This window comes from Lucilia sericata, unplaced genomic scaffold, assembly GCF_015586225.1.
Source record: "Lucilia sericata isolate MDLA Ls3-8-SP2 unplaced genomic scaffold, ASM1558622v1 Contig000653F_arrow, whole genome shotgun sequence".
Taxonomy (NCBI): domain Eukaryota; kingdom Metazoa; phylum Arthropoda; class Insecta; order Diptera; family Calliphoridae; genus Lucilia; species Lucilia sericata.
In genome coordinates this window covers 99,244-171,332 of record NW_023994659.1, presented here as the reverse complement: position 1 = coordinate 171,332, position 72,089 = coordinate 99,244, and the positions used below count along the sequence as shown (strand labels likewise).

General features: G+C 29.7%; 1 protein-coding gene across 10 annotated transcripts; it reads right to left on the bottom strand.

Moving 5' to 3' along the window:
• Positions 1-48,796: 48,796 nt before the first annotated feature.
• LOC119607071 lies at positions 48,797-53,796 on the bottom strand. Of its 10 annotated transcripts, none has more exons than XM_037960820.1 (7): positions 53,581-53,796; positions 50,871-51,110; positions 50,407-50,801; positions 50,236-50,350; positions 49,979-50,163; positions 49,422-49,575; positions 48,797-49,363 (listed from the first exon to the last, which is right to left on the bottom strand). In XM_037960820.1, exons 2-7 carry the CDS (start codon positions 50,941-50,943, stop codon positions 48,900-48,902), a joined length of 1,386 nt encoding a protein of 461 aa, XP_037816748.1. In that variant the 5' UTR covers positions 50,944-51,110; positions 53,581-53,796; the 3' UTR covers positions 48,797-48,899. The 10 variants fall into 10 exon arrangements, with proteins under 10 accessions (XP_037816748.1, XP_037816745.1, XP_037816746.1 ...); XM_037960817.1 differs by having other exon boundaries at positions 53,585-53,796; XM_037960818.1 differs by having other exon boundaries at positions 50,871-51,164; positions 53,596-53,796.
• Between the last annotated feature and the right edge of the window lie 18,293 nt (positions 53,797-72,089).

Below are 72,089 nucleotides of genomic sequence, written 5' to 3'. Positions count from 1 at the left end.
GATTGTTATACCCTGTATGTATGCATACAATCAGCCATCAAACTAACCACTTGTATTGGCCGGTTGGTTGGTGGCTTAGACTGATTTTTTTTGTCTAACAAATGCATACATTTGCAGGTATTTTTATATAGATCTGGTTATAAAACTAGCATATTTTGTATTATTAGAAAGTATATACATATATTCTGGATCCTTATAAGATTCTAAGAAGATCTAACCGTTTGATTGCCTGTTTAAAGCTCAATAAGGTTATAAATATGTTGATGAATCAGCAATCGTGATAAAACGTTGCACGAGTTACTTTTTTGTTATACAAAAATTTATTTATACAATTTTTTGACAACCAATCCATAAGTGATCTTTCTCGCTATATAATTCCTATTACAACTATGGTCAACTATTGATCAATTGTCGTAACTTTCTGAAAGTGGCTTTATATTTATATGTGCGGTAGGTTTAATTATGGGCCGACCCTTTTGGTCATACGAAACTAATTTATATTCGGTTTTTTATAATAGTTATGTCTGCTTAAACTGTATTTCGAGGGGGCACTTGTATGGGGGCTATGTGAAAACATCTGCCGATATTGCCCAATACCAAACAAACTGTAGCAATAGAGAATATTTTTTTCAAAATTTCATCTCCCTAGCTCTTTCCGTTCGGACTCTATCGTGCCTTTAACAGACAGACGGACAGACAGACAGGCGGAAGAACAGACAGGCAGACAGACAGAGGAACAGACAGACGGACAGACAGAGGAACAGACAGACGGACATGGCTAGAAAATACTGAAATTATGATAAACTTCGACAATTTTTCATATGTGATAATCCAATTCTCCTTACTTTCTCAACAATTTGATTTTAAATGACAACTATATACCGTCTGCATTACTTATAAGAAGTCTAGTAATAACTTAATGAGTAAAAATGCCAACTACATACCGTGTGCATTACTTATAAGAAGTCTAGTAATGACTTAATGAGTAAAAATACCAACAGGTAGGTATTGAAAAGTGGTATAATTAGCTTTTTAACTCATTTATTTTCAATGAATGTTTTTTGCTGGGATAGTACTGTAGGAAATAGAAATAATCAAAATGCATGCTATTTTTTAAACAACACTGTCTTTTTTAAGAATAAATGTGCCTGATTTCAATGTATGTATGTATCTACACGTATATTTGTATATTTTTTTTTTTTTTCAAATATACCTATATTTTTTATTTTGTATTTCTATGATCAGCCAGTTAGTTGGATTGTTTGCTTGATTTTATGCCTTTTAGGGGCAATTGATAATTTAAGTGCCCCCCACATCTCGTGCACTATTTGTTCGTGTGTGTTGCTTTTATTTCGATTTTAGTTACATATATTTTTGTCTTTGTATTTTAGCAGGTTTTCTTAAAATAGTTTACCCAAAATTTCTTTAAAACCTTTTTCTTCTTCTATGTTTTGTTGAGATCAAGTTAATTTTTCTTTTGCTTCTGATAGAAATCTTGTGTAAAGAAGTATAGGCCTGCTAGAAGTTGTTTTTAACGTTTTTCTATACATATTTGTTGGAAACCTTTGGGCACAACATGTGCGGTAAATATGGTTAAATTACATTCGTATCAAAGTCAATGTTATTTTTTTCAGTAAAGTTAGAAATATTTAATACATTAAGTTTCTTTTGATTAAAGAAATGCCCAACATGCAACACTTTTTTCTTCAAAAGAAGAAAAATATCTGTGACCATATTAAGGATGAGAGTAATAGAATACCAAGAGTTTGTCTGTTGTTGATGATAGTGGTAAAAGAACTGTTTGAAATTTTACTGTTAGTTGGTCAATTTAAAAATGGTATAAAACTGGTATACAAACAAATCTTCAATAAATAGAGACTTTTTAGGTGGAATATTTTCGATATATTGAAAATGTCTAAAACATTTTTACAAAATGTGAATTTATAAAAAAAATCTATAAATTGATCTCAATTATTAAACAAGTAAGAAATTATAGTCGGGCGACGCCGAACATATAACACCCAACACCTGTTGAATAAAATTGTGGATATTTAAGTCAAATTTTGAAGGGGGCTTTGTATAGGGGCTATGGTCAAATGAGACCCTATAATTATAAAATTGGTTTTGCAGCTTTTTGTCGAGATACGAGTATATTAAACATAATTATGAACTTAAAACCCCTATTCGGGGGTTCAGTTTTATGGGGGTTAGGTGAGATAATGGACCGATGTTAACCATTTTCAATAGGCTTCTTCTCCGGTACCATAAAATATCATGTGCCAAATTTCATTGAATTATCTTCAAAATTGCGACCTGTAGTTTGATTACAAGGTTTACAAGCCCTACTCTAGGGTTCAGTTGTATGGGGGCTAGTTGAGATATTGGACCGATGTTAACCATTTACAATAGGCTTCGTCTCCGGTACCATAGAAGATCATGTGCTAAATTTCATTGAATTATCTTCAAAATTGCGACCTGTAGTTTGATTACAATGTTTACAAGTCCAATTTAGGGGTTCAGTTGTATGGGGGCTAGGTGAAATAATGGACCGATCTCAACCATTTTCAATAGGCTTTAAATTTTCATTATAGGCTACCCCACAAAAGTGGTGTAGGGTATATTGAAAATTTAAAGAAAAGTAAGTGTAAATATTTTCTATATATTTTCCAATATCTGACGAAATTTCATATTTATTGTTTACATTTTTCATCTGTTTTAAAATTCAATACATTTTGTTTAATATTATTATACAATACAAATAAGTATAGAGTATCAAATGTATTAGTTGCCCTTTACCTTGCTGACACACATTTTATGCAAAAAACTAGAAACAAAAAAAAAAACTTTCAAAGTTTACAAGTAATATTATTTTTTTCTTTTGTTTTTTATATTTTTTACATTTTATAAACCGACAACAACAAAGATAACAAACAACAAAAAAAATTAGATGCGTACCTTATATCCAAAGTAACCAACATACTAACCACCAGCCAACATGAATTTAGACTTACAAAACTTTAATCTAAAACCACAAAATTTACAAAATAATATTATACTTGATATTTGTTGTTGGCATATTAGTTTACACACATACTAGATTCTCACATACACATACCTATTGATTTGTAAATAACTGGGAGCGTGTGTGTGTTTGTAAACAAAATTCATAGGTTATAGCTGCGTTAAAAACCAAACGAAATGTAAATTTTATTTTGTTTATATTTTTTTCTTTCAATATTATTTTTTTGTTTTTAGCATAAAAGACCTTCATAATGGCAAAAAAAAAATACAAAAAGGTTGTATAAAGTTAGTGTCTTGAAAAAAATTTCCAGTTAAATTAAAAAAAAAAACAAAATTCGCATAAAGTTAAAAAAGTGAACAGCAAACAACTTTAATTGTTGTAAACTCTATTTTACAACCAAAAACCAAACTAATTAGCATACGGTGTGTGAGAGACGCTCATCATTAATTATTTTTGTAGATTTTTTACACATTTGAAATATACACAGGTTTAGAGGTATTGATGTCATATACATATGAATATATGTATAGTCGAGAACAAATAATGTAAGCATATCTTGATTTTTTGATAATTCAGAGACATTTTTAAAAAAATTATAAACAATTTTGAAAAACAATGAAGTATTGTTAAAACTTAACAACATTTTTTTCAATAAATTTGATATTTGAAGAAAATTTTTGATCGAAATTTTATTATTAACAGAAATTTTGTGGATTTTGGAAAATTTATAAAAAAAATCTAGAATTCATCAACAATCCAAAAATTTATATTGAAAAGTAATGTGTCAGAAAGTTAATACATATAACTAGCTTTCACTACTTATACATACATACATTCACAATTAACGCAGCAGTTCGGTCGGACAGTCCCGAACTCTCTATTTAACCAAACACATATTGTTACACCTAGCCATCAACAATCGTCACCCCATAGGTTACGAATCTGCAGACAAGTGCTTTTTAAGTGTCCCCTCTCTCGCTTACAAAGGGAACACTAAAGTGACGATTATCTTCACCCTCGTTTACAAAAAATACATCCGTGACGAAAGACAAATTAAAGCCTACCAGGTGGTTAGACGTTAGTGGAAATCACTGTCTTTTTCGGATGCATTGACTCTTTGCCAGTAAACTGCAGGGTATTAACTCACGGCAATGTCATTGGTGGCAAGGTCTGACCACGCTAGCTTACAAATAGATAGTTAAATAAGTCATTACCACGCTTGTTTACCAATGTGCGTTTACCAATGTTTACCAATAAAGCGTTTAAAATTGTACCTTGCCTCCTATATATTAATTTATTGATGAGAAACTAATTTTCTAAAAGAGTCTTTATATCGGGACTAGGGAAAAATGTGGACCGATCCTCATAAAATCGTAGATATACAATATATTAATCCAGAATTTCATCGCGATATTATACTTTTAAGCGAATTGTGGACATTTTACTCCTTTTCTGAAGGGGTCTTTTTATGAGGGCTCGGGTCAGGTGAGGCCATTTTAAAATTGGGCAGGGTATTCAAGGCAATTATAAAACTAAGTTATGCTGCTTTTTTGTCGAGATACTAGTATATTAAACATGATTATACGCTCAAAAGTTCTATTCGGGAGGTTCAGTTGAATGGGGCTAGGTGAAATAATGGACTGATCTTAACCATTTTCACAATAGGCTTCGTCCCTAGAACAATAGAAAATTATGATAAAGATAATTATCTTCAAAATTGACACCTGTAACCAAACTACAAGGTTTATATGGACGGACGGACAAAGCTAAATCGACTCAGAAAATAATTTTAAGCTGATTGGTGGTATAGGATAAAAAATATTTAACAAGTAGGAAAGTATAGTCGGGCATGGCCGATTATATGATACCCTATACCATGAGTATATTTTAAAAATGATTTATTTTCATGAAGAAACTTTTATGTTGAATTTTACCTTAATTCCGATGTATTTAAGCAAATTATTGATGAAACACAAATTTTCTAAAAGAGGCTTTATATGGGAGTTAAGGTCAAATATTGGCCGATCCTCAACAAATTGGGAGGAGGGATGTATTTTGATATAAAGGTTAGTCATGCTGAATTTCATCGCTATACTAATGGTTATAAGTAAATATTTGGACGTTTAAGATATTTTTTAAAGAGGGTTTATATGAGGCCTAGGGTCCGATCAGTATAGAATTCGGCATGGTCATTTATCCCTATATAAAACTTAGTTGTGCCAATTTTTGGGGAGATAATAGTATATTTGATGTAGTTAGGTGAAATAATGGACCGATTTCAACCATCGTCCATGTGCCGAAAAACACGTATGGTCCACATTTTATCAAAATATCTTGAAAATTGCGCAGCCGGACGGACGGACATGTCGTAATCAGAAAGTTATTCTGAGTCCATCGGTATACTGTAAGGGCGGTGTAAGACCAATATTTTTGTGCGTTACAAACATCAGCTCAAACGTATAATGCCCTCCCCACTATAGCGGTGTAGGGTATAAAAATACATATGTTCATGTATCTCTATTAAAAGAAAATTCGAAATTTTAAATTCTTACACTTTTACTCTTCACTGTTCAAAATGTTAAATATGAAATTGTAAATGTAAAATATTAATTCTAAATTCGCATAAAATGTGTGTTTATGTGTCAGTAGTGTAAATTGTAGTAACGTTTTCTAAAACACCGGTCTATTTTGTATTTATTATCGTATAAATTTTCATAATTTTACAATAAATTTAAAAACACACATTTACATGGGTTTAACATGTATATATGTATGTATGTATGAACGACCGGCTAGTCTATGAGTCTGCTTTTAACGTTGATTGTGTAATTAATAAATAGTTTATTTACAAGATTAAAACATCTTTATCGACAGTGGCATTAAATTAAATGGGACAGCTAAACATAACATTTTGATTTTGGATTCAGTAATTTAAAATTTTGTTTATTTTATAAACCAATATAAAGAAATTTAAGTATTTAAATTTTCTTACAGCTTCTGTTTTTTTAATGTTGGTTTTTATAATGAGTTTCCACTGTTTTTTTCCATTTTTAGGTTTTCTGTTATTTAAAAATCACACACGAAATCCCAAATAAATTAATTTAATATGACAAATAACTTTTAATCTAAAATGACTTTCACATTGACTTAGTATTTTATTTTAATTTAAATATTTAATTTGTATAAATAATATATTTAAAACGTTTTAAAATCAAATTAAAATGGGGATTTACTATGAACGGTTTTCAAATATAAAAAAATGTAACGGTTTAACTATTGCTTTATTAATAAGATTTAATATATGACTAAGCATAAAAATAGTTTAGTAATTTATGAAATAAATAGTTAAATAGGTCCCTTAATAGCGGAAAAACTTTTGTTCTTTAACTTTGTTCGTATGTAGTATTTACCTGTGTTATGTGAAAAATACCTGGTTGGTTCCTAGAGGAACCACCAGGCACCAAGACTGTAAAACGTACTTTAAAGGCAATAATTAGCAATTTCATGGTTAATGAAGACAATTATATTGGGATATAAATACAATATATAAAGAAAGATATGATTTTAGAAAAATATGACTTTATGCGACATTTTCGACATCGACATGATCGCGGTATGCCTTATATTATAAATTTTGGTAAGAGTATTATGTGATCTAGGTGAATATCGCTAGTTGGCAATAAACAGAGATTGTACTACGACGTTTCGAATTTCAACCCCAAAATTTTGTTGGCCCATCTTTTCCCACTCGAATTTTAACACAAGATTTCATTAAGCAATGACAGACTACTGACACAAATGCTTCATTTTGCTTCATTTTGAAATAAATCAATCAAAAAACATTCCAAAAATATCGATTTATATATTCTGATATATGAAAAAATTTGAAGTCTGGGTGCCTGCTGGTCCCTTAAAGAACCAACTAGAAATTTCTAAAAATCTCTCTAACTAAAGAAGTAAAATCACGTCAAATACCTATTATTGCAATAATATTAGGCAACGATCCGTACAATATTTTTTTCTGTTTAAAATTTTGTCGATTTACAACTAAATCTTTTTGCCAAAAGTACACAATATCACAAAAGTAAATTTCTTTGAGGTAATTACATTCTTTTGAACCTGGACAAGCCAAATGAATCTTTATTCCAATACCGATCAAAGAAATTAGTGCGGCTTGCCTGACGGTACCACCAGGCTATTAAGGGTTAATAGAAATGGCACACAACATTTTATAAATAGTCTTGTCTTGGCGCTGTTATAACATCTCAAACTTTTGGCATTTTTTCAAACTTCAGGACACGATATTTCAAATGCCAGATTGATGGAGAAAATAAGAGTTAAAATTGGTCTCAGGGTTTCGACTTTTTTAAAATATTGTCGGCCTGTGTTATCTATGTACCCATACTTAAAGATATACATTATTACATAAATAGATGTATAGATTACATGTTAGTTGAAGAAAAATTAGGTTTTTATTTTGTTTTAAACCTATTTTTGCTTACAAGCGTAAAATTTCATAGTAGTTTTCGAGGTTTAATTTTTTCTTACACCAAAACTTAAAATGTTTTTTTTTACATTAGTTGTGTATATTTTTTGCAAATGTTTCTATTATTATTCTCTATTCCGACAACATCTATTTAAGACACTACAAATTCAGCAAAAATTCGTAACAACCAAAAAAAAAAAAAAAAAAAGTTACTTGAAGTGTTTGTTGTTAGCATTTGTAATTTATTATGACCTTGAAATTGAAAAAAAAAAAATAGCAGCAGCAACATTATTATTTTTATATTTGACTTATTATTGTTGTTAGTAGGTCTCTTTATGAGTCAAAAAAAAAACTGAAAAAAAAAACACGAAGCAAAATCAAAACAAAACTAAAGACAAAAAAAAAATCAAGTTTATTTAAAAAAATTACACATTCAAACACACATTTGTTGCTTTTGTTTTAAACAATTTCTATTATTGCAAACTTTTTTTTCTTCATAATATTTTTTTTACCGCTTTTGTTTCTTGTTAGCCAGACTTCTTTTTTCTTTGGCTCAAAAGAGTGTGTGAGTTTTTCAAACTTTCTTGCAAACTTTAAAAACTTGACTTTATTTTCGTTCATAAACTTTTAAATAAAGGTCAAGTTTTTATGTTTTATGAAGGGTGATCAAAAGACTTGGAGGGGTTTGAGCAAAAAAAAAAAAAAAAAAATTGTCAAATAGAAAAAAATGCAGTTTTCTGTTTAGAGTGCTTAAAAGTATTAAGATTCTATTACAGCTTTCGAAAATATTTTTCTCTATAATTGCACTATGGGAAACAGTGTCCCAAAAACTCTTTAAATTTTAAATTTAATACAAAAATCTAGTACTGTTAGATGGAAATATGTAAATGTTAGGTTAGGTTGACCAAAAAGTCGACTTACTGGTATCCATAAGCTAATCCTCCTGTGTTACCTAAAAGCGAATTAAGCCTCGACCCACCCACTGGTCATATACATACATAAACATATTCAGCACGTTATCAAAGCATACCGAGGCTAAGGCAAACGATTCTATCTCAACGATGTAAATTCTGGATAGATTAGTTATATCATCCAGATCCAGTCCCCTACTATGCTCACATATTTTACAATACCCTGTCTATATGACTACCAGAAATCGTAGCCTTACCCCTGTCAGTATCATGAAAGCATGTTAATTTTCAAATAACATCGTTAATAAATTACCCAGAGGAATCGTAAAAGTTTAAAAAAGGGATAAATGCCCTTTAAAACATATGCATACATACGTCCATATTTATATACATCGTATCAAACACAATCGTGATATTCGATCGCGACAACAGATCATAAACTAATGTATGATTAATAAAATTAAAACCATTGTAAGTTTATAAAGTGAACGTTTTTTAACCAAAATTTCAAAACACAATATTTATATGTTCAAAAGTTTCTATCAAAACCTGCCCATTGAGGATCCCGTGGATTCTTTTTTTGTAGGCAAGTTTTTGAGACCCATTTTAAAAAATTTAAAAAAGTTTTTTTGATAATTTATACAGAGATCAAAATTTTCCTGGGACACTACCCTTCCAAAGAAGCGAAAAAGAAGTAAAATTTACTCCATGGAAGTACTGAAAAAGATCTGAAGAAGTGAGGATTTTAAAACAGTTTTACCATAGGAAGGATGACCTTTTTATTAGATTACAAATTTTTTACTTCTGAAGTCATTCTCAAGAAGTAATTTTAATGCTCTTTCTTGGATGTTATGTTTTTAACAATTTGTAGAGAGATCAAAATTTTCCTGGGACACTTACCCTTCCAAGGAAGCGAAAAAGAAGTAAAATTTACTCCATGAAAGTACTGAAAAAGACCTGAAGAAGTGAGTATTTTAAAGCAGGATGTCTTTTTTATTTGATTCCAAATTCGCTACTTCTGAAGTCATTCTCAAGAAGTTATTTATATGTTCTTTTTTGGAAAAGGAATTACTACACTCAAAAAAAGTGGGTACAACAAATATATCTTCTGTTTTAACAAGATTGAATTACTTTCTCTTCTTTGGAAGCCAATAAACATCACTTCCGCAGATGCTAAACAAATTCACTTAGTGCTACTTTTAAAGTGGTGATAAATGTAATTATTTTAGAAGTACTTGATAATGAGTTAAACTTCCTCAACAACTTACTTTTCAATTACTACTACATACCGTCAGCATTATTTATAATCAGTCCAGTAATATTTTAGTACTTACTTTTCAGCCTTGATATATTGTTTTTCAATTTTGCTTTTTTACACAAAGGAAAAAATATTGTTTTTGTGAAAACTAGTATTAGACGCAGTGGACGTACCCTCGTAGGCCTTTTTGTCAAAAACACCAGAACAATGATATTAAGTAATCTTATTTGCAGGCGATCGTAGTAAGTACTTAAATAACTCTTTATTTGTTAGCGAGCGTGGTAAATACTTTCCTCCTATGTCATCACCGTGTTTAAATAATGACTTAAAATTCGACTGTGTAAGTAAATTTTAGCATTTTTACCCCTTATTTTTCTGGGGATGTTGGTGTAAATACACCATCAGTTTTTGGAAAAGATCAGAAATTTTGAGGTTTCAAATTGATTCTAAGAAGTTAATTATCTTTAAAGACATTTCAGGTTTATAAAGATAATTTTGTATGTTAATTATACCCTACACCACTTAAGTAGGGAGGGTATATTGGGTTTGTGCTGATGTTTGTAACGCACAATAATATTGGTCCTATACCCACCTTGAAGTATACCAATCGGCTTAGAATAATTTTCTGAGTCGATTTAGCTATGTCCGTCCGTCCATTTAAACCTTGTAATCAAACTACAGGTCGCAATTTTGCAGGTAATTCAATGAAATTTGGTACACGATCTCTTATTGTCCTAGGAACGAAGCCTATTGAAAATGGTTACGATCGGTCCATTATTTCACCTAGCCGCCATACAAATGAACCCCTGAATAGGGTTTGTAAACCTTGTAATCAAACTACAGGTCGCAAATTTGAAGATAATTTGGCACACGATCTTCTATGTTACCGGAGACGAAGCCTGTTGAAAATGGTTAACATCGGTCCATTATTTCACATAGCCCCCATGCAACTGCACCGGACTAATAGGGCTTTTAAGTTCATAATTATGTTTAATATACTCGTATCTCGACAAAAAGCTGCAAAACCAAGTTCTATAGTAGCCTTGATGACCCTCATGATTGTTTTAATTATAGGGTCTCATTTGACCATAGCCCCTATTCAAAGCCCCCTTCAAAATTCGACTTAAATGTCCGCAATTTTATTCAACAATAAATGGCTTAAGTATATCTGAGGCGAGGTATAATTCAACTTAAATGCTTTATTATGAAAACTAAATCACATATTTTTTGTAACAGGTGTAGGGTATTATATGGTCGGTCTCGCACGACTATAATTTCTTACTTGTTTTGTTTTATAAACCTTTAATAAAATTAAAGATTTATAAGAATTTCTTACATTTTTCGTACTCTTATAAAGCACACAGTGTTCAACATTTAAACAATTTTTGTATTTATGTCTCCACGTATTTACTTTTATTTTCTTTTCTGTATTTATTTTGTTAACAAAACATGGGTTTCACCTTTCAAATATCCTTTACCAAAACGTTTGTCAAACTAAATTCTATTTAACTTTTGGTATAAACTTTATACTATATCCGCCCGTCTGTCCACACTATTGCCTCTTAGTCTAAAAGTCTTTTAAGTTGGTCATTTACGAGTGTATATAATATTGGTAATGGTAGTTAAGTCTTTAAATTGTTCTTTATTTTCAAGCATAACACTTTCTAAATATGATTTCCTAGTTCTACTGTTGTATCCTTAACAAAATAACAGTTTCTAGTCCATTCAGGTAGGTATTAGAGGAAACACATACATACATACATTTAGAACAATACATTTATGTCTTGTAATATTTACTACTCATACTTGAGCTGACAAGGTACTAACAGGCACTAACACCACCACCTCTCAGTCTAAGAGAAGTACTCGACAAGTTAACTTTTTAAGGTTTTTTTATGTGGTCGATTTTTATGGTCAGGTGTTAAAAGGAAATTTACTTCGGCCACTTGACATAAATGTATTTTAAGTCACCAGACATACAAGTAAAATGTACTTAATTTTTCCTATTGTATTGCTGTAGTATTTACAAAATTTTTAATGTTTTTTTTTAGCAAATTTAAGGCAAGTTACCATGGTTATCTGTGTTAGGTACTTTATTTAACCCTTTTAAAGTAGAACTGTGAAAAATTGTTAACTTAAGTATAGAATTTTTATTTGTGTAAGATTTCTTTTCAATTTAATATTCTTTCCAAGTGTGACCATATTTATGGTATGACATAAATTTTTATTTGATAACTGAATGTTTAAATTATGGTTTATGGCCATTAACGAATTGTAGTTAGTAGTAGTTAAATGATAGATTTTAAATATACCCAGCGAAGAATTTTACTACTCACACAGATATAATAACACAATGCCTACCACAGCATAACAAAGAGGTAACAGTAAGCTATGTTATAAGTGTTATCTGCTTACTGGTGATAATTCTATAAAAACGTGTTTCTGCTTACTTGTGTTACTGAGATGTAAGCTTGGCCGTTTGCTGGGTTAGCAAACTCGTTAGAATATTGGTGGCTATGTACACAAAAAAAAAACAGTTAACGACAATTTTTGTGGTATTTTCATTGTTAAACATTTTCGTAATTAAATTTTATGTTCGTATAGTTAAAAATGTTTAAAAAACATCTTAAAATATGAAATTAACTAGATTAAGCTTAAAATATGAAAGATTTTTAATTACATTGTAAAAAAAAATCTATGACTTTGTATTTAAAAGCCTTTCACATAACCATGGATCCTTGTCAATGCTCAATGGATATATTAACAATAAAATTGACAATTATTCAAGATCTTAAGATTGCTTAGATAGTTTTTATAGGCAGTACTAATAGTAACTGCACTATGGTTCAAATTAGTAGCAAATGTACAATAAAAACTAACAGTATTTAAGCATAATTTGATTAAGTTAAAATCTTTGAATTCCAAATAAACTTAAAAATTCTCTTGCTAATCCTGAATAAACCATTTTACTAATAAATGCTTATGGATAAATATTGCCACCATCTTACTAACATTGTTTTAGAACCCAAACTAATGACAATCAAACATCTTCATTATCATAAAGCAATCGTTTGTTATTTTTATTGTTATTATAGAAGAAAATATATCATATATGTCATGTCAACTATTCATCATTGCACTTTATTTAATAATATTTTTTGTCAAAACAATATAACATATTTGTATATGTAAGTATTTTCAACCAGATTAAATTTAAAACTTTAAACATTTTTGTATAAAATTTCTAATAAAAGTCAAATGGTTGCTTGTTGGCCAAAAAAAAACTAAAAACTTGTGTGTATACAAAAATGTTGTAAAAATGTTTTAAGTTAAAAATAAAATAGAATTAAAAAAAACTTTAAAACTACTTTGTACAAGTAAATATATGCATGTTGCAATCTCTTCTAGATTTATATTTTTTTAACCTCAAGAAAAAAAGCAATCAAAGTTTATATAGGATGTAAAAAAAAAAATCATAAAAATATACTTTTTCCTTTTATTTGGAATTCAATTGAAAGCTATAGTATAGTACTTGTAGTAAATTTAATGCAGCTATTAGCAATGATTTAATTTAAATAAATAATAAATTGTAAACTTTTTCAAGTGACAAGATAATAATGGACGGTTCGATATATGGATCATTAGCCACTAACATAGCCTAGTCTAGATTATAATCTGGGCAATTGCCTATTCTTTAGTCTGGACTTTAGCCGGACTTTAGTTTATCGAAACGATATATTGACAGTTTTCATACAAAAATTATTTTAACCGGCAGAATATCTACCAGTTAAACGATAACCGGAGAATGAGATTGTGACCCTTAGTCTATAATTTGGATTATAGCCTATAGTCTGGAATAAATATTAGTCTAAATATTATTTATAGCCTAGTCTATAGTGTAAACTATATCCTAGTTTGGAATATAGTTTAGTCTATAATCAAGACTATAGCATAGTCTGTAGTCTCATCTACATAATCTATATTGTGGATAATAGTCTAGTTTAAAGACTGAACTATAACATAGACTATAGTCTGATTTATAGCCTAGTCTATAGTAAACTATATCCAGACTATAAACTATCTGACTATTGTCTAGTTTACAGTTTAGACCAGTTTGGACCGTAACCTAGTATGTAACCTGGACTATAGACCAGTCTATAGCCTGGGCTATAGCCTAGTCTATATACTGTATTATAGTCTAGACTACAGACAGGACATCAGCCAAGTCTATAGATTGAACTATAACATAGCCTAAAGTCTAGAATATAACCCAGTGTATAGTCTGGACTATAGCTTAGTCATTAGTCTATAGTCTGGGCTATAGTTTAGTCTATAGACTATTCTCTTGTCAGCATTATAGCTTACTCTATAGTCTGCATTATAGCTAAGTCTATAGATTAGACTATAGCATAGTCTATAGTCTGGACTATAGCGTTGCCTATAGTCTGGACTACAGCATAGCCTATAGTTTGGACTACAGCATAGCCTTTAGTCTCGACTATAGCCGAGTCTATAGTCTGGACTACAGCTTAGTCATTAGTCTATAGTCTAGGCTATAGTTTAGTCTATAGTCTGGGCTATGGTTTAGTCTATAGCCTATTCTATTGTCAGCATTATATCTTACTCTATAGTCTGGACTATAGCCTAGTTTAAAGTCTGCACTATAGTTTATTCTATAGTTAGAACTATACCCTAGTCTAGTCTATAGTCTAGACTATACCCAAGTCTTTAGTCTAGTCTAGACTATACCATAGTCTATGGTCTAGTATATAGTCTGGACTATAGTTGTTATATAAAGGGGACTTTATTCTTCTCAATAGTCAGGATATGGTCAGTACTTACGTCTACTGTGTATTACATTCTATCCTATGATGTGTAGTATATTCTAGCTATATCCAACCTAGTGTTTTGTCTGGACTCAGTTACTTTTTGTTTTCAGGTATTTGTAAAATATCAGTTTCTTTAGAATTTCATTACAGTTCTTATAAACTGTTTTATTTGTCTTATGCATAGACTATCTGATCTCATTTAAAGCTAAAAATTATAAAAAAACCGTATTTACTATTATAGGCAGCGAAAAAATTTACCTCAATGATAAAGTTAATAAAAATCACAAAAATTTCAAAGCATTTTATTATTTTTTAAATGCGAATTGACACTGTCTTTAAGCCAATTACAAGATTAAATCATACAATTTTTGTTTAAAAAAAATCAATATACACCCAGCAAAAAGTTTTACTGAAAAGTAAGTGGTTAATATTTTCTTATGCCTTAGCATTTTAACTCGTAAAATATTATCACGGGTATGATATTGGAGGCAAGTACTTACCACACTCGCTTATTAATAAGGAGTTAAGTAAGTAGTTTTGTTGCTGACACAAAAAATAAACTACGAGAATACGTCCACTGTGTCTATTATTAGTTTTCATAGAAAAATTAGGTTTGTGTCAAAAACAAAGTTCGAAAGTGTGAGTCTAAAACAGGAAGTACTTATATGATACACACCTTCTAAGTAATCGAGTGGTGATTGTAGTGGTCATTTTAAAGTGTTTTTGCTGGTCATATTTTTAAAATATGTTTTTTTCACCAATTTTTTGCAACTATGTAATTAACAGCAATTAAGAACTCAATATTTACAAAACGTAATTACTTTAATGGAAAATCTATTGAAATTATTCAGCAAATTAAACAAATTTAAACGACTACACAAAAATTTGTTTAACAAAATCTTTTAATGCAAGACATGTGTTTTGAGTTTTTAAGAGAAGAAAAAAAAAAAAAGCAGCAAATAATTTTCATATTTGTAAATAGTTTTTGAAATGTATGTTTTTTTTTTCAAATTTGTAAGCATTTATCTTTAGGCAATTGTTTATGCTTGACCAAGTGCTAACGATGCCAATTAGTAGGAGGCCTAAAAAATAATTTTTTATTGTAAAAGCAAATTGGGCAGAAACTTCAATAAAAATTTAAAAATTTTTAAAAGAAAATAAGTAAGTTTTTTTTAAAAAAACTGGCAGTATTATTACAAGTTTGGAAAATGTATGATTTAAAACTTTGAAATTCCTAAAACAGTATTTTCTACTTTACAACTGTTACTTAAAATTTCCATTCTTTTAAAGCTGAAAGCTAGATAAAAATCTTTAAATTTTGACCATCAGCAGCAAATAAGTAATAAAATTTTAAAAAACAGATAAAAACACCTTCAACTGTAAATCAGAAAAAAAATTTACTCAATTGTAATAATTAAGGGCTGCTGAACTATTCAGCAGAACTCAAGTGCCCTCAGCTTCTGGACACTGCTCCAAAAAAAAAGAAAAAACAGGATCCTTTATAATTATGCAAATAAGATGAACGATGATGAAAGAACAAAAGGCTACAACACTATGAATATGAAAAATTATCATTGTTATTGGTTACAGAGAGCAAAAAAATGAAATCGACATACAACTGAAATATTTATTCATCCATTTATTCATATGAATATATGAAAATTCATGTAATAATTTTGTATATTTACTCGTTTGTATGCAAGTGAATAAAATAAAACTTTTACAAAAAAAAAAAAAAAAAAAAAAAAAAAAAACATTTAAATAAATATACACAGCACAATAGCTACAATTTGACAATAAAATAATTTGACAGAATGAGTACAAAATATGGAGGAGGTTAAAAAAATTCTTCTTACAAATGAAAAATAAAACACTGACTGACTATGACTCTGTGTACAATCAGAAATGCAACAATAACAAAAAACGATTCAGTATTTTACAGAAAATATAAAAACATTATGAAACGAGCAACATTTATTTTAACAGACAAGTACTAAATGAATTTATAAATTGTATGAGTACGAAAATGTGAGGGCACTTTCTGTTTGATATTTACAGTTTTTATGTGCAAAAAAAAAAGAAACGGCAACACTAACACTAACTTATTATTTTGATTGTTAAAGTATGACTGAACTGATGGTGGACTTTGGTGGACAATAGGGTGGTGACACCTGTTAAAGGTGAATTTTCTTTTGAAAATAAAACCTTATGATTATTATTAAATTATTAATAAATTTTGCATTTTATTTACTTTTATTGAAAATCATTTCTTTAAGTTGTCTTTATATTTTCCCAAATTTTTATACCCTACACCACTATAGTGTGGAGGGTATTATGCGTTTGTTTGTAACGCATACAAATATTGGTCCTAACTCCACCTTAAAGTATATCGATCGATTCAGAATCACTTCTGAGTCGATTAAGAGATGTCCGTCTGTCTGTCTGTCTGTCTGTCTGTATGTTCGGCTAGCTGTCCACCTTGTGCAAGCTACAGGCCACAAATTTCAAGATATTTTGATAAAATTTAGACCATACGTGTTTATAGGCATAAGGAGTCTATAGAAAATTGTTGAAATCGGTCCATTATTTCACCTAGCCCCCATACGACCTGATCTCCCGATTTGGGGATTTTAACTCATAACCTCGTCAAATATACTACTATATCCCCAAAAATTGGCACAACTAAGTTTTAAAATTCCAAACTAACAAAAATACATCCTTCCTCACAATTTGTTAAGGATCGGCCCATATTTGACCCTAACTCCCATATAATAGGTGATTTTCCTTAAATAACTATTAATAGATAACAATTTCTATAAAACTAGTGACTTTTCTATACTTTAAAAGAAAATTAAGAAGAAATTTTAATTCCACCCTAATTTAACTAAACTGGACATTCTAAATATATATAAAATATAGGAATCAACAAGATAAAAAAGCAAATGTCACAATATTAATGTTTTTCTTACTTAAGAATAGAATGGTGCCCAGTATTTTGCAGAATTTCATTGAAACATTTAGATTTCTTTTTTTTGCATAATATCTTGTAAAATGTAAAAAGTGAACAACGACGACAACGAGTGCAAAAATAAAGAAATATTAAAAACAACAAAAAAAAAGTCATTTACTTTTTAATTAAATACTATAAAGTGTCAGGCATATAGTAGAGCAGCAGTACTGACTGTAAGAAAAAAAGAAAGAAAGAAATTATTAAAAATGACAAAATTAAAAGAGGCCAAATTAGACATATAGCAGATATAAAAAACCCCTCCGACCATTAGAGAGAATAACAAATGTAACCAGTCAACTCAAGGCATCAAGCGAAATGGTCAAATGAAAAATATTCCAAATGAACAAAATACTTTGGCAACATAAAGAATGACAGAAAAAGTAAAAATAATATAATAAAATATTTTATAAAATGTAACAAAAAAAAATAAATAAATAAATAATACAACACCTTACAATAAACAAACGGACGGTGCAAGTGCACCAATGACGAAGTCAAGAAATCTGGAGACATTAAATAAATAAATATGACATTTGGTGGCAAATTCAGTGATGAAGTCTCAAAGCAGTAATTTAAAGGAACATATTCCATAGATAAGGAATTTATAGAAAATTAACTTGAACCAGATTCACTATAAATTTTATCGTAAATTTTCTATAAAGATAAAATTTATAGTTAATTTTGCATAAAAAGATCATTTATCGAAAATTTAAAAACATTTATCGAAAATTTTCTATAAAAAGAAAATTTATCGAAAATTTTCTATAAAAAGAAAATTTATCGAAAATTTTCTATAAAAAGAAAATTTATCGAAAATTTTCTATAAAAAGAAAATTTATCGAAAATTTTCTATAAAAAGAAAATTTATCGAAAATTTTCTATAAAAAGAAAATTTATCGAAAATTTTCTATAAAAAGAAAATTTATCGAAAATTTTCTATAAAAAGAAAATTTATCGAAAATTTTCTATAAAAAGAAAATTTATCAAAAATTTTCTATAAAAAGAAAATTTATCGAAAATTTTCTATAAAAAGAAAATTTATCGAAAATTTTCTATAAAAAGAAAATTTATCGAAAATTTTCTATAAGAAGAAAATTTATCGAAAATTTTCTATAAAAAGAAAATTTATCGAAAATTTTCTATAAAAAGAAAATTTATCGAAAATTTTCTATAAAAAGAAAATTTATCGAAAATTTTCTATAAAAAGAAAATTTTTCGAAAATTTTCTATAAAAAGAAAATTTTTCGAAAATTTTCTATAAAAAAAAGAAAATTTATTGAAAATTTTCTATAAAAAAAGAATACTTATCGAAAATTTTCTATAAAAAAAGAATACTTATCGAAAATTTTCTATAAAAAAAAGAAAACTTATCGAAAATTTTCTATAAAAAAGAAAACTTATCGAAAATTTTCTATAAAAAAGAAAATTTATCGAATTATTTCTATAAAAAAAAGAAAATTTATCGAAAATTTTCTAAAAAAATTTAAATTTTCTGTAAAAAACGAAAATTAATGGAAAATTTTCAATAAAAAAAGAAAATTTATCAAAAGCTTTCTTTAAAAAAAGAAAATTTATCGAAAATTTTCTATAAAAAGAAAATGTACCCAAAATTTTCTATAAAATGATCATTTATAGAAAATTTTCTATAAAAAGAAAATTAACTGAAAATTTTCTATAATAAGAAAAATTATCGAAATTTTCTATAAAAAGAAAAATTATGGAAAATTTTTATAAAAAAAATTAATCGTACACTTTTTCTAAAAAGAAAATTTTGTCAAAAATTTTTCATTTATAAAGAAAATTTATCAAATTTGTATATAGAAAATTTATTGAAAATTGTTCTTAAAATTTTTTTTCAATAACAAGAAAATTTATCGAACATTTTCTACAAATAGAAGATTTATCGATAAAAGTTTTTATACGTAGAAATATTATCGATCATTTTTTATAAAAATTAAATTAATTAAACATTTTTTACAAAAATAAAATTTATCCAGAATTTTCAAATATCTTTTTTATGAAGAAAATTTATCGATAACTATGAAAAGAAAATTTATCAAAAATTTTGTATAAAAATAATTTTTCTTGGATATTATTCTTTATATAGAAATATTATTAAAATTTTTCTTTAAAATGTAAATTTTTGGAAATTTTTTAAATACAAAAGTATCGGAAATGTTCTGTTAAATATTTATCTAAAACAAAAACTTTATTCAAAATGTTCTATGGAAAGTCCACCAAAAATTATCTATGGGCAGAAAGTTTATCGAAAATTTTCGATAAAATATAGAATTTATCGAAAACTGTGTAAATACGAATTAATTCCTTATAAATTCACTATATAAAAGTAATGGTGTGAATGAAGAAATTCTTATTCATACCCATAAAAATTGTTACTGTTTGCTAATTGTTTACAATTGGTCTCTATAAAAAAAAAGAAAACAACAAAAAATAATGTTTAAAAAAATTTCGAAAAAAAAACCATAAAAATAAAATGAAATCTGTCTGTGAAAGAGTACAAAAATAATTCCCTTTTTTGAAACACTTGAGACATGAAATGAAAACAACATAAAGGCACCGGCAGTAAGAACAACATAAAACCACAATTGTGCTGGGTGACACTCACAATCATTTAAATATTTTGACCAAAAGACTTAAAATCAGACACACACACACATAGATAAACAAACGTACATACAAAGCCAAACAAATACTTTTAACATTACATACAAAAAGATATACGACAAATGGTCAAAAGGACAGACGGATGAACGGGCTGCCGACCGGCTGTTCAAATGAAACAATATGTAGAAATGTTTAAAAAAGGAAGGACGGTTGGTTGGACTGGTTGCTTGTTTATTTGCTCTGGCTAGAAAAGATACATGGACAAATACTTACACACTTACAGACAGACATACATAGATGCAAGTGTGTGTATCTGTATTTCTACACTTACAAAAGTAGTGCTGCAAAAACGCCCACATTTCCCACATTTAATAAATATGTACATATGTATGTATGTATATTGCACATCGTTCTATGCACCACCCCCCAACAAAAAAAGAACAAAAGTGAAATTTATTTATTGTAAAAAGCATTTTCATTTTCATTATAAAAACAACAACATCAACTAAAAAGTTGTTGTACTGTTAATATTTTTGTACTGCATAAATTGATAAAAACAATACAATCACATACTATTCACGCTTGTACACATTTACTAACACATGGTCACGCACTCGACACACTTGCTATTTAATTGCATCAGAAAGCGTGTGTTAATGTTTGGCTGTGGGACAGCAGACGGGATTTAGAGAATGAGAGAGGAAGATTCGTTGAAATTGTAAAGCTATTAAACCGCGAAGGACTTTTTCATTTGATAACACCTACAACCAGAGAAAACAAATTGGCATAAACAGAATTTTTATTGTAAAATATATTAAAGGTACAGTGGGTCAAGAGACTGAATGTACATAGAAGAAAATTCTCTTTGCGTATTCCTTAGTTGCTGTTGGCAATGCCCATATCTGAACCGATATATCGAGCCGAGATTCTGTAGCTCAACTTAGTAGTTTTTTGTCAATCCATGTCTGTGATGGTAATGTTCTCATTTATGTTCCCTATATTAACCTTCTGAATCTAGTATGTGTTAGACATGTTTTAGGCAGTATAGTAATCTGCGTATGAGTTCAGAGAACTACAGCGTCTTTTGTTTAATACCAGCCAAAAACCTAGCTAAAAAGAACAAATATGGTATTCAGTAGATGACTCGGCTCTGTTACAGAGTTCATGTTTCTAAATTGTACTTTAGAAAATTCTCCGGTATTAATCTGTAAAAGCTTTTCGAGATCGATGAAGTGAATCTGTTGTTTTTAAGCCAAATTCAAATCGAAAAAGAGGTATTTTGGGGAAAGCAGTTTATTAAGTTGAAATTTGAAAAAAGTTTTTCTCAGCTTTTTCCACGGTTAGCTTTGCTAAGATTTTTTTTAATAATTTTATATGATGGTGGTTAATTTTATTTCATTGCATTCCATTGTAGTTGTTTTTTATCATATACATAAATATTTTTCGAATCAAAAAAAAAAAAAAAAAAAATTTGTATAGATTTTATGATTGTTTGTTATGAATGTGTTTTTGTTTTTAATTTTTTGTATTTAATACAAATTTGTTTTTATCAACGGAAGTTGTGTCATACAATAATATTTTACAGACAAACTGTATTGGAATTATCAATACAAGCACACACATTGCAACAGACAAATGCAAAAACTCTTAGCATTTTCCAATATACATTTATACATATACAAATAAGCCCAGCAGTTTTACAACTATTAAGTATGTATGTATATCCTTATTAGGTAATTATTTCCCTTATGTCTCTAACTTTTATGTTTCCTAGTCAATTGATTACTTAACACGCCCTAGGTAATCTATGTAGTATCAATCTTTATCTTAAGCGTAACCTATTTAATGCTTATTACAAAGTCAGCTAGAATTGTCTTTCATCTAGGATATGTAACACCTTAAACTAAATTCGCTCTAGTAACTTAATAATAATTCTAATTAATGGCTACAGTCTCCCTAAACGACAGGGTATACACACATTTGTAATATCATACATGTGTGTACTTATAAATGTTTATTAAATTTTATATTTTTGTTTGAAAATATACATACATGTGTATATGTATGTGCAGTGCAGTGGTTTTAATATGAAACACTTGTCATCATAAATTATTATTTCTTTTTTTTGAAAACATTAAATAACAATAATAAACACATACATGCACTGTTCTTAAATAATATTTATATATGTGAGGGTGTTAAATTTTGCATGTGTTTGTATCTTACATATTTAAATATGTGTCAAAATTTTAACTTAAAAATACTTTTATATTTAACATTTTTCATTTTACTTTAATTTGTTCCATATGTTGCATCAACATTAAGACTCAACTATTTATGTTGTTATGAAAGCTTAAAATCTTCATGTTTTTAATTGAAAACTTTGTAAAATTAAATTGAATACAACAAAGAAATAGCTATGTAACTTATTTCTTAAAAGTAGAGAAAATTTTGACACTTAAAACTATATAAGGGAGAGACCTGTCGTTTTAAAATTTACTCTTTTCGATGTCAATAAATAAGTATGGCCTCCCATAATTTAGCAAGTAACTTGCAGGATTTTAAGGTTCACTATGATATTATATTAAGAAGTTAAACTTTTAAGGGTAAAGTGTCGTAATGTTCAATGATCATGGATGAGAATGTTCATGAGCATAGAGACATAGAAAAGGCTTAATTTAGCGACTAGACTAGACTAGACTATAGACTAGACTATAGACTAGACTATAGACTAGACTATAGTCTAGTCTATAGTCTAGTCTATAGTCTAGTCTATAGTCTAGTCTATAGTCTAGTCTATAGTCTAGTCTATAGTCTAGTCTATAGTCTAGTCTATAGTCTAGTCTATAGTCTAGTCTATAGTCTAGTCTATAGTATAGTCTAGTCCATAGCCTAGTCCATAGCCTAGTCTATAGTCTAGTCTATAGTCTAGTCCACAGCCTAGTCTATAGTCTAGTCTATAGTCTAGTCTATAGTCTATTCTATAGTCTAGTCTATAGTCTAGTCTATAGTCTAGTCTATAGTCTAGTCTATAGTCTATAGTCTAGTCTATAGTCTAGTCTATAGTCTAGTCTTTAGTCTAGTCTATAGTCTAGTCTATAGTCTAGTCTATAGTCTAGTCTATAGTCTAGTCTACTATAGTCTAGTCTATAGTCTAGTCTATAGTCTAGTCTATAGTCTAGTCTATAGTCTAGTCTATAGTCTAGTCTATAGTCTAGTCTATAGTCTAGTCTATAGTCTAGTCTATAGTCTAGTCTATAGTCTAGTCTATAGTCTAGTCTATAGTCTAGTCTATAGTCTAGTCTATAGTCTAGTCTATAGTCTAGTCTATAGTCTAGTCTATAGTCTAGTCTATAGTCTAGTCTATAGTCTAGTCTATAGTCTAGTCTATAGTCTAGTCTATAGTCTAGTCTATAGTCCAGTCTATAGTCTAGTCTATAGTCTAGTCTATAGTCCAGTCTATAGTCTAGTCTATAGTCTAGTCTATAGTCTAGTCTATAGTCTAGTCTATAGTCTAGTCTATAGTCTAGTCTATAGTCTAGTCTATAGTCTAGTCTATAGTCTAGTCTATAGTCTAGTCTATAGTCTAGTCTATAGTCTAGTCTATAGTCTAGTCTATAGTCTAGTCTATAGTCTAGTCTATAGTCTAGTCTATAGTCTAGTCTATAGTCTAGTCTATAGTCTAGTCTATAGTCTAGTCTATAGTCTAGTCTATAGTTTAGTCTATAGTCTAGTCTATAGTCTAGTCTATAGTCTAATCTATAGTCTAGTCAATAGTCTAGTCTATAGTCTAGTCTATAGTCTAGTCTATAGTCTAGTTTATAGTCTAGTCTATAGTCTAGTCTATAGTCTAGTCTATAGTCTAGTCTATAGTCTAGTTTATAGTCTAGTCTATAGTCTAGTCTATAGTCTAGTCTATAGTCTAGTCTATAGTCTAGTCTATAGTCTAGTCTATAGTCTAGTCTATAGTCTAGTCTATAGTCTAGTCTACACTCTAATCTAGTCTAATCCATAGTCTAGCTTACAGTCAAATCTTTAGTTTAACGGTAAAATAGGAAGTTTTGGACAAGACTCCATTTATTCCTGGAGGTTATATTGAATGAATAAAATCCACATACTCGTTTGACGCTTAAAGCACTATGAAAATTTAAAGTGAAAATATTTGTCATTATTTAAAACTTCCATATTCCAAAGCATTATTAAACTAAAGTGGACTAAATTCAGCGATTTTATAACATCTGACAGTCTAACATGGTTTCACATACATTTTGATAAAACTACAAAATTCAATTTACAAAAAATATTGAAAAAATAAATGTAATTGTTAATATGATAAGATATGAGAAAATGCCTAGTAATTTACTTTCATTAAAAATAATATTCCATTCAAGCAAAAATAAATTAGAAAACTATAAAAACTAAACATCGAAATTAGTAGACAAGTACGAAGTTTCAACAACAATTTAAAAATGATAAGAATTTAAACATTGACTTTACAGCACATGCAAGCCCTTTGACATACGTTCAAAAAAAATTCGAAAACACTAGACATAAGAGCACCAATTGCGATATTGAAACACTTAAAGATTTTTTTTGCTGCAAATTTAATGAAACCATTTTGATAAGAATATTTTTTTTAATTTCTGTTTATTTGTTCCCTTCCGAAAGTGAAACTATGCAGTGGTATTTTTTTAGCATTTATTTAACAAATCGATAGATCGATTTTATTTTTTCCTGGTTTTCACACATGATTTGTTTTGATACTTTTATTTTCATTTTTACTCAAGAGTTTGTTTTTATAGTACATTTTCTGGATATACATATGTACATATGGATGTATGTCTGCTACAAAATAAACATAGTTAAGTGTGTGCAATAAAGTAACAAGAAAATGTTTTTACCTGTATAAATATTTTTAAAAATATATTGATTGTGTATTGGGTGATGCAGTCACCTTTGAGGGGTGGTGGCTTTTTTTTAGGAATTGTGATAGCATTTGGCTGTAAAAATTTAATGAAAGCAGACAGATGTCATTTAACTTATTTTTTTAAGGTTTAAATCCTTTAAATTTGTAAGTGTGTCCAAATGTAGGTGTATATTTGGGAATTTAAAAAAAAAATCGTATCAGTTTAAAAATTAGATTTTTATAATTATTTGTAATTGAAATAAGGCAACAAAATTATTATAATAGCAATTAACTAATTATCTATTTAGTTCGCGTTAATAAATCAATTACAATAAAAACATTAAAAGTAAAAGTAACTATTAAATAATTTGCTACACGAAAGGTGTGAGCATAAATATTTTATTCATACAACGGAAAATATTTTTGACTGATTGTTGTTTACAAATTAGAGAAACATTTCTTTTATTTATATTTTTGGAATTTCACTAAAAAAAAACATAAAATAAATATTAATATTTTATTAATACAATATTTGTTTGCTCTAATTTTTAAACGTTTTTCACAGCATTTACATAAGAATACATACATACATATGTATATGAATATTTTGCTTTTGTTTCACCGATTCTATTTTTAATATTTTGCTCTAATTATTAAATTGACCTAATTTACTTAAAAAAATACTTAATTATGGTTACAGATGCTTAAATATGAATTAGAGTAATAAATATTTAAATAGTTGTATTAAAAACATAAAGTAAATATTTTGATTATTTTTTTTTTTATTTAGGCCGAATTATTGATAAAGTTACGGTTTAGGAAATTTTCATACCCTACACTACCATAGTGGGAGCGTATTATTCGTTTGAGTTAATGTTTGCAAAAATATTGGTTCTACACCCACCTTAAGGTATAGCAATTGACTCAGAATTTGGGTCAATTAAGCCATTTACGTTCCTCTGATCGGACATCATTTGACCCTAGACCCCATACAAGCTCCTCTTTAGAAAATTAACTAAAACGTCCATAAGTGACTTAAAACAATTGAAATCACCATGAACTTCAGCATAAATAAATTTTATGTGTTTTGGTTCAACATTATGGAAAAGTACAATTTGAAGTATGAAAAAGTACCAATAAGTTCCTTCTTATAGTTTCTCATTCACTCAGAACCCTAGATTGTAAATTTTATGTTTCTAGGTGAAATATTACAGGAAATTCAAAAACTACCATTTGATGCCAAAAAGTTCCTAATTATAGATTCTCATTCAATAAAAGTAAATAAAAGTACCAAAAAAAGTTCTTCTTATAGATTCGCATTCACTCAAGACTCTATATTTAAAATTTTTTGTTTCTAGGTTCGATATTATAGAAAATTCAAAAAGTACAATTTGAGGAAAGAATAAGTACAAAAAGGTTCCCTGTTATAGTTTCTTATTTAATCAGTACGTTGTATGTTAAAAATTTCAATATTGTTAGCCCATGATTTTCTACGTATGTATGTAAATGTCAATATACATATATAAAAAAAGCTTAAATTGATAAAAAGTACCAAATTACAGTTTTTTCCCCTTCCCTTCTTAAAGGTTTGATTTTTGAAAAAGTACGAAACAGGTTTCCGATAATTAGAGAGCTATATGTTAAGAACTTATAAAGGTCCAAAAAGGTGCCTTTATAAAGCATTTACACCCCCTAAATGTACGAACTTTGAAAAAGTACCAGACACCCATCCAGACGCAGATGTATTCAAAATTTTTCTTTGAATCTCTTTAAGTGAGTGAGTTAATCACGATAACCTGTTTTACTCATTTTCCCTTTTTTCACTAAATATTCGCATTTACAAAAATTCCTCCTTAGTGGATCTACATAAACAAAATAAGTATGAAGTGGTAGTGGTGTAGGGTATAAAAAGTTTGGCAATTGGTTTCGACCATTTAGGAACATTTTATAATATTTTGGAATTTATATGCCACTTGTATATTGCACTAAGTTATTTTGCATAGGTGGTTCAAGGGACACCCTAATGTATTTGCATATATATAGTTAAATTACATCCTAAATTGTATAGCAAACTTTAAATTTTTGTTAAAAATTTTATTATGATAAACTTCCTTAAATTTCAATGACTTTTTTTATAAAATTACAAATGATGTTTATTTCGTAATTGGATTTCTTAGGGCAAATAAAAGCTGTCAAAATTTGTATGAAGATAATAATTCATTCTGGTGTTTCTTTTTTTAATGTTCATAACCAGAACTAATTTAACACATCACAATAGTGAAACAAACAGCAATACTAAATTGCAATTTTACTATTTCTAAACAAAAAAAAGACACACATACATACACAGTTCTTTTGAGGAAATTGCAAAAGTCACAGTTTTATAATTTACTTCCTGCATTCATATTTTTTTGGTTGTATTTTTTAAATAAATTATTGGTGTTTTTTTTTGTTAAATGGCTCGATGGCTGAGAAAAGCAGATTATGTGAATTTTATTATAAGATTGTTTTAATATTTGCAAACAACAAACAAACAAAAAAACGTTATAAATATGTATATAAATATGTATTGTTAACAATAAAAAAAATCTCATCTCATATAATTTACCATGTAGCTAGCCATGTTCTATGGGTGTGTGTTTGTGTGTATACAAATATCTGCTGGATTGTGCACTATGTGTTTTTTGCTTCATTTTGGGGGTTTTTAAAACAAAACAAAAAAAATCTAAAAAAATCCGCACACATCAAATGTTGTTAGTTACTAAGTTAGTTCAGCTTTTTTAAGCAAAAATTTGAAAAAAAAAAAACACACAACAGCTACAACGAAATTATACAAAACATTCATATTAAACAAAATCAAGGTCAGCAAATAAATAAACACACACACACAACTTTACATACACATACATACAATACTTTTACAGCAAACTTCGCAAAAAAAAAAAATAAATAAATAAACGTGAAAATACATGAAATAAAATTGAAACATATAAAAATTGAATTTAAAATAGCACATGATTATAAATGGATGGATGGTTGAAGAGATGTTTTTTTGTTATTTTTTTGGAAAATTGTTGTTGTTGTTTAGCTAAAAGCTAAATAGTACATGAGAGGTGGTTAGAGATGACTAGATGGCTAAAAGCAAAAAAAAAAAACGAAAACACAAAATAATAACAACAAAACTTAAGCTAAATGACTGGCTACTTTTGGCCAAAAAACACAATATTACGAGGCCAGACGCAAAAGAACTTTGGACTTTACACGTCTATATTCGTCTTTAATTTTAAAGGAACCGGTTCGAATTTAAATCCAACTTGCTATCAAAGGAGACTTTTCGTTCTTCTTTCATTTAGGGTTAGCCAATTTGAATTTTGTGGTGCTATTAGCGGCCCGGTGACCCTATGAATAGAGCTTACTACTGGAAGATAAGTTAAATTATGGATAAGTTCTCTAAAGGTTACTTTCCGTAATACTCTCGTTTATTAGGGAATAAAATACAACATCAATATATTACTAGTATTATGCATGCAACTGAATTGAGTAAATGAGAGACGGTCATACTAAGCTGACAGTCACAAAGGCAGACTCACTAACTGACATCATAGAAAGATAATTAACAAAACGATCAACATATATTCGTACAATACAGCGCAGTAAGCAGTAACAAAGAGAAAATCTAAACTAAAAATTGCAAACAGAAAAAAAAAACAACAAAAATAAAAAAAGGAAACCAATACATTAACACCCCAAGAGAACAAATAACGCATTAAATTGTATTTGTAAATTTAATAAACAACTAACACACAAAAACCTTTGCCGAATATAAAATCAAATGTCTATAATTTTGACCATAATACTGGTAAATACAATACTCATGCATTCTTTAAATCATAGTAAATAACAACGAAATCTGTTTTAATTGTCATAATGATCATTTTGATAATAATGACGATAAAAATCATGATCACATTCATCATTATCTCTAAGTTTGGCTTTAGCTAAAAATGTTTTTTAATTTGTTAAAATTAAATGATAAGAAACACATTCGAATGTATTATGAACTGCATTAGAAATACAATTAATTTTGTTAATTTATTCATGAATTTTTTAAATTTATTTATAGTCTTTATAGAGTCTAATGATGTGGCTGATGTTGTTGGTGACAGGGTGATATGTACATATACGTAGTATGAATCAAGTTTAAATATATTGATGAAGATAAATGAATATGTAATCTGCAATAGTTCCTAGTTGATAAGGCACTGATCTGAAAATTTTAATTTGGGGATGACGTTTTTCCTTAAATTATATCAGAAGTTCATTTTTGTTGATTACAACTATACTTCAGGAAAATTAGTCTGGCGAATTATAGATAAAAGTACAGGGTTTCATTTTGCTGGGGTCAAAAGTTATTATTAAAAGTTATATAAGATGTGTTTTTTTGCGAATATCTTATTTAAAATTATGTAAAAGGTGTTATATTGGAGATTGGGTCAATTGGTTTTTATAAAAAATGTTTTTACAGAATTTTAAGCCCATACTAATATTTTTAAGATAGTTATGAATGTTACCGGTTATTTTCTGAAGCTAAACTTATGTAGGAATTTTGTTCATTAAATATGGCCCGATGTCAGCCATACTTCACGAAACTAAATTATGAACTATTTTATCATGTTACCTTGATGTAGCCTCCCCCCTCTTGGTGTTATTGCAATCCCGAGGAAAAGAGATGTTACCAGTACCACTAGTCTGACGGGAGTATAAACAGGTGATGATCAAGTGTATCATCGGCCTTTTCTGGGAATGATTTCACATGGGGTCGAACCAGAGAATCACATAATCTGGTCCACGGGAACCGGTAACCCGCAGGCCAGAGTTTCGGACTTTGTCTTGTCCCGGTTATTTGAAAGGTCCTTTCGGGGTACACGTAGTGACTGTGGTTTAAACCCAAATTTGCGGGAAGAGAATGTCGGTTAAAAGACAGATACACGGTAAAGTCTATAATTCTGGATAAGTTCGGTGCTGTTGCCGAGACAATAGATAATCCACAGAGGATTCCATGATGGAATGTCCCATCATGGTGTATTGCAATCCCGGGGTAAAGAGGTGCTACCAGTACCATTACTCTGCCGGGACTTTAAACTGGTGATGTCACTTCACTACTCGGCTAGTCCTTGGTATGATTTGACATGGGGTCTAACCAGAGAACCACATAATCTGGTACAACGGGTGGCTAGTTGTCTGTTGGTTGAGATTCCTTCGGGATCCACGTTCGGTGCTGTTGCCGAAACAACAGATACCCCACAGAGGAGTGACTGTGGGACTAAGCGTTGGAAATGAGTGTAGGGTATACTGAACTTTCCCACCCGTATACCTAGAGTGAGTGTGTCGGATGTTGTTCCCTGTGACGGTGTCGGGTTAATGAGAAGTGAGCTGGGTTGAATGGTAATGGATGTAAGGTATCTTATACAAGTGATACCATTGAATTTTCCTTCCTTGTCCGGGTATGTTCAGGGTTTACTCTGTTCATACCACAGTGTGTTCTCTGTGAATGATGACTCAACAGAAGCTATCCTATATGTGTGGTTGTAAACGGAAGTGATGTTTTTGCATCTCGGATGTCAATTGATATCGGATAAATGTAGGGTATACCAAAATTACCCACCCGTATACTAAGAGAGAGTTTGTTGGATGTTGTTCCCTGCGAATGTGTCCGATGAATGGGAAATGTGCTGAGTTGAAAGGTGACGGATGTAATGTATCTTATACAAGTGAATTTTCCTTCCAATGGTCAGAGATTATATAGCTCGAGTGCGTGAGCAAAGTGCATGTACATAGACCGGCAGAACCATGTTCTTCACGGTTTGTACGTGGTCAACACGACAGGTGGTTTGGTGGGTCACATGTCATTCGGTGGGTCACATGTATTAGGTGAAATCGTGAACCTATTGCCTATTTTTGAATCAAGCTACAAAACTCTACAGTGAAGATTTCAAAGGGCAAAAGAAACCTTATTAATAAATAATCTTAGTGAGCTTTAGGAGAAGCTCTTCGCTTGGGGGTTCTAACGAGCTCTCCACAGACAGATGGATGGACACGCCTAAATCGTCTTAGAAGCTTATAAGAGTCCCGAATATCAATATACTTTTTGGTAGCAGTTATAGAAAAACCATCTCTATTAATTAAATATAAATTTGCCCTTCAATTTAAAATTTCCGCATTTAAAAGAATTGACGAGGCTGCAGGTCTTGAAGTTTTTATACAACTTTGCTTGATTCTCCCTACGCAGTTCCCAACTGCAGTCATCTCTAACAATACGGCGAATGTAATATTTATGTTTAAAACTCATCATTTAAAGTGCCACATACACACACACATATAAAAAAATATGGTTTTTGGCTATTTCTATTATTTGATTTCATTTTTACAGAAATGCGAATATTGTATGCAAAATATTAAACATTGATAAATGGCCAATAGAAAAGGAAATCTCATCGCAGAAATCAACAAACAAAATAAAAAAAATCAAGCTACAAAACTCTATGGTGAAGACCGCAAATGGCAAAAATTTATTAAAAATCAAATGAAATTGAACAAAAAAATAAATAAATCGCACACATATAAAATTCACGGTCAATTGATTAACGTACCATTTCGTCAGTCATTCAGTCTACCGGACAGTCAGTTACACAAACACATAGTGGTTATGTTTAGATCGACAATACGTCAAAATAGTATGAGGGAATGTTGGACTGGCTGTCTGAATGACTGGCTGTATAATGATTTAAATACAAAAACATCAAAAAATTTGAATTTGTATCTCGTTTTTGGTTTTGATTGAAGTTGAGTTTTTATATTTTTGGCAAAAATGAGCAAAAAAACACGAAAATGTACAAAAATATTATGTAATATGTAAATGAATTTGCTAAAATCATACTACATGCTAATCAATAAACAAATATGTATGTTTAAATATTGATAGATACGAGGGTTGTGTGAAAAGTATCAAAATAGTGTTATTGCAAACATATTTAGAAAGCTACATCTTACTATAAGGGCCAATTAAGTTACCTATTATAACCTACTAAATTCTCGGCTGCAGGTTCGAATCCCACCAGAGACTCTGTCAAAAATTTGAAAAATTTACATAAATATCTTTTAAAACTTTTAAACTACTTAATAGGCTTTAATTTTTTCCTTTATAGAAATATCTCACAATTTGTAAGAATTTTTTTTAAAAGCTATAGATTTTTGAAAAAATTACCGACCCTCGTTTTCTCTTTTTTCAAACAACTCTGCTCACACATGCCGAACAAAAGAAACCTTTCAATATTCATTTTAATGTATAAATTTTTTTCTATTGATGGTGTGAATTTTTTCTCTATTTTATTCACATCACTAGCATTTCATTTTTCCTATAATATGTATATATATTTTTTTTATTATAGTTATTAATTAATTTTTAATATATGGTTAATCTTTTTAGTTTATATTGTTTGCTAATAAATTGCTTCTTTTTTTTTGTTGGGTTTGCTGATACAAAACTATGTATTGTTATAAATTTTATTTCATATTTTGCGAAATTTTATTTTGATTGATAATTAATCAAACTAGACACCGTTTTTGCGGATATATTTCTGATTTAGTTATTGGCAATAATTATAAAAAGTTTGCGTTTTTTTTTTAATTTTGAAACATTTAACACATGTTTTGTGTGCTAAAAATTATGAATTTATAATTTGAAGTTAGTCATGCTTTTAAAATAGCTGAAGAGCAAAAGAATTCTAAAATCTAGTTTGAGTGTCTAAGCTATGTATATTTCTGCCAATGTATAGTAAACAATAAAATAAGTTGAGAATTTTTTCAGCAATTTTGTAATAGATTTAAAGTTTTCTTAAAGAAAAGAAAATATAATCGGAGTTCGGTTCATATTTGATACAAGCCCCATAGCAGGCCATCTTTTTGAAATCAACCCGATATTAATATCGATTTGCGCTAATAAAATTCAGTGTAGGTTGAGTTGATAGGAGGATGTATAGTACATCAAATCCGAAGAAATACACCACTATCGGGCCAGTTTCCTGGACGTAATTACTAAGAATTTTCCAATCAGTGTTAGTCAGGAATGTTATTTCCGGAATAACATCACTTCCAAGATACTTGGATCTAACTTCGACGAATGCCTGACAGTGGCAAAGAAAGTGCTCCAGAGTTTCACTGTCCTCTCCACATTCGTCTGAATCCGCGCGGCCAATTTTGTATAGATTTGCTCGTAATCCTGTGTCCATTCAGAATACGTACCATCATACTAACTTCAGACTTTCTCATTTTGAGGAGATTTCTCGTCTTGTTCTCATCAGGGTCACCCCATAGGATCTTTGTGGTTCTACCCACCGTTTCATTATTCCAAGAGGCCTTATGGGATTCTCTCACCCATATTTTTAATTCAGCTTTTGTTGTTGGTTTTGTGTTCGTCAGGTTAACTACCTTGAGCTCCCTTCCCTTTAAAGCTATTACATTCGCCCTTTCGTTGCCGACTACTCCCGAGCGTCCTGGAGAGTCTTCAGTTAAAGCTTTCTTACAATCCAATACGGTCTTAGATTCAATTATATCACCTGATATCACCCTAATTGCCTGTCTGGCTGTCGGTAAACATATTAAGGACCGTGGGCGCCATATTTATTATAATCCAATTTACACATTCCGTTATTGCTCGAACTTCTGCCTGGAAGCTTGCATTATGATTAAGTAAACGGTGATATATATCTGTTTCTTGGTCTTCAATATAGAACCCCAAGGCCACTTTATCCCCCAATTTAGAGCCATCTGTGTAACAACTGATTAATACTGCTGTTTGCTCTAGTTTTCCGCTTGACCAAGACATTCTACCTGGGATCAGCGTTTTAAAGTTTCCACATATATTCTGTGTCTGGTATGCTATCAGGCACGTCCGATGATTGTGTATAACCTTCCAAAGTGTCCAGTATACATTGATGTCGTGGCCTGTTCGCCTAAATTAAAGAGCCGTTCGGCTGTAAGCGCCGCCTCATATCTTAAATATGTATCAATGGGTGGAATTTCTAACAACGTTTCCAGAGCTTTGGTTGAAGTAGTGCACATGGCACAACTTATACCCAAGCAATGGGTATAAGTGGCTGAACTCCCTGTAGTAGTTTGATATTACACTTTTTGTACAAAGTCTACCCGATTATTGAAGCATAAGCTAGAATTGGTCTAATAACTTTTATAAAGCCAATTTGTCATAGTAGGACTAAGGTCCCATTTCATGCCTATAGTTCTCCTACATATCGCCCAGCATCGATGACCATTGTTGGTTCATCCTCTTGGTGGTGTCTCCATTTTAATTCAGTGTATATCTAATAGATGAGTAAATAATGAAAGAATCGGTCCAAAAAGACTATTTTCGATTTTTTCCTAAATTATCACTTTCCTCCCATAGTGTTTTAGCAATAAATCCAGAAAACATAGATCCAAAAAGACCATTTCCGAAATTAACATTTGATTTGCCATTCAAATCATCATGGGTTTATTTTTGGAAATGTTTTGCCCTCAAGCTTTTAACAATATCACTATCGTCTTATCGTGTTTTGAAAAACCAGACAGACGGATATAGTCTAGGAATTTTGGAAGAATCCATAATATATACTTTTATTTTTAAGATCTCTTCCTCCCATTTTTTTAAAATTCTTTAAATCACATTACAATTCTTCAAAAAATTTCTAAGAATGATTTCATCATAAAAATCAAAGGCAACACATGTAAAATTTTGCGAAAAAGCCAACAGAAAATTTTACTTAAACAAAAAACTTTAAACATAATGAAGTATAAACATACATAAATACGGAATGGACCAATATAAGAAAACATAGACATACAATATAATAACAACAAAAATTTTAACAAAATAAAAAAAAAAACTGAAACAGACGGCGAAATAAAATATTTGCAACTACAACAAAACTAAACACCAACAACAACTACCAAAAAGAAAGAGAAGCAAAAAAAAAAACGATCATTTGGAGCTTGGCCTTGAAATTTTAAAAGAAAGAAGATCATCAGCAGCAGCAAAATGAAATATAAAACAGCAGCAGCATCAAAATCATATCGCCAAGAAAAAGCCAGAAGAAACGAAGAAACGTAAAGTAAAACGTGATAATGCAGCAAACGCAAATCACAAAAAAAAAAAAAAAAACACCAACAAGATCCCATACATTAGAGGGAAGTGTTGTAGTATATAGTATCTGTGTTTTTGTTTGTCGTCTGTTTGCATTAGTGTAAATTGAAGTTTGTTTGTATTTATGTCATCCATCTAAGTATCTGATAAAGTTAGTTTTTGGGGCTTGGTTTTTTTTTCACAACAATAACAACAACAACAGAAAACTTTTAGACGAAACAAAACATTTGATTAGAGAGCAGCGTTCTGATCAATACACAACCATGTCAGCAGCAACAGCATCATCATCAGCAATCTATTGTTTTCAGCAGAGCAGCAGCGACAGCAATTTTATTTCGTTGTATTAGTTGCTGTAAGAGAGGGAGTTTTGTTGTTGTTTTATTTTTTTATTTTTAAGGGATCACATCATTATATTGTTTTCGTTTATTTTAAATTTGCAAAAAAGGTATTTTTGTTTTCAAATGATTTTTGGCAAACTTTATTTTTGTTGTTGTTTTCTTTTTGCTAGAGCCATGTGTATTTTTTCATTCTCAAAGTACGCTCCTATTGTTAAGATCTTTCATGAAGTGAACAAACGTAATTATTATTATTTACGTATGTATGTAGTATATTTCATTATATTCAATGAAATTAAGTTTTAGGTCTTATATTTTGTCAAAAAGTTCATAATGTGAACGCATCTTTACTCTTCTAAATATTGTTTTCACACTTATTTAACTTATAATGTTATCTTAAAAAGAATAATAACAGTAATTTTAATTTTAAAACATAGAAAATGTATAGTCCAGACCCCTGATCGGCAAAGAGCTTTGTTAAGAGCTTTCTTGCACTCTTAATATCACACGCATGTATGCTTACACATGTATAAAAAACGATAAAAACCAGTAAGGGAACTTATTTTTTACTCTATGCCGATGTAGGGCCTAGGCAATACTACAGTCTGTTCTATAACCCAGAAATGGTAACCGTTTTAAACTTTTTAAAGAAGTTTTTATATCCACCATCAAAAGAGATGGGGTATATTGGTAGGTAAGATTTGTTTGGTATTGAAAATTGGCAATATTGGATCACGTTTTCGCATAGCCACCATACAGGTGGCCCCACGAAAACAGTTTTAACAGTCATTACTGTTTTGAAACAATAATGAATGTATAGTTCGGCATGGCCGACCATATGATACCCTACACCATGGAGTATGTTAAAAATTTTGATTATTTTTCAAATAATAAGGCATTTAATTTGATTTTTACCTTAATTCCGGAATATTTTTACTTATTGTTGGCAAAAAAAGAGATTTTCTACAAGAGGGCTCATTTGGGGATTAGGGTAAATTGGTCCTATCCCTATAAATGTTGGTAAAGGAATTTATGTAGAATATCATTATGTTATTAGTGTTTATAAGTCAATTTTGACCTTCAAATCAATGAAGCCCGATCATTGCAGAAATCGGCAATGTTATTTAAGCTTCTATTCCTGATTTTTGTTGACATACTGAAATTTTTAACATAATTATGAGGGTACGGATATATGGGGGCTAGGCGAAATAATGGACCCATGTCAACCATTTTCAACAGCGTTCGTCCTTGGGTCGAAGGAAGAGTATGTGCCAAATTTCATTAAATTATCTGAAAATGATTCTGAGCCGATTGGTACACATTAAGGTGGCTGTAGGATCAATAATTTTGGGTGTTACATACATCAGCACAAACGCATAATACCCTCCCCATTATAGTGGTGTAGGGTATAAATACAGACATAAAAAGTTTCATACCACCCAAAAACTATCTATTAAAACAAGTTTAGTATGAACCAAAAGTGCTCTAAAAAATTTATGGGAATCGGTCCATAATTGACTCTTCCCTAATATAAGTTCCTCTGCAGAAGATTACTATAACGCTTTTAATGGATTACAAATATGAGTGCAGTTATACAATTCGACATAAGATACTTTTATAGGAACGTAAATCTTCCTCCCGAATTACATAGAGATGGGTCGGTTATTGACTCTACCCCATTTAAGGCCCCCCTTCAAAAAAATACTTTAACGCTAATTACTCACTAACAAATATGAGTACAGCAATGAAATTCGACATGTATAAACCAAAATCGCTCCACAAAATTTTATGACGATCGGTTCATAATTGAACCTACGCCCTATATATATAGACCCTTTCAGAAAATGTCTTTAAATGAAAATAACTAGCTTCAAAATACGCATTGCCCAATATAACAGTTTTTTAAATTCGTCTTTTAATTAACTCCAAAAATGTTGTTCAATAAAGTCCACAAATTTTTAAATTCCAATCTCCTCTTTCATCAGGGATATAAAAAGAATATAAATCAAAATTGATTAGATCAATTCCTCAGAGAGTTGTAGAATTTATACTCTAAGGAGTTGAGTTTTGTTCTACGAGAGATAACCTTGGAATATTTTAGGACCAAACAACTTCATAAAATGTTTGATTCTATGTTCATAAAATTGTGTTAAACAATTTTTATATGACAGTGTTTTAGGTTCTACGTATGTTAATATTTTATTATTGTTGTTTTGAAAATGGCAGTTGTTTTTTTTGCAAATAATTGATAGGTAATTTAAAGTGCAGGATTTCAAAAATAAAGATTCACATCAAATTCAAAACTAATTAATTAATTCCAATTTATTTCATGTGAATAATATGAAAGTGATACTATATTTAACAACAAAGGTATCTAAATCAGAAAATTATTTTTACCAATAACTGGTACTAACATGAGTCTAATTATAATAAAACTTGTCCATCCAAGAATTTTAAAATATTTAAAAAACAAAATTTAAAACCGGTTGGTCATAATGAAAATAGAATTTAAGATAATCTAATGCATTTTTACGGCAATGAATACGACTCATTATATAGTTGTTACTTCACTACTTAATTTTAGAATAGTATTCGATATATTGAGAATTTCCAAAATCAAAATTCTAAACCGATAACTTGTTTAGAATAAAATTGATTTGATTTTTTATTATAAAAAACCATTCTACAGGAAACAATTTTATAATTTATAAAAAAAAAGTAAACGTGCAACTTAAGCAGTAAACAAAAATTAATTCTTACATACATATCTACTCTAACATTAACCCATACAAATAAACGTATATGAGCGTAAGAATGTATGAATGTAAGAATGTATGATTCAAAATATTTTGTATCTATAGAATAAAAATAAAAACAACAAAAATAATCAAACTCCCTTTTAAAGAATCACAAGCGCATGCGTATAGACAAAACAAAAAACAAGCATTTCAAATTTAGTTTTTGTTGTTGTGCTGATGATTTTTTGCAAAAAAAAAAAAACCTTTTTAAAAATGTGTGTGTTGAAGCGCAGCTCTAATACGTGACTTACAAACTAAATTAAAAAATGTTCAAGGTTGCAAATGATGGTTTTTGTTTTGTATAAATTTAAAAAAAGTTGTTATTTTGCGGGCTTTCTAGACTTTGGTGTTTTTAACTTTTGCGAATTTATTTATTTTCTATACATTTAATTTCGGTCGTTTCTTTGTTTTTATTATATTTCTGTAACATCAATAAATCAATCGGTACTTTATATATATATAAACAAAAACAAAACAAAAAGGTACAGTTTGGGTTTTCTTGATACTTTTCTTTTCGCAAAATAAAACATAAACGTTTTTGAAATAACAAATTTTATATGAAAACACATACATGTATGTATAACAGTTTTTCTTTAAGAATAATATAAAATAACCTATTCAGGAGCAACAAATAGCATTGACAAAAAACAGATATTGTTGAGTTCTAGTTCAGTTCTAGTTCTAGTTCTAGTTCAGTTCTAGTTCAGTTCAGTTCAAGTTCAGTTCTAGTTCGGTTCCAGTTCTAGTTGAGTTCAAGTTCAGTTCTACTTAATTTCTAGTTCAGTTCGAGTTCAGTTCTAGTTCACTTCTAGTTCAGTTCGAGTTCACTTCTAGTTCACTTCTAGTTCAGTTCTAGTTCAGTTCTAGTTCAGTTCTAGTTCAGTTCTAGTTCAGTTCTAGTTCAGTTCTAGTTCAGTTCTAGTTCAGTTCTAGTTCAGTTCTAGTTCAGTTCTAGTCAGTTCTAGTTCTAGTTCAGTTCTAGTTCAGTTCTAGTTCAGTTCTAGTTCAGTTCTAGTTCAGTTCTAGTTCAGTTCTAGTTCAGTTCTAGTTCAGTTCTAGTTCAGTTCTAGTTCAGTTCTAGTTCAGTTCTAGTTCAGTTCTAGTTCAGTTCTAGTTCAGTTCTAGTTCAGTTCTAGTTCAGTTCTAGTTCAGTTCTAGTTCAGTTCTAGTTCAGTTCTAGTTCAGTTCTAGTTCAGTTCTAGTTCAGTTCTAGTTCAGTTCTAGTTCAGTTCTAGTTCAGTTCTAGTTCAGTTCTAGTTCAGTTCTAGTTCAGTTCTAGTTCAGTTCTAGTTCAGTTCTAGTTCAGTTCTAGTTCAGTTCTAGTTCAGTTCCAGTTCAGTTCTAGTTCAGTTCCAGTTCAGTTCTAGTTCAGTTCTAGTTCAGTTCTAGTTCAGTTCTAGTTCAGTTCTAGTTCAGTTCTAGTTCAGTTCTAGTTCAATTCTAGTTCAATTCTAGTTCAGTTCTAGTTCAGTTCTAGTTCAGTTCTAGTTCAGTTCTAGTTCAGTTCTAGTTCAGTTCTAGTTCAGTTCTAGTTCAGTTCTAGTTCAGTTCTAGTTCAGTTCTAGTTCAGTTCTAGTTCAGTTCTAGTTCAGTTCTAGTTCAGTTCTAGTTCAGTTCTAGTTCAGTTCTAGTTCAGTTCTAGTTCAGTTCTAGTTCAGTTCTAGTTCAGTTCTAGTTCAGTTCTAGTTCAGTTCTAGTTCAGTTTCTAGTTCAGTTCTAGTTCAGTTCTAGTTCAGTTCTAGTTCAGTTCTAGTTCAGTTCTAGTTCAGTTCTAGTTCAGTTCTAGTTCAGTTCTAGTTCAGTTCTAGTTCAGTTCTAGTTCAGTTCTAGTTCAGTTCTAGTTCAGTTCTAGTTCAGTTCTAGTTCAGTTCTAGTTCAGTTCTAGTTCAGTTCTAGTTCAGTTCTAGTTCAGTTCTAGTTCAGTTCTAGTTCAGTTCTAGTTCAGTTCTAGTTCAGTTCTAGTTCAGTTCTAGTTCAGTTCTAGTTCAGTTCTAGTTCAGTTCTAGTTCACTTCTAGTTCACTTCTAGTTCACTTCTAGTTCACTTCTAGTTCAGTTCTAGTTCAGTTCTAGTTCAGTTCTAGTTCAGTTCTAGTTCAGTTAGTTCAGTTCTAGTTCAGTTCTAGTTCAGTTCTAGTTCAGTTCTAGTTCAGTTCTAGTTCAGTTCTAGTTCAGTTCTAGTTCAGTTCTAGTTCAGTTCTAGTTCAGTTCTAGTTCAGTTCTAGTTCAGTTCTAGTTCAGTTCTAGTTCAGTTCTAGTTCAGTTCTAGTTCAGTTTAGTTCAGTTCTAGTTCAGTTCTAGTTCAGTTCTAGTTCAGCTTCTAGTTCAGCTTCTAGTTCAGTTCTAGTTCAGTTCTAGTTCAGTTCTAGTTCAGTTCTAGTTCAGTTCTAGTTCAGTTCTAGTTCAGTTCTAGTTCAGTTCTAGTTCAGTTCTAGTTCAGTTCTAGTTCAGTTCTAGTTCAGTTCTAGTTCAGTTCTAGTTCAGTTCTAGTTCAGTTCTAGTTCAGTTCTAGTTCAGTTCTAGTTCAGTTCTAGTTCAGTTCTAGTTCAGTTCTAGTTCAGTTCTAGTTCAGTTCTAGTTCAGTTCTAGTTCAGTTCTAGTTCAGTTCTAGTTCAGTTCTAGTTCAGTTCTAGTTCAGTTCTAGTTCAGTTCTAGTTCAGTTCTAGTTCAGTTCTAGTTCAGTTCTAGTTCAGTTCTAGTTCAGTTCTAGTTCAGTTTCTAGTTCAGTTCTAGTTCAGTTCTAGTTCAGTTCTAGTTCAGTTCTAGTTCAGTTCTAGTTCAGTTCTAGTTCAGTTCTAGTTCAGTTCTAGTTCAGTTCTAGTTCAGTTCTAGTTCAGTTCTAGTTCAGTTCTAGTTCAGTTCTAGTTCAGTTCTAGTTCAGTTCTAGTTCAGTTCTAGTTCAGTTCTAGTTCAGTTCTAGTTCAGTTCTAGTTCAGTTCTAGTTCAGTTCTAGTTCAGTTCTAGTGTCTAGTTCCGTTCTAGTTCAGTTCTAGTTCAGTTCTTAGTTCAGTTCTAGTTCAGTTCTAGTTCAGTTTCTAGTTCAGTTCTAGTTCAGTTCTAGTTCAGTTCTAGTTCAGTTCTAGTCAGTTCTAGTTCAGTTCTAGTTCAGTTCTAGTTCAGTTCTAGTTCAGTTCTAGTTCAGTTCTAGTTCAGTTCTAGTTCAGTTCTAGTTCAGTTCTAGTTCAGTTCTGTTCAGTTCTAGTTCAGTTCTAGTTCAGTTCTAGTTCAGTTCTAGTTCAGTTCTAGTTCAGTTCTAGTTCAGTTATAGTTCAGTTCTAGTTCAGTTCTAGTTCAGTTCTAGTTCAAGTTTTAGTAGTTCGTTCTAATTCAGTAATAGTTCAGTTCTAGCTCAGCTATACTTTTCCCCGCAGTTTCACTTCAATTTTGATATAGGTGTTTTCAATATTAGGAATAGTTTATGGTAATTTTCCATATTTTTTGGACCAAGTTTTTGTATGTCAATTGGTTTTTATTAATTAACTTTAGATTTCATTAGGCAATTAGACGATAAAGTTGTAAATATTTTTTTTATATTATATTTATACAAGTTTTTTGATAAGAAAATATTGAAAATAAGCTAATAAAAAAACTTAGGGTGTAGTCCAAACAACAACAGCTGCTGGCTGGACAATGATCAATGTAATAAATGATGTCTAATGTAACGAAACTAAAAATAATAATAAAAAATCATGAAATTGTTGTTTTTATTAATGAACAAATGGAGGCATGAATGAATGAACTTCATTAATTTTTATGCTACTAGCAATGAAGTGTTAAACTTAGAGAAAAACTGCATATGTGTTAGAAAATTTTAAAAGTAAATACTATATTTCAAAAACGTGTTTTATTGATTATTTAAAAAAGGTAATTTGTAGTAGTATAAATAAAATTAAATTATGGTGCCTTGTAATGTTTTTGTAATGAAAAATTAAAAGAAAAACAAATGATTCAACTTTAACCCAAATGACCCTGTGTATATGTATGTATACGCCTGTCACCAATATTTCAATATCAAGTATAATTAAAATAATAAAACATGACTATTGGAAAATTAGTAAAACATAAGTTATGGATTAAAAACAAGTAACGTTTTTGTTTAATTGAAATATAAAACGAATTTGTTTAGTGCTATATCTATATTAAATAAATTTTTGCAATTGCTGGTTTATCGAGGGAGTGCCCAAGGATACATCCGTTACTCTACTTCACTTCTGGAAAAATTAGTAACATTAATTTGTAAGCTCATGAGAAACCTAGGCTATACCTGATAGTTATTTCGATCACATCTATACTTGTTTTCTTCGTAATACATAATTTTTGGGAATCCCCATTAAGATTAAACATATTAACCACATATTTTTTCTTTATTTTATTGTCTACAGCCAAATATTAACTCATTTCAATATGTCACTCCCCCAAAAGAGTAGCGTGCAGAATGCAACCAATATTATTTATAATCAATTATCTTATTTAATTTTTAAATGACATCATGCCATCACATAGTGGGGATGATGTACATTTTCGAATATTTTTCTTAATACTCTCGTATAACTTTAAAAAACGCCTTTGCATGAAATTAATACGGGTGCCATAAAAATGAAACACAACTACAAATCCACATATTTATTACAAATAAATAGATTTTTTGCATGCATGCAAATAGTAAGTAGTTTTCAGCATATAGTTAAGAATTTTATTTTTTTTTCTATATCCTAAATGTCTATCAATTAATTATTAATAAAATACAGATTTATTACTATTAAAACAAATAAAGCAGTAGAAATAAATTTATTTCATGATTCTCTACATATAGACAAACAATAAACAATAGAATCAACAGTGATTTAATATTTCATTTGTTGCATTTTTGTTTTAAATGCAAAATGCACAATTTCTATAAAGAAAGGTCATGTGTAGTTGAGTATGATAAAAAATATTTGTGTAAACGAATGGGTGTTAATCATATCAAGAAAATATGCACCATTTATGCATAAGACCAGTTTAAATAAATAAGTCAAGTAACTTACTCATCAACAACAGCGTCATTATTATCACCAACATGGTCGCCAATATTTCTGATGATACATTTAGCTTTAATTTGGACTGGACTGCGAATAAAGCATCAACAACGACGACATTTTGATATGATAATTGAAATGCGTAGAGTGTAATACACTTCATTACTGAAATCAAATTGGAATTAAAATTGGATGTATTACAACCGCCCACATCTAATTGCCTGCGAACAGAACAAATTTTTTTGTCTTTATTTCAATTTTAATCTACTAGACATAATGATGAATGTGCACCGAGTTGGGTCATTCGCGGCACTGGGGTATTAAAACTTAAAAAATAATGCAGTTGATATTAAAATTAAGTTTCAAATTAGTTCAGTTCTGGTTCAGTTCTAGTTCAGTTCTAGTTCAGTTCTAGTTCAGTTCTAGTTCAGTTCTAGTTCAGTTCTAGTTCAGTTCTAGTTCAGTTCTAGTTCAGTTCTAGTTCAGTTCTAGTTCAGTTCTAGTTCAGTTCTAGTTCAGTTCTAGTTCAGTTCTAGTTCAGTTCTAGTTCAGTTCTAGTTCAGTTCTAGTTCAGTTCTAGTTCAGTTCTAGTTCAGTTCTAGTTCAGTTCTAGTTCAGTTCTAGTTCAGTTCTAGTTCAGTTCTAGTTCAGTTCTAGTTCAGTTCTAGTTCAGTTCTAGTTCAGTTCTAGTTCAGTTCTAGTTCAGTTCTAGTTCAGTTCTAGTTCAGTTCTAGTTCAGTTCTAGTTCAGTTCTAGTTCAGTTCTAGTTCAGTTCTAGTTCAGTTCTAGTTCAGTTCTAGTTCAGTTCTAGTTCAGTTCTAGTTCAGTTCTAGTTCAGTTCTAGTTCAGTTCTAGTTCAGTTCTAGTTCAGTTCTAGTTCAGTTCTAGTTCAGTTCTAGTTCAGTTCTAGTTCAGTTCTAGTTCAGTTCTAGTTCAGTTCTAGTTCAGTTCTAGTTCAGTTCTAGTTCAGTTCTAGTTCAGTTCTAGTTCAGTTCTAGTTCAGTTCTAGTTCAGTTCTAGTTCAGTTCTAGTTCAGTTCTAGTTCAGTTCTAGTTCAGTTCTAGTTCAGTTCTAGTTCAGTTCTAGTCGTTCTAGTTCAGTTCTAGTTCAGTTCTAGTTCAGTTCTAGTTCAGTTCTAGTTCAGTTCTAGTTCAGTTCTAGTTCAGTCTAGTTCAGTTCTAGTTCAGTTCTAGTTCAGTTCTAGTTCAGTTCTAGTTCAGTTCTAGTTCAGTTCTAGTTCAGTTCTAGTTCAGTTCTAGTTCAGTTCTAGTTCAGTTCTAGTTCAGTTCTAGTTCAGTTCTAGTTCAGTTCTAGTTCAGTTCTAGTTCAGTTCTAGTTCAGTTCTAGTTCAGTTCTAGTTCAGTTCTAGTTCAGTTCTAGTTCAGTTCTAGTTCAGTTCTAGTTCAGTTCTAGTTCAGTTCTAGTTCAGTTCTAGTTCAGTTCTAGTTCAGTTCTAGTTCAGTTCTAGTTCAGTTCTAGTTCAGTTCTAGTTCAGTTCTAGTTTAGTTCTAGTTTAGTTCTAATTCAGTTCTAGTTCAGTTCTAGTTCAGTTCTAGTTCAGTTCTAGTTCAGTTCTAGTTCAGTTCTAGTTCAGTTCTAGTTCAGTTCTAGTTCAGTTCCAGTTCAGTTCTAGTTCAGTTCTAGTTCAGTTCTAGTTCAGTTCTAGTTCAGTTCTAGTTCAGTTCTAGTTCAGTTCTAGTTCAGTTCTAGTTCAGTTCTAGTTCAGTTCTAGTTCAGTTCTAGTTCAGTTCTAGTTCAGTTCTAGTTCAGTTCTAGTTCAGTTCTAGTTCAGTTCTAGTTCAGTTCTAGTTCAGTTCTAGTTCAGTTCTAGTTCAGTTCTAGTTCAGTTCTAGTTCAGTTCTAGTTCAGTTCTAGTTCAGTTCTAGTTCAGTTCTAGTTCAGTTCTAGTTCAGTTCTAGTTCAGTTCTAGTTCAGTTCTAGTTCAGTTCTAGTTCAGTTATAGTTCAGTTCTAGTTCAGTTCTAGTTCAGTTCTAGTTCAGTTCTAGTTCAGTTCTAGTTCAGTTCTAGTTCAGTTCTAGTTCAGTTCTAGTTCAGTTCTAGTTCAGTTCTAGTTCAGTTCTAGTTCAGTTCTAGTTCAGTTCTAGTTCAGTTCTAGTTCAGTTCTAGTTCAGTTCTAGTTCAGTTCTAGTTCAGTTCTAGTTCAGTTCTAGTTCAGTTCTAGTTCAGTTCTAGTTCAGTTCTAGTTCAGTTCTAGTTCAGTTCTAGTTCAGTTCTAGTTCAGTTCTAGTTCAGTTCTAGTTCAGTTCTAGTTCAGTTCTAGTTCAGTTCTAGTCAGTTCTAGTTCAGTTCTAGTTCAGTTCTAGTTCAGTTCTAGTTCAGTTCTAGTTCAGTTCTAGTTCAGTTCTAGTTCAGTTCTAGTTCAGTTCTAGTTCAGTTCTAGTTCAGTTCTAGTTCAGTTCTAGTTCAGTTCTAGTTCAGTTCTAGTTCAGTTCTAGTTCAGTTCTAGTTCAGTTCTAGTTCAGTTCTAGTTCAGTTCTAGTTCGTTCTAGTTCAGTTCAGTTAGTTCTATTCAGTCTAGTTCAGTTCTAGTTCAGTTCTAGTTCAGTTCTAGTTCAGTTCTAACTCAGTTTTAATTCACTTTTAGTTCAGTTCTAGTTTCGTTCCAGGTCTGTTTTATTTTAGGTACAAGGTGATTCAATGAAATCAGCGTATTTTACAACAAAATAAATTGCCCTTAGTTTCATGTAAGAACTTTATTGCTGTCTCACTACCCAACTCTGTTTTAAACAGCCAATGTAAAAAGGCCCACCTGTATCTAAAAGTTTGACAAGTTGTCATATCAAATTTCAAATTTTGTTGTTGTTGTATGTATGTATGTGTAATGACACACCATAAACAAATAATACAACAATTACTAAAAAAAATTCAAAAACTACTGCATTAATTGCAACAACAATAATGCCACTGCCACCACCACCTGCAACGGAATGTTTTTGTTGCAGTTGTTGTCGTTTTTTGTTTTTGTTAATTAAATAAACTAAATGACAACTAAATTAGTCTTATTTGACATGTTAACTTTATGCATAAGTATGTATGTATGCATCTATGCATGATTGTGCAGCTAAATATGTGTATATCTTAGCATGTAATATTTTTATCATATAAATTTTACAGTATTATTTTTACACATGAATACATGTCTCATATACATATTCACAAAAATATACAAACTATTCTTATTAAAAAAAAACAATTCTAATCATATTATAATTTTTTCAGCTGCATTTAGTAGGCGAATTTTACAAATTTTTAAACTGCATTGCGTGTTGTAGTTTATTTATAATTGATGACGATTTTTTTAAACTATAATTTCTAGCAGAGGTCTTAGAGCTCATTAAATCATAAATTTATTTATTTTTTATGAAACCTTGATTTTATTTGTTAATAAAATAATCTTGCAATTTTTTAAAGTTCTTTAAAACGCATTTGCATTAAAGCCAATTGTATGCAAGTCTATTTATTAACAAACCTAACTGCGGGTTACTGCCAATATTTTGTATGTGATTTCTAAATAAAACATGGTTTAATTAAGATTTATAGGTCTATTTGTTTTTCTAGTCAAATGCACAAAACTGCAATATACTTTTAGTCATTTAATTTTTAGTTTTTGTTTATTTGAAATTGTAAAAATTTCACAAACAATTGGACAAATCTAAATAAACAACTGCTAGATTATAAAAAAAGTTCAATTATGTAAATTTAAAATAAAATATTGTAAATTTTGGTTCAATTGCTGAAAATCAGAATACTTTAACATTTATAAGCATACCTTGTCATCTTGAAATTTGCAGCCGCTATCAATACATTTATGCACTATTTTTAGTTTTTTTAAATCCTCTTTAGATTCTTTTGCACTTAAAATTGCTATTATATATTTGTAATAATTTATTTCGTTTCAATATTTTTATAAATGTAATCTTTTTGTAATTTTTAAATATTTGTAACACAAAATTCAAATGTTTACTTTTTGGCTGTTTTTGATTTTTTCCAATAGTTGTAAAGTGTTTTAAAACAGGCTCTGAAATAATAAAAACAAAATTAAATAAATAGAATGTAATAACTAAAAATTAAATAAATTAAGTGAAATTTAAGAAATTATGAAAAAAACTTTAAATAAGGAATTTTTGTTAAATAAAATTGAATTAAAAACAAAAGGATTTGTTTAGCCTGTTAGGAAACGTTTTAGCAATTGTTGAAAGAAATTTTCAAAGCGACTTTTCTACATCCAAGCCACAGAAGGAATTCCTGTAAGATGAAACAACCTTCTCCAAATCGGTTTAGGATATACATTTTTAACACCATATGGATTTTCGAATATCGACTTTTTGTTGATATTAAACAAAAACGAAAAAAAAAAAAAAATAATTTGTTATTGTTGGCGGACGTGGCTCACAATGCTTTCTGATGTCTACGAAATATATTTTTCTAACTCCTGAGAGATCTTCACGACCTTATCAATTAGAATATCTAGTAGTTGCAAAGAAAAATCCTGCTATGGTTTTTGCGATGGTCTAGTCTATAGTCTAATCTATAGTCTAGTCTATAGTCTAGTCTATAGTCTAGTCTATAGTCTAGTCTATAGTCTAGTCTATAGTCTAGTCTATAGTCTAGTCTATAGTCTAGTCTATATTCTAGTCTATAGTCTAGTCTATAGTCTAGTCTATAGTCTAGTCTATAGTCTAGTCTATAGTCTAGTCTATAGTCTACACAGAAAAAATAGGAAATCGATTTCAATTAAAAAAGTCTTCGGTAGTAACAACTTTTTTTTAAAAATTCCGGTAGCAAAAATATTTGTATTATTAATCAACGATTTTGTACGATTGAGGTTTTGCCCTCTTTTAAGATTAATTGAACTTTTAATTGAAATGTAAATGCAAGTTTCAATTAAATGTGTAATTGAACCAATTAAAGATTTAATTAAAATTTTTAAAATTTTTCAATAAATATTTTAATTCGACGAATTAAAATATTAATTAAAGTTTTTAACATTTATCAATAAACAAGTTAATTGATTCAATTAAAAAAATAATTGAATTTAGTGATTTAAAAATATTAAAATTTTAATTGAATTAATTAAAACAATAATTAAAATTTTTTAAAAATATCAAACAAATAGATTGTTTAATTCAATTAAAAATTTAATTGATTTGCAGTTCTAAATTAATTAAATAATTTGAAATTGAAAGACAAAATATTTTTTTATTTATTTATTTATAAAAACATAAAAATTTCAGTTTTTGAATAATACAAGTATGTATTTATATTAAAATAAATTCGTATACAATAAAAAATAATCTTTGAAAATATAATAAAGGAATAATTACATTAAAGTATATATTTTTTCATTTTGTACATTTCAGGTATATATTTATAAATCTATTTTAGAAGAAGAAATTAAATATTTTTATATTTTTTATATACATTACTAATATTAAGTAAATGTTTTAAAAGAAAATTAATTATAAATAGTATATAAATACAAATACTAATTTTTCATCTTAAGTATCTCATGTTTAATTATATTTGATTTAATAAATTTTTTGCTTGTAGGCAAATCATAGAAAAGGGATTGAATAAAGTGGTAAAAAATTTCGGACTCACTGGGATATTCCAGGTTAAAAACAAAAAAGATTTTAAATAGAACATCAAATGCTTTAAGGGTTGAAACAAAAGGATACCTTAAATTATCAAAATATACAAAAATTTGTTTTACTTTCAACGTATCCCCAATCACAAGTAACTTTGGTTGAATTTTTCGGCCTTGTAATTTTAATAATTTTAGTTTTGTCTCTAATTCATCCATTGTACTGGCAACAACAGCAAATGATTCTTGCGAATCAGCTATGGTAAACTTTTTCTTATATTTTGCTCCATTTTCATCTGTGCTTATTTTGAGTTGGGGAGGAAATAAATTATGACAATACCACAAAATTGTAAACATTTTAGAATCTGTAAACATAAATAATATTTAGATGGAACCATAACGAAAATGTATGCGGTTTTTTACCTTCATCGATACGTTCAGTTTGCAGTAATTTTTTGGAAATTAATGAGCAGGATATTCTTGTCTTCAAAATAAATAACAAATCTTCTGCAAAATATGGCCAACGTTCCTCAAAGTTTTTCGCCACTGGATATTTTAGTACGAAATCGATATCAATCTGAAAACGAATACAAAATGAAAAAAATTAGTATGTATATGTATTATTTTAAATCGACTAAACTATATGCTAGACTGTAAGCTATGCTATAGACTACCCCCCTTATTCATAAAAACTTTAAATTTATAAACAGTTTATAAATGAAAATTCGTATAGGAATTTTGTTTTATAAGCCTTTTATAAAATACAATGTTATTTATGAATAAGGGGGTATATATCTACTGCCTTATTCATAAACATTGATCAAAGGTTTATAGAACAAATTTTGTATGAAATTTTGATTTATAAACCTTTGATAAAAGTTTATGAATAAGACCTCTAGACTATTGACAAGAATAGATTATGTACTAGACTAAATAACTAGACATGAGTAAAGTACTAAATGTTTTTGCATGGTACTTACCAGAAGGTGTCCAGAAGGTTTTGTGTATTCTGGCCATAATTTAAAAATTTCACACGTATTCTCAGAATTTGTAATTTGTTGGAAACGTAACGGAGCACACTTCTGCCAATAAATATCAAATTCATCTTGTTTTATTTTTGAAGATCTTAAAACTTCTATTATTAAAGTGTAATCTTCTACGCTTTCTGCAATAAAGAAAAAAATATTGTTAAAATATTTGTGATGAAAATAATGAAAATTATTATGTTAAAACTTACCAGACAATCCTTGCGTCACCTCAGGTTCATCTACTTTTAAAGCATTTTTAGAAAATCTCTTATAATTTGCTAATTTGTTGTATATTTTGCCCCGTTTTCCATTGGTATAAAATTCCTAAAATAAAAAAGTTAAATTATTTGTATTAAAGAAAATAAAGAAAGTATTCTTACCAATTTCTCTGTAGGAAAAATATTACATATCTGTTTTTCGATTTCCATACAATCAGATAATGAGCAAGTGATGTTTTTTGATTCAATATATTTTGTTATTGTGTTAATTAGTAAATTACGCTGCTCATCGTGCAACGTTTTATTATTATTATAATAATTTTGAATATCTTTTCCGTTACGTGTATTACTTAAAATTTCCGTCACTGTTGGTATTTTTTGTTCTGTGGTTGTTATATGTTGGCAGACAGGCAAAATTTCTGAACTGTTAAATTGTTTGTTCCATTTTTCTAGATTAAATTCAAATTTTGCCTGTTGGCCAATGGGTAAATCTTCGAATAATTTTGTTATATGATGTGTCTTCAAAATTTTTAGAACATCGATATCTATCATGTGCTCTGGAAATAAACATTAAAATTTAGTTACGTTAATTTTATATTATTTGGAATTATTAACGTAATACTTACTTTTAAAATGATCAAATAAGTGTTGTAAATTCCATTTAGTTAGAAGTAAGCTTAAATCATAATCAGAGTCCATTTCGGATGTGATTTCAAAAATTTTGTCTTTAATTAATGCTTTATAAAATTCTTTAGGTCTCAAAAATGTCTTTCTTTGTGAGGTAAAAAGTTTTTCAATTGGTGGTCCAACGATATCTTTTAGGTAAATTATGGTGTATTCAGTTGATGTTGATTCATACTCAAAAGCTGCAAAGTGTGTATTATATTCAGTACAAATTTGCTTGCAACAAAAAAGTAATTCTTTATTTTTAGGGTTTATAATTAAACATATTTCAAAAAATTTAAAGTCTCCAGAAAATGTTGCTACAATTTGTTCTGTTGAGTACTTATAGCCCCAAATTACTGCCTGAGAGTAAAGAGATAAGTTATTCATATCAATTTTAATTGTTTTAGAAACCATTTGTATTACATTTTTATCCCGAAATGGCATTTTTAAAACAATATCTTCTTTCAAATGTGGGTCAAGTAATATATTTGCGAATGCCAATTGTTGTTTGTATGAAAAGGTTTTAGAAACATTCTTCCTCGAAGTAATAACATGGGAATAAATTTTGAACTTTTTGTGTTTACCCTCATACTTAAAATTCCACAATTGACGAAGGGGGCCACATTGTTCGATAATTGTGGGATAATGTACAAGAAAATGGAACTTAGGCGTTAGATGTTGTTTGAATATTAATTGATAGTTTTTATTAAAATTTTGTATTTTTACTTTTAACCGATTTATAAGTGATTGTGATACATCATAACACAATATTTCATCAATAATTTCAAAAAAATCTAAAATGAAGATCCACACTGGGTCCTGGTTCATAATGAATTCACCAAGCATAACTGTAAAGTACTGATAAAAGCACATCATTTGGTGCGCTGACATTTTTAATTTATGATTATCTAACTCTTGAAAAGTTATAGAGTATTTTTCATTTCCTCGGTCATGCTGGTAATATTTAAACGATTTAAGTCTTTCATTTAAATCATTTAAACTAAAATATTTCATTGTTTTGATAAAATACAACAAGGCCTCGCAAATTACATAATGACAAACGCCCTCAAAAATATCATGCATGATATCCACTGAGTAGTTTTCAACACAGTGAAACGATGGTATATCATTGAAAATACATGTAGTACTCACTCCCGTTTCAGCCATTAACCCCTGTTCAAGCGACTCTCTATAATTAATTCTATTTCTTAAGATATTATTCCTTTCAGTTGATTCTACTTGAGCTTCGGATTTTTTAATCAAGCAAAATCTGCAATAGTAATTAGCTGAGAAGGATTTTGAAAAGCCGAGTATACAATTTAACCCTAAATTATCCCCCAGAAATAATGCCATAACAAAATGAATTTTTTTTGTACCATTTTTAGTTTTAATTAAAATTCCTTCCTTTTCTAATTTTACTAGAGTATCAACTAAAGGCTTAAAACAATCATTTCCATAAGTCTTTACGTCGGAAGATTTAACCGTCGAAGCTAAATAAATGTCGTCCAATTTTGATGACTTTTTTGGAATACATGCGAAACTATAATAGAAATTGCAAATAGAGTTCTTATTAGATTTTGACCCAAGGGGATTATTGATGCCGAAATCATCTGCGTACAGATAAAAAGGAATAACAATTTCATGGGGGTATAAACTTTTCTTCTGTCTCCACAAAGGCCCTTGAATATAATTTATGAATTTGTCATTACTTTGAATAAATTCCATATGTTCTAAAACTTTATCTATAAAGTCATCGTGCTCAAAAATTTTTTTGAATTGGAATTCTAATGGCATTACTATTCCATTCGATTTTGCGTTATTATTAATTTGAAACGAATGAACATTTCCAATAAGATCTCTTTCTTGTAAAACTTTATTTAATTTCGATTCGGTATTAACACCTTCAAACAACATTGTAACATCTTTTAAAACATTTATTAGACTTTTATTGGAATTGTTGTAAGGATTTTGGGATTGTTCAATAAATTGAACCACGGGATTTAAAATCAAAGTTTCGACAAAATATCGTATATTATTTACGTCTGAACGTGACAAATTATTGAATGAATGAAGTTTTGCAACGAATTTGGCAGCAGAGTTATAAACACTTAACATATTTTCTTGGTAATTGTAGCTATTTGAAATGTAGTTATTTGCAGTATCCGTCGCAGGGCATTGTTCATAATGTCTTTCAGGTACAATTTTACTTTCTTTTTCAGCATTTCGAAAATGTCTCGATACGTGTGTTTTAAAGGAATCTTTAACGGAAAAATTTTGGAAGCAATTTTCATATGTACATTTATAAACAATGTCTTTTGGTATAGCATGTTCTTTCAAGTGGAGAAAAAAATTGTTTAAAGAATTGAATGTATTAATACACAAAAAACATTTAAAGTTCATTTTTAAATGAACATTTAGAATTCTTTTTACGGAAACTGTTGCAATAATTGTTTTATGTATCTATATTTATGAAGAAAAAGTTATAATATACATTTTTTCTTTAAAACATTTGAAAATATCTATGTAATTTTATCCAAAAAGTAATTCTATTGATAAATTATTCACTTTATAATTATAAAACCAAAACAAACTTTTTTTTTTATCTTATTCCTCTACTCCCTTTACAAGCAATAACAAAAACAAATGTAGCAACACACAACAACAATGTACCAACATAATACACACCAAAACCACCTGCCGCGTCTTGTCGAATATATGTGTAGTACACACACACGTCTTGCTATGAAAACAGCAACAAACAACAACACAAATATTTTTTTTACTTAGTACGTTGCACACACACTTTTTTATAAACGTTTACCGTTAAATTTGCAAAAAAAAAAAACTTTAAAAAACACCGACGCAGACGATGTTGTCTGGTTGAGATCACTTTTAACACTGAATTAATTCTTTACTTTTTGTTCTTTCTTTTGTTCTAACAAAAATAGTGATGCTGTAAATGTTGCAAATCACCATGCAGTTTTCGGGTATTCATAAATTAATGGTTAATTGATGCTAAAATTTTTTTATTTTTTATTTTTAATAATAAAGCAAGTGAAAAAGTTGTCGGAATAACTTATAAAAATATATATTTTATACATTTTAAAATTTATTTCCTTAACATAAGCTATAAATAGCAACGAGTATTCATATTCAAAAAGATTGAGTACTAAAATTTAAGTAACTTACGGCTTACTTTATACACCACTAAAACAAAATGTAAAAACATACACACAAACCTAGAAAATTTTTAATTTCAATTAAAAAGTTAATTGACTCAATTAAAAAATTGTTTAAAATTTTTTTTAAAGTTAATCATTTTTTTAATTGCTTGATTTTTTCCTAAAATTTTTTCTGTGTATAGTCTAGTCCATAGTCTAGTCTATAGTCTAGCCTATAGTCTAGTCTATAGTCTAGTCTATAGTCTAGTCTATAGTCTAGTCTATAGTCTAGTCTATAGTCTAGTCTATAGTCTAGTCTATAGTCTAGTCTATAGTCTAGTCTATAGTCTAGTCTATAGTCTAGTCTATAATCTAGTCCATAGTCTAGTCTATAGTCTAGTCTTTAGTCTAGTCTATAGTCTAGTCTATAGTCTAGTCTATAGTCTAGTCTATAGTCTAGTCTATAGTCTAGTCTATAGTCCTAGTCTATAGTCTAGTCTATAGTCTAGTCTATAGTCTAGTCTATAGTCTAGTCTAGTCTAGTCTATAGTCTAGTCTATAGTCTAGTCTATAGTCTAGTCTATAGTCTAGTCTATAGTCCTAGTCCTATAGTCTAGTCTATAGTCTAGTCTATAGTCTAGTCTATAGTCTAGTCTATAGTCTAGTCTATAGTCTAGTCTATAGTTCTAGTCTATAGTCTAGTCTATAGTCTAGTCTATAGTCTAGTCTATAGTCTAGTCTATAGTCTAGTCTATAGTCTAGTCTATAGTCTAGTCTATAGTCTAGTCTATAGTCTAGTCTATAGTCTAGTCTATAGTCTAGTCTATAGTCTAGTCTAAGTCTAGTCTATAGTCTATAGTCTAGTCTATAGTCTAGTCTATAGTCTAGTCTATAGTTAGTCTATAGTCTAGTCTATAGTCTAGTCTATAGTCTAGTCTATAGTCAAGTCTATAGTCTAGTCTATAGTCTAGTCTAAGTCTAGTCTATAGTCTAGTCTAGTCTAGTCTATAGTCTAGTCTATAGTCTAGTCTATAGTCTAGTCTATAGTCTAGTCTATAGTCTAGTCTATAGTCTAGTCTATAGTCTAGTCATAGGTCTAGTCTATAGTCTAGTCTATAGTCTAGTCTATAGTCTAGTCTATAATCTAGTCTATAGTCTAGTCTATAGTCTAGTCTATTAGTCTAGTCTATAGTCTAGTCTATAGTCTAGTCAATAGTCTAGTCTATAGTCTAATCTATAGTCTGGTCTATAGTCTAGTATATAGTCTAGTCTATAGTCTGGTCTATAGTCTAGTCTATAGTTTAGTCTATAGTCTAGTCTATAGTCTGGTTTATAGTCTAGTCTATAGTTGAGTCTATATTCTAGTATATAGTCTAGTCTATAATCTAGCCTTGTCTATTGTCTAGTTTAGTCTAATCTACAGTCTAGTCTGCATTATAGTCTATAGTCAAGTCAATAATCTAGATCAGTTTCTAGTCAATAGTCTAGCGGAAAATGACTTCAGTACTTTTAAACATAAAAAGTACTACATATTTTCGTTGTAAGTTAGTACTATTTCAAAATTTTCTGTTTCTGTTCCAGAACATTTACATATATAAAACAATCTACCACCATTTGTATGTATGTCTCCTGCTCGACCAATAATGATCACAGAAAAGCCTATTTTTAGGTTATTTTACCTTTAGGTTATAGTTTTGATCCCACCTCTTTGCTGCGCCTAAATTTGTGGTATAAATGTAAGAAAAATATTGTCATCCTTTGAGTATACAATCAAATAAAATTTCATTTTAAAAATTTTTTAAATGCATATTCCTGGAAATATGTCTTGGCAATAAATTATTATTAGATTGTTTTCTTCATTTTTAACAAAACACTTTTTAGGTGGTAGAAAATGAATCATTTATTTGTATGGCTGTAAGTAAATGAATCATTTAGTAAAATCCAAAAAGAAGGAACATACAGAAGATATTTTACAAAATATATTAATAGCCGTAATCAAAAATAAATTATACAAATATCATCAAACCTTAAAAAAATCAAGATCAAAATTATTATATGTATGTACATATGTATGTTGTCTAAATGGCGGTGTAGAAGAAAACAAAAATTTTGCTAATAATAAATAAATGTTACATTTCAAATGAGCAGTTTTGCTATATTCGGTATTTTAGTGATTTCATGCTGGGTTTCAAATGGTTTAGTTTTAGTTGGAGCACAAAAAAAAATTACACAAAAAACATTTGCAAAAAAGATCCAAACTCGAACAATAACAAACAACAGAGAAAGAAAACCAAAAAAAAACTCTTGGTATATAAATGATCAAGGGCATTTTGGACACGTTGTTACTGTCTGGCTTTTTTTGCAGTCAACGACTACAACGATGGCACGACACGATGAAATAATGCCATAAAGTCATCACCATCATCGAAAAGCAGCAGCGTCTGGATCTGGCAGTAGCAGAACAAAACAAAAAAAAAAAGAACCACAAACATATTTTAACTCAGCCATCCATAAGATACAGATACATAATACTTGTTTGCTAAATATACAAAAATAACAACTACAACAATAATGAAAACAACATCAATATTATTTTATATACGCTAAATTTTTACAAAACCTAAAATGTAATTTTCAAATGATTTCACATGTGTGTCTCTGTAGACCGGCTGTATATTTAGTTGCCTTTGTATAGGTATCCCTAAAACAATCTGTTTGATGTTTTGTGTTTTTTTCAGCTTATAATACTTATTCTCATTAAAATTCCAAAAAAATAAAGTAGAATTTCTTAAAGAGGGTTTCGCTTTCAAAATTTTTATACATAAATATTTCGTTAAAAATCCAAAGAATTGTAAAAAGCAGCAACAGGAAAAAAAGAACACATTGTTTATTGCGTACATTTTGGGTTTTCTAAGCTTTAAAACTCCTTGAAGATCATCATATTTGTGGTGTATGACACTTAGGTGTATTTTAACGGCGATGCTAAGGAGTAGTATATAATTGATGTTCTATAATTGGTGTTATATAGACATTTAAATTTACAACATTTTTTGTCATTTGCAATTTAGTAAAACTAGAGTTGAAAAAAGTTTTAGTTTTTTAAACATTTTTTAATATAAACTTTTAAAATTTTAAATTTACAGGTTTTTATGCAGATTTTTAACTCATCAGACCCGAAGAAATTCAGCTAGCCCTCTTGTGAGAATATAATCCACGATATCCGGAATGACACATTTGAACTCTACCAATTAACCTACTCGTTTGGTGGGAATCAGACGGTCAGCCTAGAACTCTACCAACTAACCTAACCGGGACACCCTTATGCTTATTATTCATTTCATACCTTGTTTTTCAATAACTAGAATTTTAATGAAATATTAGCAAATCTTGAAAACACTATATTGTACTATTTATGAATGTTTCTTACTTACAATGAAAATGCTTAGGGGAAAAGTCAAACTTGATTCATACTATTTACTACAAAATTCATTTCAGTTATGAATTATTTTTTCTGTATAGTTAAGTCTATCAGAAGAAAAAAAAAACGGTTTCAATTATTTTCAAGATCGGCTTTATGAATTGTTTTATATATTATTACGTCCATGAGACGAATTTTTCCAATTTTGTAACTTTTGTAAAAGATATATTGTTGTATATTGTTTTTGTCAATCCCTTTGCAACACATTGAAATATTGATGATAGATCCACAAAAGTATATATGATATTCAGGGTCCTTATTAAATTCTGAGGCGATCTAGCCATGTCCGTCCGTCTATCTGTTGAAAGCATGATAAAGTTCAAACGAGATGAGCTAAAAAGCTGAAATTTTGCATAAAGATTTTTTAATGATGCAGTTTGCAGGGTATTGAAAATGGATCGATTTTCAAAATGGTATTAAAAATCGGTCCAAGTTTTCGCATAGCTCCCATACAATTGGTCCCCCGAAAAACAGAGTAAACAGTTATAGCTGGTTTAAAAACATCAGTATGCCAATGAAATTCCACATAAACAAGTTTTATATGAAACAAAATCTCTTTCCCAAATTTTATGAGGATCGGTTCTTGATTGACCCTACCCCCATATAAGGAACCTCTCAGAAAACGACTATAACGCTCATAAATTGATTCAAAATGATAGCAAAGTAACGAAATTCGATATAAACAAGTTTTAGGGGAACTTAAATTGCACTGCCAAATTTTATGGAGATCGGGTCATAATTGACCTTTCCCTTCCATATTAGGTCCCTCTCAGAAAACAACTATAACGCTCATAAATTGCTTCAAAATGATAGCAAATCAATGAAAGTCAACATAAAGAAGTTCTATAGGAACATAAATCTCTCCACAAAATTTTATGATGATCGGTCCATAATTGACCCTACCCGTATACAGGGTCCCCTTCGAAAATTACTATAACACATATAACTTGCTTCAAAATGTTAGTAAAGCAACGAAATTCGACATAAACAAGTTTTAGGGGAACTGAAATATCTCTGCCTAATTTCATGATCGGTTCATAATTGACCCTACCCCCGATATAAGATCCCCTCTGAAAATAACTATAACGCTCATAACAAAATTCGACTTAAAGCCTTTATATAAGGCTTTGATAAGATATTCGACATAACAAGTTTTATTGAAACCAAAATCTTTGCAAATTCTTAGGAGGATCGGTCCAAAATTTACTATAAGTAAATTTTCAGGTACACAATTTACAGGTATATTGATGGTGGATATATAAGATTCGGCACAGCCGAATATAGCACTCTTACATGTTCTTTCCGTAATCTTTTTCTTTATTTCAAATTTGTTGATTCGGATTAAATCCTTTAGAAAAGTATAACTTGGTTTCAGGATTTCGACTTATTTCAAAATTGGTCGCCCTTTGTTATCCTTGTAATCCTAATGACATTTAAAACATTTACTACTCCAAACATTATTGAAGACCCATTAAATAAGTGTCTAACATGGTATCAGTGTAAATCGTTTACATTTAATGTACATAAGTATATGGAAAACATATCTAACAAATACATGTATAACTAAGAAACAGATACATAAGAAGACTGCATGTTCTTTTTTGTCAAGTATATAAACGAAAAAGAATTTTGCCTGCTAACCTACTATCTTTATTTTATTTCGTTTTTTGGGTCTGGAAGTATATTTTCATTTCTTTTTTTATATAAATTTAAACGTCTTTATGACGCGCCTTTTTTATATTAATACTTCTTTTTTATTTCGCACAAAAAAAAAAAATACAGAAACGATCATACAGAATTTTTTCAAAGTTTAGTTTTTTATATGATAGTATGTGTATATAATTCGTAATTCTCTTTTGTTTGGTCCCTTGTTGTAAATGCAAAATTTCGGTTATATGTATTTCCTTGTTCTTTTATACAAAAATTTTTTTTTGACAATTTGTTTGTCTATTGTGCAAAAACTAAATGTCTGTCTGTCCTTCTGTCTATCTAAAATATGTATGTGCACAGCTATCAATGTATCCGCTTGTGTGTGTTTGTATATTTTTGTTTTTTTGGTATTTTATAGATAGATTTGTTCATGTGTATGTTTGTTTGCATTTTATTGTAGTAATATTATTTTTTCGTTTTTTTTATTATTCTTTAGAATTTGTTGTAAATTAAGCTTTTTTAATATTTTTTTTTTTTGGTTTTACAAACATTTAGGGTTTTTATGTGCTTTAGTTGTTGTTATTTTGATTTGTTCAAAGTAAAAAAAAAAAAATCAGAAAGAGGGAAAAAAATCTAAATCATTTGTATAATAAATAGTTTTTTATTTCTATATCATGTGTTTGGGGTTTTTTTCTATACGTGTTCATTTTTTGGGTAAATTAATGCTTTAGAATTTGTAAAAAAGAGCAGCAATTATAGTGTAGGTAATGTTTTTGCAAAAACATAATATATTTTTCGGTTATTTTTTGGTAAACAGGACGTGTTCGCAGCTTTGGTATTCTACAAAAAATGTTTGACAAAATAATGATTATAACTCCGTGTGACAGGGTTTCGTTTTCCTAATTTTTTTATTTCCTAAATTTTGCCTTTATTTGATAACACATGTATGTATATGTTACAATTTGTTATATTTTTCTAAGTTATCAACAGTTGAAATCTTTCCCATAAAAACACTTTTTGAATTGTTTAGAAATCCTTTATATTCTCTGAGATATCAACAGTTGAAGTTCTTGAAATTAATTTTTTTTTGAATTTATAGTTGTTTTAAACATTAAGTCATGATATCTCGAAGAAGGGAGGAGGTATAATAAAGGTTATAGCGTTATCATAATGATAACAGATTGGACTTTCAGATAACATAATAGATTTTATAAATGAAGGTGTCTTCACATAGCCAATAACGGCTGTTTTAACCATGAATGATGGTGGAATTTCCAGCAATGATTCGGATTAAGTGCAGCTCAAGACACAACTATACCGGGGAGGGTATTATGCGCTTGGATTTATAACTCATAAAAATATTGGTCTTAAAGTATACCAATCGGTTCAGAATCACTTTCTGAGCAAAGTGTCCGTCCGTCCGTCTGTCTGTATGTCTATCCGTCTGTGTGTCCGTGTAAATCTTATGCGCACGCTACAGGTTGCAATTTTAAAGATTATCTGGCGAATTTTATTTTGGCCTAAGGACGAAGCCTTCAATATGATTGAAATCGGTCCATATTTTACCTGTCCCATACAACCGTATCCCCACAACTTGGTTTTGTATAAGTCTAAATATCACTAATATCTCGAAGAAGGGAGGAGATATAATAAATGTTACAGCGTTATTATAAAGACAACAGATTGGACTTTCCGATAACCTAATCGATTTTATAAATAAAGGTGTCTTCACGCTGTATAACGTCTCAAACATGGCCAATAATGGCTGTTTTAAGCATGAATGATGGTGGAATTCTCCGCAAAGATTCGGATTCAGTGCAGCTCAAGACACAACAATTCTGGGGAGGGTATTATGCGCTTGGGCTTGGATTTATAACTCATAAAAATATTGGTCTCAAAGTATACCAATCGTTTCAGAATCATTTTCTGAGCAAAGTCTATCCGTCTGTGTGTCCGTGTAAAACTTATGCGCATGCTACAGGTTGCAGTTTTCAAGATTATCTGGCGAATTTTATTTTGCCCTAAGGACGAAGCCTTCAATATGGTTGAAATCGGTCCATATATAACCTGTCCCATACAATCGTATCCCCACAACTTGGTTTTTTATAAGTCTAAATATCATTGATATCTCGAAGAAGGGAGGAGATATAATAAATGTTATAGCGTTATTATGAAGACAACAGATTGGACTTTCAGATAACCTAATCGATTTTATAAATGAAGGTGTCTTCACGCTGTATTACCTCTCAAACATGGCCAATAATGGATGTTTCAAGCATGAATGATGGTGGAATACTCAGCAAAGATTCGGATTCAACTCAGCTTAAGCTACATCTACAATGGGGAGGATATTATGCGCTTGGGCTTGGATTTATAACTCATAAAAATATTGCTTTCTAAGCAAAGTGTCCGTCCGCCTGTCTGTATGTCTATCCGTCTGTGTGCCCATGTAAATCTTATGCGCACGCTACAGGTTGCAAGTTTCAAGAAAATCTGGAGAATTTTATTTTGACCTAAGGACGAATTCTTAAATATGGTTGAAATCGGTGCATTATTTTAAATGCGCCTTACAACCGTATCCCCACAAGTTGGTTTTGTATAAGTCTAAATATCGCTGAACATTTTTATTATTATCGAGCCTTATTTGGCACTAGACCCCATACAAGGTTTCCTTTAGAAAATTACCTAATAACCTAAAATGATAATATTCTGTATAAATAACTCTTATGAAAACTAATTCCCCCTACCAATTTAGTAGGACAAGTCCATATTTTAAAAAATCACATTTTTTAACAACTACAAAAATCTCTTTAATAATATTAAAAGCTATAGGGTAACATTTAGTTGGTTATACCCATTTTAGTTTTCTATTTACTTTTTAATGTATATTTGAGTTTTTTCTCACATTTATATGTATTCTTTGTAATCTTTTGTAAAACTATATTCGTTTACATATGTACATTTATATAGGATTTTTTTTCAACTAAAATTCACCAAAAATTATATTGTTGGCTAAAAATTAATTATAATATTTTTTGGCGTTTTGTTTGTGAATATAATACAAACTTGTTTTCTATATGCAGTATAAAAAGGGTATATAGCCTAAAGGGGTTTTTCTTTTATAAACCTTTGTATTTTATCATAAAAGGATATTTTTTGTTATTGTAAATGTACGTTCTTTTCCAAATTGTCATGCAAAAAAAAAAAAAAAAAAAAAATAACATGAATCGGTTTTTTTTTTAAGTTAATTTTACTTTGTAGACAAACATGTAAAACAAACCATGATTGAAATATTAAATAAACAACAATAACAATTGGTTTACATTTGTCATAGGACATGTGTTAGAACATAAATTAGTACTTATTTTATGGATATTGTATTTTTCAATTTCTTTTTACTAAACTGTCAAATACTTAAATGATTTTTAATGAAACTTTTATTCTTATTTAAATAAGTTGGCGCCAGTTACAGTTTCTTCTATTAACTGTAAATTCTATGATTTGAAATGACGTCATTTATTAAGACAAACGTGTGGTTATATCACAAATTTTATAGGGAATTTAATAAATTAAGCTTTTTTTGTATGTATGCAATAAAAAAATGCGACTAAAGTAGGAGTTAGCTGAAGCTGACCTCATCAAAGGAGAAATGTTACCTTTTTGTATTTTATCTTTTTCTTAAAAATATTTTAAAATGGTATTAAAGGTGCAATAAATTTAATACGTATTTTTAAGTCCAATTCTGTAGTTGTCAAATCTAGACTTATGATGTTATCGTTGTCAAAACTATCTGCAACTAAGAGTGACTGAAGTCTACAAATGGGATCTGTATTTTCCCGTTATACTCATAAGTCCATTTTTTCATTCAAAACAAGTCGCAAACTTTTCGAAATGGGTATTAAAAATTCCGTAATTTCGACCCGTGACCAATTTTTTGGAAGAATACCTCTCAAACGATACGTTTAAATGTACTAAATACGAGAAAAAACAAACGTCCTCAGTTCCCTACTTGCGATTGAAATTCTTGATCTCAATACAATATGTTCAAAAAAAATTTTCTTCAATTTTCGAAATGGGTATCAAAAATTCGGTAATTTTGAGCTTATTGCGGAAAAAATAATTAAAATTTTTGTTAGTGTATTTCTGGTCCGCAAAACAAATTTTATTGTGTTATAAGGAGCATATAAATTTCAAAAAAAAATTTTAAAAATTCGGAAATGGACTAAACCAAATGCCAAACTATATTTTAAATATTTTTCAGTAAAATTGCGTAAATTTTGACACGATAAAAAACGAAAATAATATACATACATCTCCAACCCACTAAAAATCATTTTGTGGACCAAAAATACTCTACAAAAATTTTAGGAATATTTTTTCTGCAATCAGCTCAAAATTATGGAATTTTTGAGACCCATTTCGAAGAAATCGAAAATAGTTTATTTTTTAAAAATTATACTGAGGTTGGGATTTTTAATCGCTAGTAGGGAAATAAGGACCATTCGAAAAAACAATATTTTTTATTTCTCGTGTTCAGTACATTAATACGTATCGATTTAGAGGTATTCCTACACGAAAGTCTTAAAAAGGCTGTTTCTCGGAACACTTTAATGGTCATTTGTCTGTTTTAAAGCTATTTCATCCTTTTTCAAATTTTATGAAATTCGGCCCTTATCTATCCTCAGAAAGACCATCATAAATAAGTCTTATATAAATCTAAGTCTATAAAAATCTTCTATACGGATCGGCTCATAAATTGTTTGTCATATTTAAGGATAAATCTGACATAAATGATTTTTCAAGCAAATACACTTCAATATTCTGTTTTGTTCTATAGACATAATTAATTCGAATCCCTAGGAACTAGTTATGTCTTTAACACATAAAGCTAAACCCCTGATTTTTTTACTTAAAAACGTTTTTGAAGGATATGGCAAGTAGTGGCACAAAATTCTGAAAAAAAGACTATATAGAAATAACCATTCAATATGAACTCCAAATTATGCTCTACCTCGAGTAAAATTAAAAAATTTATCTTGGGTCACCGGTGTCTCATATACATATGTACATACATACATATGTATTGAAATAAGATCTGGACTCTTACTTGGCCTTCAAAAAATCATGCCGTCGATAATTAAATTTTTGAAGAATACCTTATAAGACCTAAAATTTAAAAGTATTAATCTGATTTCCGGTAAAAGGTTCCCAGTGGGGATTTTGTTAAATTTCAAACCGAAATGTACAGAATTAAATCAAACTGTCACTGAGACAAAGATAATGTTATTTTCTACAGAAGTTGGGGCAAATGACATACCTAAAACTAATTTGTGCAGTACAACTATATTCGTTAGTGGTTAGTGTTCTTGTCTGGTAGACCGAAGGTGGTGGGTACACCCAGCAAAAAATCTGAAATTTTTGGTAATAGCCAGTAGTTATTTCATACATTACTTGGTAATGAGTGTTCATTATCATCCACATTAATTTATTTAGCTGAATAGGTTATTACTGGTAAAGAACAAAACAATTTGGATTTGTTATGGCTCAATTGTCTAGGTCGTTTATTTAACAAACAGGGGGTTCGTGGTTCGAGCCCTGCTGGATACTGTTTATTTTTTTTTTCAAAATGACATTCATTTATATATTTTTGTAAAATGCCGTTCTCAAAATTACAAAAAGCAACATGTTAATGGAGCATCGAGTAAGCGGCTGGAGTGAGAAACACAGAAAACAACTGAATGCCTGGGTTCAAATCCCGGCCGAGAATTTTTTTATTTTTTGTTTTCTACATACAAAGTCGGCCCAAAATAACTAGCTATCACATAACATATTTGTAGGTTTATTTGTAACTAGTTATTTCGCAAAGTTTTTGTAATCAAATTAGTAACCATTTATTAATTTGTTTAAGGTAGGTACATATTATTTGAACCTCGTCGAACAAAAATAATTAGTTATTCACCCCAAAAGTAATTAGTTTCCACGAGATTCCAATATTACTTTCTAGATTACTAGGTAATGAAAATTTTTGCTGGGCAATTTCCACCTGAGGCAATTGTTAAGGAGCCCACAACAGGCCCGATAGAGACCTAGGTGTATTTCTTCGGATCCTCCTTTATTCCGTCATTGGAATAAAGACGAAAAGTTTTTTAAACTGCGACCTGCTGCTTGATGGTAGTAGGCCGTATATTTACATATGTCCCAGTCTAGGATTACGATTCTATTTTTAACGTCACAACAAAAAAAATAACATCCAAAAAAGCGAAAAAGAAGTAGAATTTACTTCATGGAATTACTGAAAAAGACTTGGAGAAATGATGATTTTAACACAGGCTTGTCATAGGAGGGATGTCCTTTTTATTTAATTCCAAATTCACTACTTCTGAAGTCATTCTCAATAAGTCATTTTATTCTCTTTTTTGCTTGTTATTCGGAAGTTAAAAAAATCACTTATTGCTACTTTTAAAGTGCTGATAAATGTTATTCTTTTGGAAGTACTTTGCTTTACTTTTGCTGGGATCCTCTGTATTTTATGCGTGTGCACAAATCAATTTGGAATATTTTGGACAAATTTAAGATTCCAGCTAAAATCTGTGCAAATCAGTTTTTTAATAATTTGAGTATTATAATTTTTCAATAACTTATGTATAAAAAAAAGGTATCACTTCAATTTACACTCCAAGACCAGAGAAAATTAAATCAGTCCAAAAAAACTTAGGGATTTTTTTACCATTTAAATTTTTTTTTTATAATAAAACTAAAGCTAAAATTTAAGGGTTTTACTTAAGTGTTCATTATTACCTTTTAATTAATAAGAATACCAGAATGGAGTATTAAAAATGTTTAAAAGTATTATTCCTTAATGAGTATTTTTATAATCCTTTGTTAAAGCAACGTTTTTCAAAGCACCAAAGTTTTCACACAAATTAACACAATTTTTTATATTTTATATTTAAAATGATTTGGATATTTTGTTTATATGTTAACACTTTTTGTAGAAAAAGTTTTGGATGTTTTTTTAAAATATTGCACAAATTCCCAAAAAAAATATTTTTAAAAACTGTTTTTATTTTAACCACAGTTAATATAAGTATTTCCTTTTTTTTTAATATTTACTTTAACAGATCTGTTAAATTTTATTAATATGATATAGATTTTTGTTTATTTTGAAAATCCATTTGGATTTATGTTAAGATTGGCTTTTGTTAGTTGTTGTTATGTTTATTTTTAAGTTTTTAAAGCGCCACTTGAAATGTATCTTAGAAATATTAAAAGTTGTCCGTATGATTCGCGTGCCACAACGTTGCGGATGCAGTTGTTTTAAGCGAGTGTTCGTTGCAAATATTGAAAATAATACTAAAAGTCTAAAAGGCATTAGAAATAAGTACTTGCAACAAACCTAAACACTATTTGTTGTTTGTGTTGTTGTCTTCCTATTCTTCAGGTTGTTGCAGTTGCATTAGAAGAAAAGAAACAAACCAGACAAACGCAATGCAATGTTCTTCCAATTACACAAGATGCACTAAGCAGCAACAGCAATAAAACAAAAAAACAGCAACAAGAAACACAAAAATCACAATTTTCATAGAAGAAGGAAGACGTAGCCAAGGAAAACATGCCGTTGTTTTTTTCTTTTTGAGATGCACAGTTTAAATGCAGCTGCAGCATGAACAAGAAATCAACTTACAGCAAACAGTAGTGCATTAAACCGCTTTTTGCAGTTAGAAAAGATTGTTTTCTGGACTTTGTTGTTGTAGCTGTTGGGGTTTTGTGTGTATTGCAGTTTACCAATAATAGTGTATGTTTAAGTTTAATGAATCAGGTTCCTCTAAGTCATGATGTTCTTGATACAGGTTCCACACATTTAGAAGGCAACAACAACAATAACAACATAAAAGCAGTTAGAAATGACCAGTATCAAACTGTTTATTCTTCTTATTTTTTTTTTGTTGCTTTTAAAGCAAAAATAGTGTTTATTGAAATGAAGAAGAAGTAAGCAAGAAAGTTAAGAAAAAAGCATGTGCCACATGTTGCATGTATAACGAATATCATGTTAATCTTTTAGATACACCAAAAAAAACCACACACACAAATGAAGCTTATTTGTCAGAGAACTCAAGGGAGCAAGCAACAGATAAAACTACAAGTTAAATTCTTAACATAATGTCTGACTCTCCCAAAAAGTATCTAAAACTAATGCCAAGAACTAATGGATTTTGTATCTTCGAGAATTTTTTTTCGGTAAAATATTTTCTTTCAAAAGTATTTGAAAGAAAAGTTGTTGAACAACAAAACTTAAGGCGCGATATGTTCTAAAAAATATAATGCGAATTTATAAAATTCGCAAATATTCAAACATACACATTCTAACGAGACTCTACACTAACATCAACCACCACCAAATGCGATCAATCTTTATATTCATCATCTTCAACATCGTTTATATGTATCTCTTCTCTCTGTTGATTTGAATTAGTTTTATTTATTTATTTTTTTTTTTAAACTGACAACAACCACATTTACATATTTTTTGTAAAAATACAAAAATCGCAAAAAAATAAGCACACTATTTGTATATAAAGAATAACAACAAGAACAATATAACAAATTAAATGCCTGCGTTTTTTCGAAGCTTTCAGATACTCGCACTACTAGTACAAAGAGCAAACCAATGAATGAGTATCTGTTAGATCGTTTATTGTTTTGTTTGGCGAAGCGCATGGATCGTTTGAAAGAGATCTGAAGTTTGAGTGTAATTTTAATTAATACTGATCGTAGATTATGAGTAACAGTTAGATACATAAGAGCGTATAAGAGAATCAATTCAAAGAATGTGCGAAATTAAATGTGTTTTTGCGCAAATATTAAAAATTACCAAAAAAATACACTAATAGATACAAATACAAATGTATCTAGATCTGCCAACGTTTATGTGGCGTTTGACGTTGGCGTCTGCAGCAACTTTTTTACATAAGTTGTTGTGTTTCTCTAATTCAACATATTTGTTTTTTTTTGTAAATATGTATTTTGGAGATTTTGTTTAATTTTGGGAGCAGCGTTGCCACTCACAATTTATTTTTCTTACCAAAGTTCCAACAAAAAACTACCAAATATTTAAACATACCTAGATTCCCAGCACTTCTTGAACTAAATAAAATAAACCTTGTCAAGAAATAATGTTTATGAAAAATTTTAGCCGTCTAGCAAATTTCTTTCGGATGAAATGCATAGAGTTCAGGGGCCGAATTACCACATACATGATCTCGAATAAGTTTCCTTACGAAAATACATTCGATATAAAAATTTATCTAATATGTACAAGATCTCGATAGCCATCACAAGGATGACATTGAAGAACTTACTACGCTCGCTTACAAATAGGGAGTTAGGTAAGTACTTACTATAATATGAGTTCATCCTACCAAATTTAGACCAAAATTTAAACCTACCATCCAAATTAACAATAATTTCTAGATTTGAAACTACCAATTTTAGATCAAAGTGGCAACGCTGTTTAGGAGTTTGCAAATTGTTTGATAGAGTGAAAAAGAGAGGAATGAAAAGAGTTTTAAGAAAGTTCGAGATTTATTAAGAGTAGAGTACTAATGTATTAGAAATGCGACTTAGATAAGGTAAGGAAGTATTACTAGGTATACAGGTACATAGAGTTCAGGGGCCGAATTACCCCATATATGATCTCGAATAAGTTTCCGTATGATAATATAATATACCCACCATCAAATATTACTCATCAAATTTACTGAAGAGGACCTTATATGAGAGGTAGGGTAGAGGTAAAAACTTATGTATGTGGAATTTCATCGCTATACTCATATTATTAGGCCAGTAATGAGCGTTAAAGTAATTTTTTTTAAAGGGGTAGGGTTAATTATGGGCCGATCCACATAAAATTAGGTAGAGAGGTTTCGGCTCTTAAGTCATAAATGTCATTGCTATACTCGTATTTTTAAGCCAGTAATGAGTGTTAAAGTAATTTTTTGAATGGGACCTTATAAGGAGGGTGGGGTCAATTATTGACCGATCCATATAAAATTTGGTAGAAAGATTTTGACTCCAATGAAACTTATGTGTGTCGAATTCCATCGCTATATTCTTATTTTTAAGCCAGTAATTAGCGTTATAGTGATTTTCCGAAGGGAACCTTATATGGGGGGTGGGGTCAATTGTGGACCGATCCTCATAAAATTTGGTAGAAAGATTTTAACTCATAAGAAACTTGCTTATGTCGAATTTCATCGCTATACTCGTACTTTTAAAACAGATATCCCCTTAAAGCTGTGTTTCGGCGGTACACCTGTATGGGGGCTATCAGAAAACGTGAACCGATATTACCCATTTTCAATACCAAACAAACCTTACCTATAAGAAAAATTCGTGGAAACCTTCTAGCTCACTCCGTTCGGACTCTATCGTGCTTTCAACAGACAGACAGACGGACGGACGGACATTGCTAGATCGTTTTAGAATTTAATAAGGATCCAGAATATATATACTTTTGTGGGTTTATGACTAATATTTCGATGTGTTACAAACGAAATGACAAAATCAATATACCCCCCATCTTTTTTGATGGTGGGTATAATAATCTAAAATGTACAAGATTTTTTGTTCGATCTCGATAGCCATCACAAGGATGACATTGGAGGCAAGTACTTACCACGCTTCCATTCATACATAATATATTATTTTTAAGTCATTACAAGACTACTTCTAAGTAATGCAGACGGTATGTAGTAGCTATTAAAAGGTCAGTGGTTGAGTAAGTACAAGTCATTAACATGTTTTTGCTGGGTAGTAATTCTTTAATAAATTTTTCGATTTACAAAAAATTTTCCATAAATTTTCGATTTTTAAAAAGTTCTCAATTTGAAGTAAATTTCGACGAATACACTATTTTACTTAGAGAAACTGTTCAATAAGTTATATCTTTATGGAAAATGTTCGATAAAAACTCGATTTATAGAAAATTTGCAAAAATATCTTAATTTAAAATTTTGATCAGCAGCATATATCTTCGGGTTCATTAATCAAATGTATCTCTTATATATGTATGTATATTAGGGTCGTTACCATAATTTGGCCCTGTCACTACACGGTAGCCAGTAGTGTTCAAATAACGAATATTTGGGTATATTTGTGTACTAAATTTGAAAGAGGGATAAACCGCATTTCTCCTTGTAAATGTCGTTGAGCAAACAATGACACTTGTTTATATCGAAATTTTCCAATTTGGTATTAAAGAAGTTAAAATTTTGTTTAGAGTAAATAACGAAAACTTCAAAGCATTTACCGGGGACACTTTTTTAACGCTAAGAAAAAAGTGATATACTTTTTCGGTGTTCGTTCTTATACTCTGTGTGAAATGGATAAGGCTGATTTGAAATTTTAAAAAATTGTATAAAAGTTATGACCCTAATGTAAATATTATAAATTAAGCTCAACAAACAACTGATTAAAAGACAACATAATGAATTTTTAACACGTGATATGTATAAATTCTTTTGCAGCCCTTTACCCCAATTAGAATCTATTATAAATAATTAAATAATTGATCGCACTTTAAATTTTATCATATGCTAGTGAGTAAGACATTCGCTGAAATACAAATACATAATAAAAAGTTGTAGTGAGATTGTACATTCCGAAGATACAATTGTATAAACAAACGAAGAACACCACGTAATAAGTACAATAAGAAAACAATTGTGCGAGAATGAATCTACAAACCGCAAGGTCGTTTGTCGTAATGGAGAAGAAATTTTATTTCCAAAGCTTTTTGTTCAAAAAAAAAAAAAGAAAAAAAAAAAAACTTGCAATAAAGAGTACAAAAATTAAGAGAAATTTAAACAGTTTAAAAGAGAGTATTTTAAGAGTATAATTATGATCACTTAAGAGTTCACAGTTTCTTTATAATAAAACGTTACTATTTAAATTTAGAAAATTGTTTATAAAACAAGTAATTAGTTTTATGTGTGGCTAATTTCGTGTAAAAAAGTTATGATTTCCTCGAAAATTTTTCAATATATTATTTTTTATTTTCTTTAGCTGTAAAATATTTTGTTCTGTATAATATTATAAACAAATTTTGTGCTAGTTTTTCCAAAATGTTTAATAGTTGTTGTTTTTGTTAGTTTTCTTAAATTGTTCCTCAGCAGTCAGTATTGTTAAAAAAATGAACAATTAAGAAAATATTTTGATTTTGGAATTCATAAAAAAGAAACCATTTGTTATTTGTAAACTAATAGGTGTTGATAGACGAAATTAAATAAAAATTAATTATGTTTTAAGTATAACTTTATTAAAATTTTACTAATTTTTTATAAATAGTAAATTTTTATTTTCTAAAAATGAAAAATCTTTCGTTACTAAGTAAGGGGTTAAAATGCTAAAATTTACTTAGGTTAAGCTAGGTTGATAGGAGGATGTATACTACATCAAATCCGAAGAAATACACCTAGGCCACTATCGGGCCTATTGTGCGCTCCTTATCATGAAAAAAAAGTTCACTGAATGAATTATTTTTCAGAGTTCAGAAACTAAGTTTCCTGAACGTAATTCCTAAGAATCTTCCAAATGGGATTCTCTCACCCATATTTTTAGTTCAGCTTTTGTTGCGTCGAATGGTTTTGTGTTTGTCAGGTTAATTGCCTCGAGCTCCCTTCCCTTCAAAGCTTTTATATTCGCCCTTTAGTTACCGACTACTCCCGAGTGGGCTGGTACCCATATGACGTAAACCTTACCTCTGGGAGAGTATTCAGTTAAAGCTTTCCTACAATCCAATACGGTCTTAAAATATACTTACTCAATAGCATTTTTATCCCCACCATCAAAAAAGATGGGGTGTATATTGATTTTGTTATTCCGTTTATAAC

Bases quoted from the DNA above. Each gene is read 5' to 3' on its own strand.
- LOC119607071 (XM_037960820.1), bottom strand. From the start codon at position 50,943: ATGGACTCTGATTATGATTTAAGCTTACTTCTAACTAAATGGAATTTA. The intron at 50,164-50,235 runs GTAAGTTTTAAC...TCTTTATTGCAG, and splicing joins GGTGACGCAAGGATTGTCTG to AAAGCGTAGAAGATTACACT. The intron at 49,576-49,978 runs GTAAGTACCATG...ATTCGTTTTCAG, and splicing joins AACCTTCTGGACACCTTCTG to ATTGATATCGATTTCGTACT.